The sequence below is a fragment of the Pinus tabuliformis genome, chromosome 9 (assembly GCF_031772625.1).
Source record: "Pinus tabuliformis cultivar Carrire ecotype Pingquan chromosome 9, CPIR1, whole genome shotgun sequence".
NCBI classification, from domain to species: domain Eukaryota; kingdom Viridiplantae; phylum Streptophyta; class Pinopsida; order Pinales; family Pinaceae; genus Pinus; species Pinus tabuliformis.
In genome coordinates, this window is record NC_142307.1 from 1,028,198,569 (window position 1) to 1,028,270,657 (window position 72,089).

At 40.3% G+C, this 72,089-nt stretch overlaps 1 protein-coding gene across 1 annotated transcript; it reads left to right on the plus strand.

The window, feature by feature from the left end:
• Window positions 1–18,720: 18,720 nt before the first annotated feature.
• On the plus strand, window positions 18,721–35,855 carry LOC149152204 (uncharacterized). The gene is made up of 2 exons (XM_089443413.1): window positions 18,721–18,927; window positions 34,455–35,855. Exons 1-2 carry the CDS (start codon window positions 18,721–18,723, stop codon window positions 35,853–35,855), a joined length of 1,608 nt encoding a protein of 535 aa, XP_089299539.1.
• Window positions 35,856–72,089: the final 36,234 nt, after the last annotated feature.

Consider the following 72,089-nt stretch of genomic DNA (forward strand, 5'->3'; position numbering starts at 1 on the left):
AAATGCAATCTAAGATGATAAACAATCGTTTAATCTTATTTTTGCAATGAAAATCCTAGCTACTAAAGAAAGAGACATGATATTCTTTCAACATAGAGTAGAGAGCACACACTAGATGCACTGTCCTAAATCAAACCAACAAGCAGTCTAAATGCAAATGCACATGCATGTATTTGTTTTCTACTTTCTCAATGTGTGAATGACATAAAGAATGCTGAGTACAAATCTGAATTATCTTTTCAAAGCGACAGTACTAACAAATTTCTCTTCAAAAACGAAAGGAAGATAATGACAAAACTTTGTGACTTTGAATTGAAAACTGCTTTCGACACTTGAAAAAGTACTAATTCAAATCAACTACAAGAGTAACTGTATAATCAACCATCAAGAATGATAGGATTATTTTCTTTGACTAAAAATGACACTTGCGACACTTCCAAATCAAAAGACGACAGTTTGATTACGCTACTTTTTGTAAAAGAGAATTCTAAATGGCGCATAATAAATAAAAACATTCACAATTATTTGTACTATGGAGGCGGAATCATGCAAAGGAAGGGAGTTTCCACAATGGTATACTGATCATAGATAGCAAAACTCTTGAATAAAACTGAAGAGAGTGAACAAAGAAACCAAAATCTGGAAGCAGAAGAGGTCTTATTTGATCAGCGCACCTGCAACATGGGGAAAGTGCGATGCAGCGCACCTACTACACACGGGAGGTGCGATGCATCTAGATTCCCAAGAGGAGAATGTGCGATGGTCCAAGGACGAGACTTCAACTTGGTTCTTGGTCACAGTTTGTAGCTTAGTTTAGGGATTTAGGCCGAGCTAATGATAGTCAGTAAATAGAAATCACAGGGGCTGATCTAATGAGGTTACTAGAGCCACCACTAGGGCAATTAGGATGTTTGCAAATCGATTGTTCAGTTTATAAACAAAAATTAGAGATAGACTGAAGCAGCATTGATCTAATTTTCTCTCGCATAGAAAAAGCAGTTTGAAGGCTAGCTGGCTTAACTTCAGGGTCCGTTTGTAAGTTTATAAAGCAAACAAGTATAGAAAAGCAAACAAGCTATTCACTCCCCAGTGGAGTCGCCATTTTGTTATCGGGAAATCTGGTGTCTATGTAGAGCTACTAGTCCCACTAAGATGGGTAGCTATCTTAGAAACAAATAGATTAAAGTTACTTCTGTTTTCCTTTATGAGAAGTAGATAGGAAAGGATCAAAGAATACCAACCTCAAACTTTCATTTGGTTCTTTGCTTGTTCCTTCTCCTCACCGATAGGTCTTTGCCGCTTCGCCCTTGACCACTCCACTTCAAAGAGTACCTGTAAAGTCAAAGCAGCATAACACCTTCAAAGTGCAGAGATCTACAATCATAAGCAATATAGGACAAGATATATAATGACCACGCAAATGCATATACTATTAGACATACAAGAATGTGGAGGAAAACTTGAATAGCTTTATTGATATAAAGATTAGAAGAGAGGATTAAAACCCATTGATCTGACCCAGCATCATCATCCTAACATGAAAGCTCTTCTTCACCTCATGAAAAGCTTAGATCACCCAACACTATGATATTCCACCAAGAAACCAACAACACTTCCTTACAAGATACAAAATTCCAGCCCCTAGATCTCTAGGATGGGGGATCCATATATAGATGATTGTAGGGATGTGAGTCAGCTTCTGGGATTTTGATTAGTGTCTTCTCTATGATATTTCTTGATTCCACTTGGAGATTGATGATCTGTTACTCATCCCTGGGCAAATTCAGAGAGGCAAGTGTCACAGGAGAAGTTTCTGGAAGAGTCCATGATCATCCACCTCGCAAACTGTCTTTGCCATTTGTCCATTCTCACCCATTACACCCTACAGAAGGTCTTTCCAATATGCATTGCACCTTTTACACTGGGTAGGTGAGATGCATCACACCCTTAGCACTGAGCAACCTGTATGGTCCAGTTTTGACCAGTTCTCAGCAGTTTTCTGTGGAGAACTTCTAGGAGATGATGTAATCAGCTGACCTTGTTCCTTTAGGGCATGAAACAACACTTTTAGGGACTCAGAAGCCCTTGGTTTATGGACATATATGATTGGGGTTGCAGTGCCCAAAAATGTCTATAACAGGGTGGTACGTGGAAGTCCCAAACTTGGTTGGCTTTTGCGTATGTTTAGTAAGAGCTAAGTTTATCTTGGTTTTGATGAGTAAATCTACTTCTTATTATGTGAATTTAATGGTTGTTCTCTCATCATTATTTATTTGGTTATATGTTGGTTATAAGCATGGTTATTTGACAACTCTTAGTCATGACTCTTTCCATGTTTTTACTTGTAACATAATGAATAATGAATGCAATACCTAATTTATTATATGACAGCTAATGTGAGAAGGCAGTGATCCTTCTTGTTAAACAACAGACAAGTTGTCATATCCTTATGTTCAGACTTGCATAAATGACCTGTAGGTTTCATATTTACCAAGTATTTGGCAGAATGAGAATAATGTTTAAACCAAATTAGGTCAAGTCCTTGATCAATTTTGTTATCAAAAGCATTGTCTTCATGTATTTTATGAGTTCTGGAAGTTTCATGGAGTTCCAGGAAGTGACTGGTCCTATCCCTAGAAAATAGCCTTAAATATTGTAGTCATTGGCATAACACTAGTAGAAAAAGGTTACGTTCACACTCAAGCATGCTCATGGGAGCAATTGGGGCTCTAGTTCATAGAAAGGTAAGTTGTCTCAAGGACAAAGGTCAAGTAAGTGTGGGTCAACCCTTGGGGGTCTTGTAGCACTTGAGGAAAGATTGTAAGGTCTTGTTATGTTAACTCCATTTCCTTAAGGTCATCTAGGAGGATGAGTCATATCATAGTAACACTCTGTTTCACATTTACCTGGAGGGATTGTAAAAGTGGGTAAATGAGGGGTACGGGAATTACAGGGTGGTATCATAGAAAGTTTCACTCTCTTTGGGTAAATTATGATGTTTTCAAGGTTACGATTGTCACACACAGGGTCATGGTATACATTTGGTATGGTCATGTATGATGTTGTTACATTTTCATGTTGTTATGTTGTTGATGTGTTGATATGATTATATGGATATGCTTATGATTATACATGTACATGCTAATTTGGATTGATCTTGCATATGAGATAAGCCTACCCTCAATAATAATAAGGTATGGTTTTAATTTTGGCATCTATTTGGTTTAGCTGATATGGTATAGCTGCAAGCAAAAGAGAGTCAAAGATGACGAGCAAAATGGTAGACTATATTTCTCGTGACTCTCCCTACATATTAGTTGGGCAACAAGGAGAAGAGTATTCTCCTGGTGTAGTAGGTACATTGAGGATCTTGAGGCCAGAGATCCGAAGTTGCAAAAAAGACAATGATAGATTGGGTGAGGGCTAGGAAAGACTTGCAAGGGCTCAAGAGAAGCAGGTAGAGGTTAATGCAATGATCCTTCAAAGATTGTTAGAGTTGCAGAAATAAGGACAATTGAGAATAATTCAAGAACAAAAAAGAGAAAACTAATGGAGCCTATGGTTGCAGGTCTCAGTCTAGACACATGTTGGATAGAGGGGACACAATTAGAGTGTTGGCATTATGATTCTGGTGTGGCCCTATGTTACAGGTGTTGTACTTGATGGCAACTCACTCAAGTGGCAATGCTGACAATGCTCTGTTCAGGCTCTCAAAATGTTGGAAATTAAGAGGTACGCAGGTGAATGGTTCAAAAAGTGCGGACCCGTAGGTACGCCGGCCAGGAAGTGTGTTCATATCCGCAGGTTACCCGTTCATGAGGTGCAGACCCCTAGTTCACTCACTTAAAGGCAGAGAAGCGTGCTCACGTGGGGTTTCTTATTTTTGGCCCATGGTATTTAGCCCGCCGTTCTTGATTCTATGGTTTTGGCCCGTGGTATAGGATCTAATTTAGCCCCGGTTTGGATCCCTTGTATTGGTTATTGATGGTTTTGTCCCATCGTGTGAATAAGGGCTTGAATATAAATAGGGAAGGAGATCACTTGGCTAATGTATCTTTGAAAGTTGAATATCTTAAGATCTAAATTTTGGGTTATCAGTTTTAAAAGCTAGATCTAAATCAAGGTAAAATTTGAAGGCGAATCTTTGCCAAGTCGTGATCTCTCGAGCGCATGATCAAATCTGTGGATCTGACTGTCTGTAGTACATTGGAGGACTGTTAATTTGGCCCTAATCAGAGGTTCGCAGGCGATATAAAGCGAGAGTGCGGGGGTACGCAGTACAGAAGAAGGCGCAGTGCGGGTATACGCAACACAGCTAAAGGCGCAGTGCGAGGTACGTAGTACAGAAGAAGTCACAGTGCGGGTATACGCAGTGCAGCTGAAGGTATAGTGCGGGGTACGCATTACAGAAGAAGACGAAGTGCGGGTATATGCAGAACAGCTGAAGGTGAAGTGCGGGTATCCGCAGGTTTATATTGGTGAAGTTGCGGACCTGTTTTGAAATATTTGTTGGCTGCCTGTTTTCTATTTGCTGCTGTGCTCTGGGTTTAGGATACTGGTGTTGGTTTTCTGTTTACAGCATTCTGAGAAGTTCGGGTGGCCCATTGGTTTGATTGTATAAGGAGATTGGTTGATTCACATGTACTTGATGTTTATTTGATGTTCTTAGATCCAGTCTGAAAATTAATGAAAAGTGGTCCTTGAATGAAAAGTAGTAAGGAGTTGTAGCACCCTTCCAGGAGAAACTGGAAAACTAGAGAGAGTCGTAGTTCTCCGCAGGTTGTAGCCTGTGTACCGGTAAAGGACTGCACCAGTACAAAATCATTGTAAAAGAAGTTTCTAATTGAAAGAAGATAGAGACATATTGCAGCAGATGGTTTTCACCCACATTGGGTTTCCACCTTATATCTGGTGTTCTATGGTGTGACTATCTGTTTTTCATGTTCTTGTTCATTATTATGCATAAGTTAATCATCAATATCTGAAGAATAAGTTGAAGTATAAATTTGGATGGTATATTGAAAAGTTTTAATAATACTGATTCACCCCCCCTCTCAGTATTATTTCCAACAATTGGTATCAGAGCACGTCCTTCAGAGAAGCTTGATCGCTTGAAGGAAGATCATTCATCATGAGCAACTATGAGAGGGAAGCATCAATCAGGCCACCAATTTTTTATGGGACAAACTTCAATTATTGGAAGGTAAGGGTTACTGCCTATCTTCAATCTCTTGGTACATAAGTTTGGGATATCATAGATACAGACTACACTTTTCCTTCAGCTACTCCTACAGATCCGGCCGAGAAGAAGAAATATGAAACAAATGCTAAAGCAGTCAATACTCTGCTGGGATGCTTATCTCAAACAGAATTCGTGAAAGTTATGCAATATAAATCCGGAAAAGAAATATGGGACAAGATTGTCTTGAGCTACGAAGGAGATGAACAGGTAAAGCGTGTTAAACTTCAAACCCTCAGGATTCAGTATGAGAATCTTAGAATGTATAATGATGAAAGTGTGGCTAACTATTTCCTTCGGGTATACGAGATTGTTAATTGCATGAAAAACTTGGGTGAAGAAATAAAAGAGGCTATTGTGGTTGAAAAAGTTCTAAGATCATTGTCCCCCAAATTTGAATCTAAAGTGTCTACAATAGAAGAAAATGAAAATCTACGAACTCTTACTATGTCTCAGCTACATGAAATTCTAACTGCCTTTGAAATGAGAAAAGGAGGTCCATCAGACAGGAGAGAAGCTGCCTTTAAGGCTTCAGGCAAAGGGGACTACTATGAAGCAAGTCACGTGCCAGAAGAAGAAGAAGAATCAAATTTTGTCAGAAATCTTCAACGGGGTACTGGAAGGTTTAGAGGTAAGTTACCTTTTAAATGCTTTTCTTGTGGAAGAGTAGGTCATTATGCTGCCAAATGTCCTCATAAGGATAAGATTGATAAAGGAAAGGAACCTTCTAGATGGAACAAGAAATAGAATGCAAATAAGAAAATCTACTACACTCATGAAGACAGTGATGGTCCATCAAATAGTGATGAAGATGAACGAAGTAATGACTATAAAATTTTAATGGAATTTGAAGATGATGATTACATGGATGCTATAGTTGTGGATAGCTTTTATGAAGATATTTCTAGACTCAAGACATGTATAGAAGAAAAGAATGTGATAATTGATACCCTAGAATTTCAAATTGATGAAAAAGAAAAACTTCTTGAAAAGTTAGAATGTGAAATTGTTGGCCTTAGAAAATAAATTGAGAAAAAAAAGGCTATTAATCTTAAGTTTGTCAAAGGATCTGAAACTCTGGATGAGATCATCAATGTACAACATTCTCCACTAAACAAGACAGGTCTGGGATATAATGGAGAAACATCTCAAGCATCCACCTCAAAGAATTATCTTGATGCAGCAAGAAGGAATGAGCAAAAGCACAATGGAGATCACGAGGTAAAGCAGGGACGAATTACATCGCTAACAAACAAAGACTATCAGGTAACCAGGGGCAATTCATCTAAGGGTGAACAAAAGCTACAACCAACCACAGGTAAAATCTTCTCAATTTTCTTCAAAAATGGATGACAATAGAAATTACAATCATTTGGCCGGTAGACTTGATAATTGCAGAAGTTTCTTCAATGGACAATGTTTCTCTTTCCATAACTTTGGTCACAAAGCAGCTCAATGTGTTGCATATAAAACAATCATGACTAGAGAAGCTCAAAAACAAAGAAGTATGACCGGGTTTACAAAAAGGACCTATAACAACTTTTCGGCTCTTGAAAATTAAGTTGAATGTTCTATTTGCAATAACTTTGGTCATGAAGATTTTGAATTCAGGAACAGGTTTCAGCAGACAAAGGAACAAACCTCAAGCACCAAAACATGGAGAATAAAGGAACCAAAAACAGAAAGATGTGGGATAGCATTTTATGCAGAGGGACAAGAAAATCTATGGTACATCGACAGTGGATGTTCGAAGCATATGACAGGTGATAAAGAAAAAATTGAATCATATTCTGCTTTAGAAAAGGGTAAGAAAGTTTCTTTTGGAAATGATACTCCTGTAGCTATAAAAGGAAAAGACACTGCTCAGTTAAAAGAAAAGGTCAAAGCTGGAAATGTTTTGTATGTTGATGGACTGAAGCATAATCTTCTGAGTGTCAGCCAGATGTGTGATCAAGGAACCGAGGTAATATTTAGATCAAATGGATGTCGTGTTCATGATCTTAATACAGGTGAAACAGTGATCAAAGGTAGAATAACTCCAAATAATCTATACATATTTGAAGAAGGACAACAACAATGTTATTTGAGCAAGGATGATGAACATTGGTTATGGCACCGAAGGTTGGGGCATCTAAGCTTTTCACAAATAAGGAAAGCATGCAAATATCAGGCAGTTCGTGGTCTTCCAGATGTCAAAATTCCAGACAACACCATATGCAAATCATGTCAGTTTGGAAAGCAAACCAGAACTAACTTTCCGAAGAAGGAAGGATCAGCTAGCATGCCTCTTGAGCTAGTCCATACAGATGTATGTGGTCCATTTAGGAAAAGGACACCTCGAGGAGAAGAATACTTGATATTATTCATTGATGATTTCTCCAGGTTTGTTTGGTTAGGACTTATGAAGCACAAAGACAAAGCATTCGAAAAATTCAAATCCTTCAAAGCCTTGGTTGAAAATGAATAAGGTCACAAAATTAAGTGCCTCAGGTCTGACAGAGGTGGGGAGTTTACCTCAAATGAATTCTTCGATTTCTGTGAAGAACATGGGATAAGAAGAGAATTCTCTACAGCTAGAACTCCTCAACAAAATGGAGTGCTGGAAAGGATGAACAGAATAGTCCAACAAATGGCTCGTGCTATGCTTGATGAGTCTGGAACTCCTGCAACTTTCTGGGGTGAAGCTGCATATGCTGCGGTTGTTATTCTCAACAAAACAAATGTCCGAGTGAACAACACTTAAACTCCTCATGAGCTTTGGTATGCTGAGACTCCTTCGGTAAAGCACTTCAAAATCTTTGGGAGCAAATGCTATATTAAGAACACTAATGAGAAACATGGAAAATTTTAAGAAACCCCCCTAAATTTATAAATATAATAAATGGGCGAATGTCCATGGTATATAGGAAAAATAGAAGGCGATTTTATCAATAATATAATATGTATATATAATTTTTTGGCGAATCTCTCACCAGGCATGGCGAATATTTTACTCAATTATAAAATCTTGTAAGATCTTGGCGAGCCTTTCACTAAATAATAAAACTTTGTAATGTCCTAGTGAATCTTAGCATAGGATACATGTTGGTTTAATTTCCCCATTTAAATAGGTTACATTCCACGTGAATACCATGGGTCAATACCATGTGCCATTTTGGTGAATACCATGGGTCAATACCATGTGCCATTTTTATTTTTATTAATTCTAATATTAGGGTTAATAATGGTTTTTTGCATGGTATTAATAACAATCTAGTCCATGGTATTTGTCCCATAGTATTTTGGCCATAGGTTTCACCTAAATATAACCCATTTTTTGAGTGTTTGTAAATATAAGGTGACTTATGGAGTAAATATAAAAAAATGTTTTATTTGTTTACCATACCTCTCGTTTATTTATATTTTTATTAATTTACCATACCTCTTTTACAAATATGGTATTTGGCCCATAGGATTCACTTAAATAAAACATCTTTCTTGAGCCTTCATAAATAGAACCAGGGTTATGGAATAAATATAAAAAGAGGTTTTATTTATTTATGTTACGTCTAGTTTATTTATATTTTTATTTATTTACCATACCTTTTGAGTAAGTATAAAAAGACGTTTTATTTATTTACCATACCTCTCATTTATTTATATTTTTATTAATTTACCATACCTCTTTTATAAATATGGTATTTGGCCCATAGGATTCACTTAAGTAAAACCTATTCTTGAAAATGGGCGAATGGATTCACTTAAATAAAACCTATTCTTGAAAATGGGCGAATGGATTCACTTAAATAAAACCTATTCTTGAAAATGGGCGAATGGAAGGTTGTAAGTCCTAATTTCAAGGGCTAAATTTACCTTTTTTACCCTCTCGCTTAAAATAAGGTGGGCTATTTGAGGTGATTTTTAAAAATGTACTATGATACAAAATATTCGCCCACTAAAAATTTAAAACCCCTTAATTTCGCCAAAGGGCGAACATTCGCCCCTAAAATTATCTTTGATGAGAAACTTGGCAAACTTGAACCTAGAGCAGATGAAGGCATTCTTCTTGGTTATTCTCCACACAACAAAGCATATAAGTGCTACAATAAAAGACTTGGAAGAATTATTGACAGCATTGATGTAGTGGTTGATGAAAAGGGATACATTCCTAGGCAAGTAAATCATGAAAATATCGAAGAAGATGAAAACTACCCTCAAAGACAGAATGATGAAGAAGAAGAACCTCAAGAAGCACCAGAGGAACAGAGAAGGATAGAAGAAAAGACTCCATCCAGGTATGTTCAGAAGAATCATCCAGAATCTCAGATTTTGGGGGAGAAAGAAGCAGGTGTACAAACAAGAAGAACAATTGCAGAAGCTTCAACCTATCTGGCATTACTCTCTTCCACTGAACCACAAAATGTGAAAGAAGCATGCAAAGATGAATTTTGGGTCAAAGCAATGGATGAAGAACTTGAGCAGATCGAAAAGAACAACACTTGGGAGTTGGTTCCTAGACCAAAGGATAAGAATGTTATAGGGACAAAATGGGTCTTCAAAAATAAGTTGAATGAAAATGGGGAAGTAATTATAAACAAGGCCAGACTTGTTTGTAAAGGGTATGCACAGCAAGAATGAATAGATTTTGAAGAAAATTTTTCTCCTGTTGCAAGACTTGAGGCCATCCGAATGTTCCTTTCTCTCTCAAGATTTCAAAAGTTCAAAGTATTTCAAATGGACGTGAAATCAGCCTTTCTGAATGGAGACTTAGAAGAAGAAGTATACATTGAGCAGCCAGATGGTTTCATTCTTAGAAATGATCCAAATCTTGTATGCAGACTGAAGAAGGCTCTCTATGGTCTTAAACAAGCTCGAAGGGCTTGGTACTATTGGTTGGACAAATATCTTCATCAACAAGGTTTTCAAAAGGATCAGCAGATAGCAATATTTATATAAAAATTGAAAATGACAAATTGCTAATACTTATTGTGTATGTATATGACATTATCTTTGGCAGCAATGAAGAATTGACATATTTTCTTGGTTTGCAAATCCAACAAAAGGAAGGAGGAATCTTCTTGTCTCAAACCAAGTATCTCAAGCAGATTTTGAAGAAATATGGCATGGAAGATGCAAAACGAGTATGTACACCCATGGTCACAGGATGTAGCCTCAGTGCAAATGATGAATCAGCAACAGTGCATCAACCAACCTACCGGTATATGATTGGAAGTCTACTTTATTTGACAGGTACCCGACTAGACATCATGCATGCAGTGGGAATAGTTGGAAGATTTCAGGCAAATCCAAAGGAAACTCATCTTCAGGCAGTGAAGAGAATTTTAAAATATCTTCAAGGGACTCAAAATTATGGCTTATGGTATCCTAGAGATACAGATCTCACACTTCATGCTTATACAGATGCAGATTGGGCTGGAAGCGTGGATGACAGGAAGAGCACAAGTGGTGGTGCATTCTTTATGGGTTCCATATTAGTATCTTGGTTCAGCAAGAAATAGAGTTCGATTGCCTTGTCTACAGCTGAAGCAGAATATGCTGCTGTTGCATCTTGCTGCACTCAGCTCCTTTGGATGATGCAAACCTTGCAGGATTTTCAAATCACTTGTATACCACCCATCTCCATCTTATGTGATAATACAAGTGCAATCAGCATTTCAAAGAACCCAGTCATGCATTCAAAGACCAAGCACATACCGATCAAGTATCATTTTCTCCGGGAACAAGTACTTGAACAAAAGGTCATGTTGGAGTATGTTCCTTCTAAGGAACAAGTTGTTGATATACTCACCAAACCATTGCCCAGGGAGACCTTTGAGTACCTCAGGCAAAATTTGGGGGTTGTTGATGCGTCATCTTGTTGATTGAATCTCTTCTGATTGTTGGTTGTACGCAAGGTTCATCTGGGGTATATGCGTACATATGCGAATTGCACAGGTTTAGGGGGAGAATATAATACATTGTTGGCATTATGGAGGAAGTACAGAAGGAGATCATGGATGCTGGTCTGAATATTGCTGCAATATGTCTCTATCTCTTTCATGGTCATTTATGGTGTTTGGTGGATTATGGTGCTTCTTTGCAGATCTGGTTTATAGTCAGGGCGAGCATGTTCTTAGGGGGAGCATCACCCTTTTCCCTTGATGTCAAAGGGGGAGAATGACGTTGAGGATCTTGAGGTTGCCATCAAGTCCAAAAGGGGAGATTGTTTACATTATGATTCTGGTGTGGCCCTATGTTACAGGTGTTGTACTTGATGGCAACTCACTCAAGTGGCAATGCTGGCAATGCCCTGTTCAGGGTCTCAAAATGTTGGAAATTAAGAGGTACGCAGGTGAATGGTTCAAAAAGTGCGGACCTGCAGGTACGCCAGCCAGGAAGTGCGTTCATATCCACAGGTTACCCTTTCATGAGGTGAAGACCCCTATTTCACTCACTTGGAGGCAGATAAGCGCGCTCACGTGCGGTTTCTTATGTTTGGCCCGTGGTATTTAGCCCGCTGTTCTTGATTCTATGGTTTTGGCCCGTGGTATAGGATCTAATTTATCCCCGGTTTGGATCCCTTGTATTGGTTATTGATGTTTTTGTCCCATGGTGTGAATAAGGGCTTGACTATAAATAGGTAAGGAGATCACTTGGCTAATGTATCTTTGAAAGTTGAATATCTTAAGATCTGAATTTTGGGTTATCAGTTTTAAAAGCTAGATCTAAATCAAGGTAAAATTTGAAGGCGAATCTTTGCCAAGTCGTGATCTCTCGGGTGCATGATCAGATCTGTGGATCTGACTATCTGTAGTACATTGGAGGACTGTTAATTTGGCCCTAATCAGAGGTTCGCAGGTGATCTAAAGCAAGAGTGCGTGGGTACGCAGTACAGAAGAAGGCGCAGTGCGGGTATACGCAGCGCAGCTAAAGGCGCAGTGCGGGGTACGCAGTACAAAAGAAGTCACAGTGTGGGTATACGCAGAGCAGCTGAAGGCACAGTGCGGGGTACACAGTACAGAAGAAGACGAAGTGCGGGTATACGCAGAACAACTGAAGGTGAAGTGCGGGTATCCGCAGGTTTATATTGGTGAAGTTGCGGACCTGTTTTGAAATATTTGTTGGCTGCCTGTTTTCTATTTGCTACTGTGTTCTGGGTTTAGGATACTGGTGTTGGTTTTCTATTTACAACATTCTGAGAAGTTCGGGTGGCTCATTGGTTTGATTGTATAAGGAGATTGGTTGATTCACATGTACTTGATGTTTATTTGATGTTCTTGGATCCAGTCTGAAAATTAATGAAAAGTGATCCTTGAATGAAAAGAAGTAAGGGGTTGTAGCTCCCTTCCAGGAGAAACTGGAAAACTAGAGAGAGTTGTAGCTCTCCGCAGGTTGTAGCCTGCGTACTGGTAAAGGACTGCACCAGTACAAAATCATTTTAAAAGAAGTTTCTAATTGAAAGAAGATAGAGACATATTGCAGTAGGTGGTTTTCACCCACATTGGGTTTCCACCTTATATCTGGTGTTCTATGGTGTGACTATCTATTTTTCATGTTCTTATTCATTATTATGCATAAGTTAATCATCAATATCTGAAGAATAAGTTGAAGTATAAATTTGGATGGTATATTGAAAAGTTTTAATAATACTGATTCACCCCCCCTCTTAGTATTATTTCCAACATAGAGGTGGTAGATCACTAGATACACCAAATTGGAGGACTCTCATGTATGGGAGTCATTCTAGTTCCTCATCCAAGAGACATCATCACAATCATTACCATAATCATCCTTATAGGAGGGTTGAGTATTTACCTAAGGCGTTCGAGAAAGTGAAGCCTCCTACATTTGATAGAGAGATGAATAACTTAGAACATGCAGAGGCATGGTTTCTTGGGATGAAGAAATTAGTCAAATTCCATATCTTCTTAGAGAACATGAAAGGCAAGATAGCCACCTTCGGTATTAAAGGGAAAGTATACATCTGGTGGGGATGTGAATAATTTCAAGGATATTCAGGAAGAAGAGTTGATTCAGGATGAGGTTGACAGAATCCTAAAAAATAAGTACTTGTTGGAGAGGTACTATGATGAAAAATCTACGTAATTTTATGAACTACAAATTGGTTCTGTGAATAATAATGTGTATACTAGCAGGTTCTTGGAGAAATTGAGATATGTGCCATATCTCAAGGAGGAGAAGGCTAAGATTCAAAGGTTCATCAGTGGATTTCCAATAGCATGTAAAGGCCAAATTGAAGTTTATGAGCCTAAATCATTAGAGGAAGCCATTAGGAAGCTAAAGCATTGTTATGATTAGTCAAATTGCAAATTTGAGCCTAAGCGTGACTTGAAAGGAAATGTGAAAGTTAAAGGGAATTGGTTGTTGTAAATTATTTTTATCATGTCATATTTTCCATTTTATTTTTATGTTGAAAAAATAGAAAAATAAAAAAAAAATATTGAAAAGAAAAGAAATGAAAAAGAAATAAGAAATAAGAAAAATAAGAAAATAGAAAAAATAATTGGTATTTAAAAAAATATATATATGTGAAAAATTAAAAAATATAAAAAAATCCCAAAGTAATTTGACGCACTCATTTAAATGTTTTCATAAATCTGATTAAGAAAGTTAATCCCCTAGGTATAACACAAATAAATGCTAAAAGTGTTAAGGAGGGTCGATGGAGGGGGGAGCGATGGCTAGGGTTTGGAGGCTAGGGTTTCAGGTGGAACCCCGCTCAGGTCACGGGTAAGTTTCTGCAGGAAAGTTTCCGCGTACAGGTGCAGGCGTAGGGGGACTTTCCACGGATGACTGGCAGGTGGAGGTGGCAGTGTTTCTTTTTTACTGTGAAGGATTTACTTAAAGTTGAAACTGCAGGACCCCGTTTTTCCGTTTACTAGTTTTTCGGGTGTAGGCGATCATCATCTTTGTATGCTTGCTGTCGTTTTCCTCGAAACGCACCTCTAAACCATGGTTAATCTGAGTGAGTTGGTGGACTTGGACCCGGAACTGGAGGATATCCTTTCTATGTGGGGTAAGGATCCCACAGTTCAAAATGTTGAGCAGTATTTTGGAGCTTTTGAGCTTTCGAGACAGGCAGTCTTCTCACAGGAGGTAAAACCATAATTTTTAATCCAAGGCAGTGGCTCGAGTAGAGAAACCATCAATCCTCATCACCAGGTCTCATACAAGCCGCCGGAAGGGAAGTTGTGACAGATGGGTCGTCTACAGGCGCAATTTATTTCTGAAAACAAGGATAACCTAGGGTCTTTCCGGCATTTCTCCTTGAAGGGTTTTGAGGATACAGCAAATTTGGGGCTTTCCTCGGGTCTTGGTATTGGAAGGGCTTCTGGTGGGGTTTCTCCACTATCCAGGGTTTCGCTGTCGAAGTTTTCCCCTCTCTCAAAAAATCTCCCAGGTGATGGTTTCGTGGGTCAACTTGACAACTCTGCGGGAGAGCCGGGAGGTTACAATGAAGCGACACATGGTCCTCCATCTTCCGGGAGCCCAACCCATATTATCTCGGCCCCTGTTCAGTCACAGCCAGAGGTAGATTTACCAGCGGATTCGATCCAGGAGGGTCCAGAATGGACGGGCGGTGTCGGGAAAACCAGGGTGCCAGCTGAAGATTCAAGGAAGAAAGGTGAGAAACAAAAACCCCAAGGGCCGATTGGTTCTCAGGAATTAGAACGGGATTTAGTCTTAGGCATGGAAATCTCCACTGAAGAATCATTAGAAGTTGCTGAAAGCACCCTTGTTGAAAGGGCCAGAGGAAAGAAGTTCTCGTCAGCATTTATTCAAGCTTGGGGGGAACAATGTTTTGTTTCGGACAGTCCTCTTCGGTTTGAGGCCCAATGTTTAGCCAAAGGCTGGTTTATGTTTCATTTCGAGGATAAGAAGGATGTAGAATGGGTTTTGGAACGGAATTGGAGCATAGGGAATATACCGGTCCTGATGAAGAATTGGAGCCCCCTCTTCGATGCTCTCAAAGAGAGAACAGACGAATTTCCGGTATGGGTGAGGGCCCCGGGCCTTCCGTCGTTCTTATGGACTGAAGCTGTGTTCAAAGCTATCGGTAATAGATTGGGCTCCTCCCTGGAGGCCGATATGTCCTTTCTGAAGACGAAGAACAGGGAAATGGCTCGCATTATGGTGAGCCTCAACCCGAGCGGTGGCCTCCCTCAAAAGATCAATTTACAGTACAAAGAATACGTTTTCGAGCAGCTCCTCGATTACGAACACTTGCCCTTTCGGTGCCATAGTTGTCATGAGTATGGGCACCTTGCCAAGGACTGCCCTTTGTTCAGAAGAAGGAGAAGATTTCGAAGGACCCCTGTTTTTAGAGAACCGGCATTCAATCGGGTTCCTCCTCCTCAGGAGAGAGCAGGAAATGCGAGCCAGGCAGTTGAAGAAATGGAGACCGAGGAAAACTTGAAAGAGTCAGCGGTGGAAGAACCCCAGCTCCATGAGGTGACCCGGATCAATGATTTTCCGCCGGCGGCAGCAGTGGAGGAGATTACCAAGGATGCAGCGGCAGAACACCTACCCAACAACGATCAGGATAAGGGTATGTGCTCAGGCTCTCCTTCCATCTCTCTTCAAAATCCTGAGCATATTTCAAATTCTATGCAAAATTCACCATCTAATTTTCCCCTTCATAACATGGGCCATAATGAAAAGGTTGAAACTCCAAAAATCATGTCTGATATTGACACAATTTCGGATGCATTACCGTCTCTTGATTTGAATAGTGAAGAAAAGTGGCCTCCTCTTGCTCCCCCATTAATCCATAACCCTTGCCCATATAACCTAAGATCCATGGGGGGGAAATCTAGTTTACCTATTGTTGTTGGGGGTTTAGGACAGTCTCTTGGCCAAAGCTCAGCTAAGAATAAGAGAGGTAGGAAATCAGACCTCTCAAAGGCAAAGTTGAAAGCTAAGCTTGACGTGGATGATGGAAAACAATACTCAATTCCTGGGGTTCTTAGAGCTGTGCAGACCCCCGACCAGGTTATCAAATGATTTTGTCATCCTGGAACTGTACAGGTTTGGCCAATAAACCTAAAAAATTGGCCTTGCGAGACTGGATTCTAAACTCTAAAGCAGACATTGTTTTTCTTCAAGAAACGTTGGGGAAAGGTACTGAGGTGGAAGCTATGTTAAAAACCCTCTTACCGGGATGGGTCTTTACTGCCATTGACTCATCTGGCCACTCCGGGGGTCTTGCAATTGGATACAAAGAAGGAAGAATTAAAGTCATCAATCAGTGGGGGATGAAGCAAGTTCTGGGTATGGAGGTCCTCACACCTGTTTTTTCCCTCCCCTTTTCTATTGTAAACATCTATGGTCCTTGCCAAGGAAGAGAATCGTTCTAGGTAGATCTGTTGGCAAAATCTCTAATGAAGTCTTCTATGTTGATTGTGGGAGGAGACCTAAAATTTTCTATTGGAAGAGCTGAGGCATGGGGACCTTCAGCCAGGGAGGATCCCTTGTCGGATTTCTTTCATAACTTCCTTGAGGACAATAATCTCACAGATCCCTCCCCGGTAAAACTTAAGCCTACTTATAGGAATAGAAGAGTAGGGGAGGATCAGATTGCCAAGATACTAGACCGTTTTCTTCTTTCTGAGGCTCTCATATCGAAATCTCCTATTTTTAGACAGTGGGTGGAGGAAATTGGCAATTCTGATCATTTTCCAATTTTTCTGGATATATCTTCCCCCCCTCCTAAGCCTCCGGCCCCCTTTAAATTCAACCCTTCCTGGTTTCAAGATCCTTCCTTTAGCACTATTTTTAAAGGTACATGGATACACCCGGGTAATAATGTAAGAGAGGACAAAGGTTTTCTGTTCATGGAGAATCTTAAGAGACTAAAAAAAGCAACTATAACATGGGCAAAAGACAGGAAGTTGAAACAAAATGAAGATCTATCCAAAATCAGGGAGGAATTGAAGCTGTTGGAGAGCACTGAGGAGGATGGTTATTAGTCGCAGGCTTTAAAGGATAGAATTATACACCTGGAGAAGCTTCAAAATAAAATTCTTTTAGACAAGGAGGAAGAATGGAGGATCAAGAGCCGGGCAATATGGTTAAAATCAGGTGATGAAAATACTAGCTTTTTTCATAACTATGCAAAAGGAAGAAAATCAGTAAACACCATTTGGAGCCTCAAAGATGAAGAAGGAAGGGAGGTCAGTTCCTTTGCAGATCTTTCAGGCTTAGGAAAGAGACATTTTGAGAGAATCTTCTCTGATCCAGGGGAGGCCACCATAGCTGAAGTCCTTAGGACAGCTCAATGTTTTCCGAGGTTTGTAGAGGAGGAAGAAGCAGAGGAGCTTTCTATACCTGTTACCAAGGAGGAGGTTGAAGCAGCGATGAAAATTATGGCAAAAGACAAGAGTCCTGGCCCTGATGGGTGGACTATTGAACTCTTCCTTTTCTTCTTTGACCTGATAGGTTCTGAAATCACTGATGTTATAGAAGAATCAAGACAGAAGGGAGAAGTCTTCAGGCCTTTTAATTCTACCTTCATAGCCCTCATTCCAAAGAAAGATGACCCGGAGAATTTTGAAGATTTTAGGTTGATCTCCCTGTGCAACTGTATATATAAAATCATAGCAAAGGTGATTGCTATTCGAATCTTTCCTATATTGTCTAGGAACATCTCAGTGGAACAATTTGGGTTTCTAGATGGAAGGCAAATTCATGAAGCCATTGGGGTAGCACAAGAGATTATTCACAGTGTCAGACAAAAGAAAATGAAGGGTGCGGTCTTAAAAATAGATTTATCCAAAGCCTATGATCGCATCAACTGGCTTTATCTTCGGATGCTGCTGACTCATATGGGTTTCAACTATTCTTTCACCAGCTGGATTATGGGATGCATTACAAATGTCAGTTTTGCAGTTCTGATCAATGGCTCAGCTTCCCCTTTTTTCAATAGCCAAAGAGGTCTTAGGCAGGGCTGCCCTTTATCACCGCTCCTGTTCTTGTTAGTGGCAGAAGGTCTGAGCAGATTGATCCACAAAGCCAGAAGAGAAGGGAAGGTAAAAGGTATCGAGGTAGAAATTAACCTCTTTATCACACATTTGCTTTTTGTTGATGACATTTTGATTTTTACAAATGGTTCATCTAACGAAATTAAGGAGTATAAAAGCATTTTTGATCTCTTTTTGAAAGCCACTGGAATGCAGATAAACACTAGAAAGTCACAAATTTGTGTAGCAGACCTTGACAGAAGAGAAAGAGCTAGAATGACCAATCTTTTTACTTTTCCTCTTCAGCCTCTGGACACTCCTTTTAAATACTTGGGGTTCTGGTTAAAGCCAGTAGCATACAAGAAAGAGGATTGGAATTGGCTCATAGCAAAAATAGAAGCTAGAATAAATCATTGGAGTTTCAGGTGGCTTTCCAGAGCAGGCAGATTGACACTCCTCAAATCAGTCTTGTTAGCCATCCCAGTTTACTGGGTTTCTCTAACTTGGGTCCCCAAATGAGTGATGGAGAAAATCAGGAAGATATGCAGCAGATTTTTATGGGCCGGCTCAGCAAAGGAATCATCGGTTCTTCCCTGGGTGGCATGGGATAAGATTGCAAGACCAAAAGAATGGGGTGGATGGGGAATCAAAAGACTCCCCGAGTTCAGTTTGTCTCTGGCAGCAAAGTCCGGGTGGAGGTTAATATCGATGGAGAATCTCTGGACAAAGGTGTGTTACACTAAAAAATGTCACCATGACTATTTACAGTTAGGATGGCTCTATCAACAGTCATGCTACCCTCTTAGGCAAGTCTTATGCCTCTGCTCTCCATGTCAAACTCCAAAAAAGAGAGAAAGTCTTTCTAAATGTATTTATCTCTGGGGACGCAGGTTCTCTCAACCTTACCTGCGGGTACGCACCCAATGTTCACAAAAGCTGCGTCTTTGGACGCTCTGTATGTAAAGGGGCAGGTGCGTCCCCCTGTAAAGGTTAAAATGCGCAATTTTCATCTTTAAAAAGTCACTTGTGGTCATTTCTAGAGCATTCTAGAAGGTTGTTCGATGTGTATTGAGTGCCTCCAGATGGTTCATGCACTCCTACCAAAGAGGAACTTATCCCATCAATAAGGGAGCTATCCCATCCAAAGAGGGGATTATCCCATTGATGGTGGACCTGATTAACTTCCTCTTGAGCACTATAAATACAGCCATTGGGCCAGAAGGAGGAGAGGTTGAAAGCTATACATTTCTAAGGGTAAATGCTGCAGGAATTAGGACTCCCATTTAGAAGCTTGTGAGGAGAGATTGCCATCTTTGCTTATTCTATTTGGAAGTGGGTGAGCTTTGTCAAAGTAAAGGAGAACTCTTGATGGACCCTGGGAGGGACTTGCACAACACCAAGGCTCAGGTTGTATTTGTTCCTTTTGTTACCTATTAATGCAAATGAGTCCATTCTTCTCAATAACTTGTTATTTATGAGTTGTTTCATGTACTCCTTGGTCTATGTGTTAAATATGTTTTATTCTATGAGATTATCAAGTGCTATTTAATCGTTTGATTGTTAGTGTATGCAGGTTTCAAAGTGAAGGAGGAGCTCATCCGGATCAGCGGAGCTGGACTGCTACAACAGCGTTGGATTACAGGTAGGATCTAAACACTTGATTTCCCGTATAGTAAATGCATGTTTAGAGAAGGATTGCTCTTGTTTGTCTTGTTTGTCACTAGAGAGTCTTAGGCTCCTAGGGAGGTTGGTTGTGTCCACACAATCGACTCTTTCTGCCTGACAAATTGGCGACTCAGCTGGGGACTCCATTGATGTGAAAAGTCTTTTCCTTTGTATGAACTTTGCTCTGAGAAAATTGTTTTATTTTTCTGGTTTTGGCTCTGTGACTTTGTCTTTGGGTGGGTTAGCTTAGGGTTAGATTCATTTTGGTTTTTCTTGAGTTTTCCAGTAGGACGCACCCTCTGAGTATTGCACAGTGCGTCCCTGGACACACTGTCGCTATGTGCACAGAGCGGGCCCGCACCTGTTCTAACGGGTCGCCTGCGTCCCCTGCTAAAATTTGAGAAAATTCCATTTTTTGCATTTTTGCTCTTAGATTTTGCTTTTTCTTAGTTTTTACTGCCCAGATTCATTAGTCCCTTGTCAAAGATCTTCACCTGAACTTGTTTCGATAGCATTGAGTGTTTTAGTGGATTTCATGGAAGTTTAAGCCCTAGGGTTTGATTTTTGAGTAGGTCTTGTAGTGACTTTGGCGGTAGAAGTTGTCAAGCCTTAGATCTCTCTGGTTTTGTCAGCATTCTAAGAAGTCAGACCTGTCATAAAGTCTACCTATGCGAGCAACTTACCATTGAGTTGTCCCTTTGGGCAAATTTCGAAGTGCTTGTTGATTGAGTCTTGAATTCCATTTTACAAAAAGAACAAAAAGATTTGAGTTTTGTTTTGACTAGTCTTTTGATTCTGCATTAGCTGGTCCTTGATTTGATTTTGGTCAAGTAAAACAACCTAGAATCATCTTTGTGAGCTTTTGGCTTGTTAGGTTTGCTTAGAGTAATTTCCCTTTTGATTTGCTTGTGAGTCAAGTTTTCATAGATTTTATACCTTTTGAGATTGTTTTTTGTTAAGATAGGTTTATATGCTTTATTAAAAAGAGAAAATACAAAAACATCTCCTTTGAAAAGTTTTGTTTCAAGTAGCTTTGAAAATTTTTGAAAGAAAAAGAGTTTTTTCGTGCACGTAAGGAGTGGTCATGTTTGTACGCTTGAAAAGATAAAGAGAATTGTTTCTTTGATTGTCTTTTCTAAGGAAGTGGTTTTCTATAAAATTTGCATCTCTCAACTCTCTTAGTTAAGAATTTCATTGAAAAAATAAAGTAGCGTAAATCATCTTTGTAGTGGTTTGAGTCGAGTCTACACACCATTGGTTCCACTTCCGCCACCTTTTGTCTTTAAGAAAAACCATAAAATTAACGCTTAAAGTAAAATCGACGTAGTAACTTTTATTTACTAGGGCTCTGAAACACCAATTTAGATCAGGCTAGTGTCTTGGAGTAGGTGAGTAATTAACTCTCCAAGACAACAAAACCAAACAAGTAGCTTATCTTGTGATAGAATAAATCCAATTGTCTCATTTGTACTCTGGGAAAGCTCCGCTTAAAGGAGAAGCACGAGCTCGTGTCCGAACCAGTGAAGGGATCAATCCCCCCTCGTTGGGAATGATGCCAGACATGCACGTATTACAAACTGTAAACCTCAGATTAACCATTGTCGAGGAGCCAGGGGTCACTTGTCGGTAAACCTTGGATTATTGTCAAGGAGCCGGCAAGGGGATTGAGCTTGCTACTCTGCCCTTGCGCGCTGTCAGAGTTTAGACTGTTCCCCCAGGTGCATTTGTTACAGTTGGTAACCTTAGTGACCATTATCTTTAGGATTCTACCAAGGTGACGGTGGAGGGAAGATCCCATTATACCTGGAGCAGACGTCGGCTAGACTCACTTGGATTTTCTGGGGGGTTCACTTCACTTGAGACGGTTAAAGTGGAGGAACTTGGTCCAGTCTATTCATTAAGCAGGTTGTCGGGGTAACTGTTCCACCCGCCACTTCTGTACTGAATCCAGCGATGTTGGGCTTCATCACCAACTAGCGCTTTCGGTCTGGAAGGCTACTGTTTGTGCTTGGTTTGACGCCCTAGATTCTTTAGGCGTGTGATTCAAATTTGTTTGGTTCTTTAGAGACTTTAGGTGGTTTGATTTGAAATTTTATTTTGTTTTCGTGTGTAGTAGTTAAAATTTTTTAGCTGTGGCGGAATTACCGAGACAGTCCCGTAGACTTCGGGGCCAGTCTCCTGAAGTTGTTTCTGTGGCCGAATTGTTGAGAAGATCCTGTAGGCTTAGGGGATCACCTCCTCGAGATGACCCAGGTAATCTAGAAGGTTTAAAGGTCCTTGTAACTCCTCCTAGTGGCAGTAGAGTAGGTTCACCTAAAAAAGGAGAATCTTCCTTGGTAGTCCATTCAGATTACCAAGGCTTAGAGACAGGTTATAATCCCGAAACTGTTACAGTTTCTGAGCTTGTTGGTAGTTTTTCATCTGCTAGTGATATAGGCGAAGAACCAGAAATATCTGAACCTGTTACTCCGACTTCTAGTGTTCCTGATTCACTGAGAATAGAAAGAATTATCACCGAAAATCTTCCTACTGGTTTGATTGCTATCGAAGAACTTGCTCCAGAGGAAGAAATAGGTGTCTCTAATCTTGAAGATCAACTTACTATTGATCTAAGGGAGCGTGAATCTATCTTTTATAGTCCTCCTAGAAGTACTACTTGGTACCTTTCGTTAACCAATTATTTAGACAACTTTGGGGTAGGTTTTTATACACCTCGTACTCCTTTTCCACCTGGAGGTATTCATACTCCTGTCAATATGGCTGGTCCGTCGTCCGTGTTTACTCAAAGTCCTGAATCTTTCTTACATGGCGGTCCTTCTGTTCCCACTGGGTATCAATCTCTTTCTGGTACCTTTGCGGGGGCATCTCCTCAACCCGTTGATCATGGGTTATTAGTTGGAAACAGTGGTAATATACCATTGGGTGTAGGAGACATTTACATGATGTCAGGTTCAGTTCCCATTTCCCAACCTCAAGGTGGCCAATTACCGCCTGGGGGGCAGCCTCAGTTAACGCCTGGGGGGAAACCTCAAGGTACATCATTTGTGTCTGGGGGGCAACCTCAAGGTCAGTACACGCCTATGGTGCAATACATACCTCAAGGTCAACCCCAGCCTCAATATGTACCCCAGGGTCAACCTCAGTATCAATATCAACCTCAAGGATGGCAACCTCAAGGATGGCAACCCCAAGGGTATCAACCCCAAGGGTATCAACCTCAAGGGTACCAACCTCAAGGTCAAGGTCAACCCCAGTATCCGTATTTACCTCAAGGTTATCAACCTCAAGGTCAATACTCAGGTCAAGGTTATCAACCACCTCAAGGTCAATCATATGGTCAAAATATGGGAACTACACCTTATAATTATCAATCCTATCCTCAATCCGGTTATGGATCTCAGTATCCTCAACCTATTACAGGTCAATACCCTAGAATGTTAGTGTGGGATCCGTCACAGGGTCAACAGGTGTTGCAGCCAAGTATACAGTTGGTACCTCAAGCTGGACAACCCGTAGTTTCTGGTCCGCCCCAGCAACCGCAACCTGTCCAGTCAAATGTTCAAACTTCTGTAACTTCGGTAGTTACTCAGCCGCCAATTGCACCTAGTACTCCATCTCAAACGGCTGCTGCAACTACCGCCACATCTACCATACTTACTTCTGGAGTATCGATGGCTCCGGTTTCTACTGTCTCTATAACCACTCCTCAGACATCTTTACCATTGTCTGGATCTACGATTCAAACCACGGTCCAGATGCCTGCAGGTCAGCCTGGTATAAGTACGGTTGTCACTACTCAACCTCAATTTGTTCACCAACCGTACCAGGGACAGTACCAACCTGGGCAAGCTGTCCAACAACCGGTTTACCAGTATCAACTGTATCCTGGGTACACTTATCAACAACCCCAGTACGGTCCGGTTAATCCTGGTTTTCCAGGAGGATATAATATCCCAAATGCGACTCCTGTTCCTAGTTATCCTGGATATCCTCCTCCTGGGGCTAGTATTGTGACCCAGAGTTTTAGAGATCCTAACCGGCAGTTACCGTTTATCGCAACTTTGGATTTACCAGACTTGACACGCCTAACGAACGATCCAATTCAATATCTTCCGTTCTGGCCGCCAATGCCAAATAAGTTGCCCAGCAATATACCCAAGTTCGAAGGTAAGTCTGGAGAGGATCCGTCCAATCACGTGATGACTTACCACCTCTGGTGTGCTTCAAATTCTATCTCGGATGATTCGATCTGCTTACGTCTTTTCCAGCATACTCTCATTGGTCTCGCGGCCAAGTGGTACATTGAGTTACCACGGGCCCCTTTTTACAATTTTAGCCAGTTAGCTACCTCGTTCTTAACTCACTTTCAGTTGCCGGTCAGATACGATAATGGCACGGAGTTATTAACTTCACTAAAACAATCAACGTCCACGTATATTTCTAATCACATTCATGAGTGGAGACGTCGAAGAAGGCTAGTGAAAGTTTTTATCCCGGACCAAATCTTAGCTGAATGGTTTGTTAAATCATTATTACCGAAGATTACTGAAGATGTAGCTAAGGCCGGAGTAGTCACTGAGGAGCAAGTCATTGCTCAGGCGCAATACCTTGACTTAGTTTACACTTAGTCGGGTACGTTACACGAGAAGATTCCGGATCTTCCAAAGTCAAATCAAATCACTGCTGCTCCTTCGGAATCTCATGCCACTGATGGTATGATTGGTATCGTGAATACAAAGAGCAAGAAGAAGTCTTCCAAGCCTTCAACTACTCCTATTATCACTTTGCCTGATTCCCCGACAGGAGAGTCTTCTCCTGAACTTACCGCCGATATTCACGCTGTAGAGTCATCTACGGCCAAATCAAAAAACGACGGAAAGAAGAAAGGAAAGAAGAAGACTAAAGCAGACAAGGCTCCGAAGGAGAAAACAGAAAAGTCGGAAACCAATGATGAAAAGCGCAAACCTCGATATCCTTGTCTTATTTGTGAAGAGGATCATTTTACGAGAGATTGCCCTCATCGGGCCGAGGTTGTGAAAATAGTCAAAGGTTCTCCCACTCCTGCTGTGTTAAAAAATCCATTTCCGGAGCAGGAGAATAAGATGATAGGTTCTTCCTCGAATGCCAGTGAAGAACCCATTTTGATGATGTCTCATGTGAGGATTGCGACTCGATCCCAAGATTATGGTAGTAAGAATCCTGTTGATGGTAAGGAAGCAGAATCTTCTCACTCTAACCCATCAACCTCAGCTCCTGGTTCCGATCCACTACAGATCGAGAAACCTAACCCAGACTTAGTAATTAAACCGCCCGCCAAGGGTGTACTTCGAAGGTCTGCTTTCAATCCACATGCGAGAGTAGCCCAGAATTACAACATTGTTGAGGACTTAGCTGTTTCACCCTCAGCAATGTCGGCGTTAGAAGTGCTGCAATCATGCCCAGCACAACGAAAATTACTTTTGTCGGCTATCGAAGCTGTTGATGTTCAGGACCCGAATCTAATAATCTTCGATCTAGAAAATAGTACACCGCGTCTCCCCCATCAAATGGCTTTCCAAATTCCAGTGATAGTCAAAAACAGGCCTATTCATAGGACTGTGATTGATGAGGGAGCTTCTACGTGTATTATGTCGATTCAATGTTGGAGATCTCTTGGTTCTCCTTCATTGAACCAATCCCCCACCATCCTTAAGGCCTTTGATGGCCGTGGGTTCCGTCCATTTGGTATTCTACAGGAATTGCCTATAGGGGTAGAAGGTAAAACCGCTAGTCTGGATGTGGAAGTGGTTGATGCCCCTCTAGACTACAACCTTCTTTTGGGTCGAAGTTGGTCATATGCTATGACGGCGGTCGTTTCATCGGTCTTCAGAGTAATTAAGTTTCCACATAACGGTAAGATCGTGACTATTGATCAGCTGGCATACTTTTCATCCGACCCAGCCTCTTCAGAGAGTATCCAGCATGTCGGTAAGACGACAATCCCTTATAGGGACGTTGGTGTAGGTTTAGTTAAGGATTCCGGTTTACTTGGAACTTTTCCTCTCCCTCCACTCAGCGTAGAACCTTCATTTGCAACCATTCATATGATTACATCCGAAAACATTATTGTCCCATCTGACTCTGAGATAGACTCATTCGGTGATGCTATGCCTTTGAGTCCATATGAAATTGCTTATGAAGCTGTCATGTCTTTTACCGACTCTCGTTCAACCGAGCTCGACCAAATGAATGTGGTCAGTGAAGAATCACTTTTCACCTCAACCTTAGAACGGATAGCATTTCCCGAAGTCGTGTCATCTGATGAACAACTTCGCGAAATCCTAAGTGTAGACGATCTACCATGGGAAGATCTCCATCACAGATCTTCGTTTTTACCTAAGGATGATGCATTTGAAAATGATTTTTCATCTATCTTTACCGCTGAATATGTCAAAGACGCTCAGGATCCAACGAAACATTCTGATTCAGAGTTGAATTTAGGGAATATTTCTCGTACTATTCTCATTGATATTTCAGTGAAGCCCGGAATTGAGGAGAACATTCATATAGGTGCCGCATGTACAGAAGATGAAATCCACACTTACAAGGCCCTATTGCAAGAATTCCGCGATGTGTTTGCCTGGTCTTACGAGGAAATGTCGGGAATCGCTCCTGCCATTGTTGTTCATGAAATAAAGACCTACCCGGATGCTAAACCCGTCCGACAACGGTTGCGTCAGATTCACCCTCGAAAGGCGGCTGCCATTAAAGCAGAAGTCGAAAAGTTGTTGAAAGCAGGTTTCATTTATCCGATCCCATTAACGGATTGGGTATCGAATATTGTTCCGGTCAACAAGAAACAAGGAACAATAAGAATCTGTATCGACTATAGGGATATCAATCGAGCTTGTCCAAAAGACAACTATCCTACGCCTTATATCGATCAAATTATTGATGATTGTGCCGGAAGTGAAATGTTTTCCTTCATGGATGGTTTTTCGGGCTATAATCAAATCAATATTCTACCTGTCGACCAACCAAAAACGGCATTCATTTGTCCATGGGGGACATTTGCTTATTGCAAATTACCTTTTGGGCTTAAGAATGCCAGGGCCACTTTTCAACGGGCGATGTCTTATGCATTTCATGATATCAAGCACATTGTGCAACCGTATCTCGATGATTTGCCTGCTCATTCATTCCATCGAGCTGATCACCTTGTCCACTTACGAGAAATCTTTATGAGGTGTAGGCATTATCGAATTCGGTTGAATCCCCACAAGTGTGTTTTCTGTATAGAAACAGGTCGATTGCTGGGATTTGTTGTTTCAAAAGCCGGCATTCGCGTCGATCCCTTGAAAGTCGAAGCTATCATCAAATTGCCTCCTCCTTCGAGTTTGCGCCAACTCCAAAGTTTGCAAGGGAAAGCGAACTTTTTACGCCGATTCATCCCAAACTACGCCGAGGTCACTAAAGGTTTTACACGGTTGTTGAAACAGAACGCTCAATTCTTTTGGGACGAGATTGCCCAACAATATTTTGATGCACTTAAACACGCGTTGACCCATGCACCATTGTTGCATCCTCCCAACTACAACCATGACTACTTCTTATACCTCGCAGCTTCGCATTCCACCATTGGAATGGTGTTAGTTCAAGAAGATGAATTCGGAGCAGAACATGTGATATATTATCTCAGTAGGACCTTAAATCCCACTGAGCTAAAATATTCGCATGTGGAGAAATTGGCCCTGGCAGCCGTTCAAGCTGTCCAGCGTTTTCGTCACTACATTCTTCTCCGTAAAACTACAGTTATTTCGGATTGCAACCCTATGATTTACATTTTGACAAAACAACTACTAGGGGGCAAGTACTCTAAATGGATCGTTATCCTGCAAGAGTTCGACTTGGAGTTCGAGAAGTCCAAGTCTAAGAAATCCTTAGTTTTTGCGGAATTGATGTGTGATTTCCCGCGTGCTGACACAGAGACTGTGGCAGAGGAGTCCATTGCAGACGAATCTTTGTTTCTTATCAGTACTTTAGATCCGTGGTACGGGGATATAATCATCTATCTCCAAACCCAAACCTTTTGGCCTGAAGCTTCAAAGGCGGAACATCGAAAAATTCGGTTTCAATCCCAGCAATACAAAATTATTGGGGATACACTTTATCGCCGGGGGGCAGACTTAGTTTTTCGACGTTGTTTAACTCACGAAGAGGCTGAGAGGGTTTTGAATGATTGTCACTCTGGAGCATGTGGCGGTCATATGTCTGGGTATGCCACAGCTCAGAAGGTGTTGCGCACTAGTTACTTCTGGCCATCAATGTTTAAAGATTGTATCATTGCAGTCAGGAAGTGCCACAACTGCCAAGTGTTTGATCGAAAGATGCGCGCACCACCTGCTCCTCTCCACCCTATAATTGCCGTTGGTCCATTCGCCAAATGGGGTATCGACTTTATTACTTGTAACCCTCACTCGGACGGGGGGCATGCGTATATCATCCTCGCGGTTGATTATTTCACTAAATGGGCCGAGGCGATGCCTACATTCGATGCAAGCGGCAAAACAGTTGCAGTTTTCGTATTCAATCATATTATAACTAGGTTTGGTGTCCCACAAGCAATCATTACTGACCATGGGAGCCATTTTCGAAACATCATGATGACTGAGCTTACAATCCAGCTTGGTTTGCGCCACGATAGCTCTACTCCTTATTATCCGCAAGCCAACGGTTTGGTTGAGTCTATCAACAAAGTTCTGGTTATCATGATCCGACGAACCATTGGTATTCATCGGTCGAATTGGCACAACATGTTATTTTCAGTGCTATGGGCATACTGAACCTTAGTGAAAACTTCAACAGGGTTCACTCCTTTCCAGCTAGTTTATGGCTTGGAAGCTGTGTTACCCATTGAATGCGAAATCCCATCACTTCAAATGGCTGTCGAATTACTCCCAGCTACTTTCGAAGAGGAGAAATGTTTATTGTACTTAGCTAAATTAGATGAGACTCGACGTGTCGCTGCATTGGCAATCGAGACTCACGCGAAGCGAATGAAAGCTCAGTATGATAGAAATGTGACCCCTCGAAGTTTTTCAGAGGGAGACCTAGTGCTATTATATGATCAAGCTAACGATAAGCTAGGTGCTGGAAAATTCGTTCCTATGTGGCATGGACCCTATATTGTAAAGCGAAAGCTAGCAAAAGGGGCTTATGAGCTGGTAGATTTTGATGGGGACTCTTTGGGTAAACCCAGAAGTGGACTTTACCTAAAGAGGTATTATGCTTAAATGGTGGGTATGGCGAATTTTTAGTTAGGTTAGGTTTTCTTTCTAGCTAGTATGTTTGTTAGTTAGTCAGTGTGCTTAGCTTAGCAAGTGTGTTTTTCGTCGTTATTCTGGCTTATCTTGGTTTTACTCTTGATATTGCAGATGTCGACGCCTCTCCAAACATACATTGGATTTGCTGATGGTGCTTGTCGTAGTACACAGAATATCTCTTCCGCAGCTTGGGTTATCTATTCACCCTCTGACGAGTTAGTTTCTATGCATGGGGTAAGCCTCAGTCAAACAACGAACAACATTGCAGAATACAGTGCAGTGGTTGAATTATTATCCGAATCTATTTCATTTGGAATTCGACGTTTGATAGTGAGGTTAGATTCTGAACTTGTTGTATTACAGCTTAATAGAGTTTATGCCATTAGAAATCCTGTGTTATTAAGGTTGTTTTTGAGAGTGCATCTCTTGGAACGTGAATTTGATTACATTGAATATCAGCATATTCCAAGGTCTTTAAATACATTAGCAGATGCAATTGCTTCTCGAGTGTTGGACAGACATTTACGATAATCATGCAAGTAAATTTAAAAACATTTCATCACATATGTTAAACAAGATAAGCCGGTAATAGTGATATATATATAGATAGGAGTGTGTCAAAAAATATACATCGTCTTCGATCATAGGTTGAAAAACACCTTATGATCGGCAAAATGATAAAGTACAAAAAGTCAAAAATGTCAAATGTGTCTACAAAGTGACTAGCCAATCACTGGTGGTGTTCCCTATACGACACCACTGCACGGGCTACCTTACGCAAAAATCTCCTAAACGGTCCAGGGACTGTGACTACATAGCGCTGAAGTCTGATAGGAATATCATCCATGGTAGTCTCAGGCATATCCGCCGTCAGACGCTCTAGATCCTGCTCCAACTCAGCTAGTGTCTCTACAGCCGCATCCTGCGGGGCCGGTACCGGTGCAACTGGATGTCTCCTCTCAAAAGGCCGGAGGTTGGCTGGGCGCTGTGGACCAACATCTGCATTTTGAAAATTTTTACTGTCAGTTTTGAGATGATATATATAAAAAACAAAAAATACATAATTTGAAAACTTGTGAAAAATAAAGTACCTCTGTCATCCCATTGTTCTCCCTGTGGAAGAAATGTGTCCAGATCACCTCGAAAATCTACTCCGGCATACGGAAAGTCCTGGATCGAAAAAATCTGGTCCTCTAACCAGTGAAAATAACTGTCAGTGAATCGAACAACCGTCGCGCCCTCGTCAGGATGCCGGGCCATCACCGCAACCCATCGTACTATCTTTGGCTCCCGAGGACCCAAGATATCAACAGTGAGTTGCTGAGGGATCAGCATCAGAACTCTCTCTAAGGCAAAGCTCACGACTAAAGGCCCATATCCAAAGGTTTTCAGTCATCCGTTCTTTGCCTTAGTCAGTTGGCTCTTCATATTAGCCGACACAGCATCACACCAGTTGAAAATGGTGCCTTGGTAACAGTCAATCGCCATCCGCATTTGGGACCCGGAAGCAATATGTAAAGCGGCTGCACCACAAATTCTGGTAACCGTAAAAGCTATAACTTTGAGTTCACGCAGAGAGATGTGTTTGATTTCCACGCCTTTCGCATGGTGTGCATTGGGTATGCACCAATCTGCCCGGAGACTAGCAAGGGATTGGCCACCCGGCCTAGTCCCGGCTAGATTGAGTTGCTCGCCTCTATTTGGCAAGCCAGTGAGAAAGTATACATTAGAGGGCTCTATCTCGAGCTGGTGCCCTCCTATGTAAAAGCATTGCTCTTGAATGTTCCATCTCTCAACCAGCCATTCTAAGAATCTCACCTGAGCCCTCATGCCAGGTATGACCCAGTATTTATATAGCCCGCATGCTTTTAGGGCATCAATGGAAGGTTGATGTTCAATTGTAGCTAAATCAACATCCTCGTGCTCTCTTTCTCTCCAATCCAACATTTTGAGTGCCCTACACACCAAGAAACAATGATTAGAATTAATTTGGGGAAATTTGAATGGTTATTTGTGAGGATTGGGGTTTCAAATTCCGCATTTCACGGAGGACGCACCCCGCGTTTAGAACACAGGGCGTCGGGACGCAGCTGGCCTGAAGGTGGGCTGCGTCCCCCGACCTTTTTCCTATATAGGAAAAAGTCGGGGGACGCAGGTCACCCGAAGGGCACCTGCGTCCACCGCAGAGCGCATTTTGAAACCTAAACCCCCCCAAAAAACAAAACTAAAACCTAAAATACAATTTTAATCGGATGAAAATGAAGAGTAGGAAGTTGTAAAATACCTGGAAGAGACGGCGTTCGATTCTGACGGTCGGATTTTCCACAGCGACCATGGGAAGTTTCTTGCCAAAAGCCCTTTTTTCAACCTCAACAGTAAAATGGTAAAAATGACATGGTAAAAAGTCTTTTTATAGGTTTTTTGGATGAATTTGTTCATTTTTCACCATGGAAGGATGATTTTCGATGTATTTTTGCCTATCTTAAACAGGTATGAGTAATGTGTTGTTTTTGTGCAGGACAAAGGGACTTAGAGGGAAAATTGTCATTTTTCATGAATCAAAATATCAAAGTCATCTTTTAAGCCCTTTTCTGACTCCTAAAAAATGAAAATATTGCCGAGCGTTTCTTTTACACTCGTTAAAACGGAATTAAAAGACGGTTCCCTTTATAGCTCTTTTCTGACCGTAAAATCAGGAAAAGATTGCCGGGTTTTTGTCGTTTCAAACTCGATACGGAAATAAAACGACGTGTCCTTGATCGCTTTTTACGTTTCAGGTCAGTGACACTAATTATGAAAGTACTCCTTGGTCGCAAGATCAAGCGGTTCCCCCAGGTATTATTTTATACTTTTTCGGGCCTGAGGGACACAAATCTACGAAAAAGTTCAACTTGGAGTCTTCTTAAGTTTTTCAGACTCTCTAAAATTGAAAAACGCCGAGTTTCTCCTATACTGAGCTCGTTAAACATTTTCACAGTAAAGGACCTGTTCAATTACAAACAGGAACGAACCACTCCTTCCTAGGGTTCGAATCAAAACTAGGTTGGACTCATCCGAAGGATGAGCTTATAATCAAGCATATGTTATCCTCCTCAAGCTTGTTAAAAATAAAGAGGTACTTGCCAGAAATGGTGGGGGAAAAGAGAGAAGAATGAGCCTATTTGTTACCTTTTGTCTCAGAAGAAACTTTATTACCACTCTTGAACACGACACTTTTTCATTCACCTGGGTTGGGAAATCCTTTACCTCACAGTTGATCAAACCACTTTGAAAGTCTTCAGCCGGGTTGCGGGGATTAACTTTGAGTCGTTTATCACCAAGCCATCTGTTGTGTCGTTATGTGTTCAAGAGGTCTGCAAGAAAAACTTTCATCTGCAAAATACTTGTCATCCATTTGACCATCCCTGAGTCAGTCCTTACAGCAACATTTCTTCAACTTGAACAATGATTTCGTGTTGCGGGCTTGCCTGCAATAGGTCGCTTTCTATCGACATCAGCACATTATCTAGAGAGATGACTTAGAAATCGTCAGTACCTTGAAGTCTGCATGCATCAATGGCAGGTTTCTCGCCTTTGACGTCAGTTTACATCATTGACTTTCGATCAAAGGATTCCGTGAAATGTTCGACATCAACTCATTCATTCACATCTCATGGATTGTACTGAGTACTTCGAGAACCATTGACATTACTGGTGGTCTCTCTCATGCTTGTTAACAGTTTACATCATCGACTGGTAATCAAGTGGTTTCTACCATGTTCGACATCAACTCATTTATTCGCATGGCTAGAATCGTACCAATTCGAGAAGTAGAAATGAAGACCCTGGATCTAGTTTCCACCATCCAGGCTGCGAGGAGTTTTGTATTCATTATCTAAGTAGACTAATCATAAACAGATGGCTGCGCCCATACTGTGTCTACAAAAGTCTATGATTATGATGTATTGCAAGATCATTCCTGTATCAGAGTAGTTAGTTTGTTAGTTAAAGTTTTAATCTGAGTATGGGAATGCCTACCTCAGTGATGATATAATCTTATACATGTATTTTGTGTTGAAAATTGCAGGTTCTGACCAGGCTCTCCACGAGATAATCCTTGAAATGATAAAGCGCTTCACCCTTCCTAGATAATACAAAACCCTAATCTATTTCAGGCTTCGCACTTTAGGGGGCAATCTGTTACACTAAAAAATGTCACCATGACTATTTACAGTTAGGATGGCTCTATCAACAGTCATGCTACCCTCTTAGGCAAGTCTTATGCCTCTGCTCTCCATGTCAAACTCAAAAAAAGAGAGAAAGTCTTTCTAAATGTATTTATCTCTGGGGACGCAGGTTCTCTCAACCTTACCTGCGGGTACGCACCCAATGTTCACAAAAGTTGCGTTTTTGGACGCTCTGTATGTAAAGGGGCAGGTGCGTCCCCCTGTAAAGGTTAAAATGCGCAAGTTTCATCTTTAAAAAGTCACTTGTGGTCATTTCTAGAGCATTCTAGAAGGTTGTTCGACGTGTATTGAGTGCCTCCAGATGGTTCATGCACTCCTACCAAAGAGGAACTTATCCCATCAATAAGGGAGCTATCCCATCCAAAGAGGGGATTATCCCATTGATGGTGGACCTGATTAACTTCCTCTTGAGCACTATAAATACAGCCATTGGGCCAGAAGGAGGAGAGGTTGAAAGCTATACATTTCTAAGGGTAAATGCTGCAGGAATTAGGACTCCCATTTAGAAGCTTGTGAGGATAGATTGCCATATTTGCTTGTTCTATTTGGAAGTGGGTGAGCTTTGTCAAAGTAAAGGAGAACTCTTGATGGACCCTGAGAGGGACTTGCACAACACCAAGGCTCAGGTTGTATTTGTTCCTTTTGTTACCTATTAATGTAAATGAGTCCATTCTTCTCAATAACTTGTTATTTATGAGTTGTTTCATGTACTCCTTGGTCTATGTGTTAAATATGTTTTATTCTATGAGATTATCAAGTGCTATTTAATCGTTTGATTGTTAGTGTATGCAGGTTTCAAAGTGAAGGAGGAGCTCATCCGGATCAGCAGAGCTGGACTGCTGCAACAGCGTTGGATTACAGGTAGGATCTAAACACTTGATTTCCCGTATAGTAAATGCATGTTTAGAGAAGGATTGCTCTTGTTTGTCTTGTTTGTCACTAGAGAGTCTTAGGCTCCTAGGGAGGTTGGTTGTGTCCGCACAATCGACTCTTTCCGCCAGACAAGGTGGTTAAAAGAAAGTATATAGACCCAGTCCCTCTAGAAGATTGGATTCGGAGTCAGGAAAAGAAACAGAAGAATATATCAGTCATTTGGAAGGCTGCGCTGGAGGCCTTCTCTGTGATAGAACAAGGCCTGGCATGGAAAGTGGGAGATGGTAGTCACATCAGAATCGGCAGGGACCCTTGGGTGGGTTGCAATGAAGCTTTTGCTCTGTCTCCAGGTCTCCTCAGACACCTTGACAGTAAAGGAATAGTCACTCTAAACCAGGTGGAGAAAGCAGGCCACTCCACTTTATGGGGTCAGGCATGGAAAAATGATGAAGAATTAGGTTTAAATATCAGATGGAAGAACGAATGGGCCTCCTTCATCCAAGAACTCCACCGTACACATGTCAGACTCAAAAACGAACCTGATAAGCTGATCTGGGCTCAGGGGAAAACTGGAGAATACTATCCCAAAGATGGATACTCCTTCTTAATGAAACAGAAAGGGTGGGATACCCCCGAGTGGTGGTCTAAAAGCATTTGGAAGCTTACAAGTCCAGCAAAGGCCAGGATATTCCTTTGGTGTCTGCTAAAAGGAAAAATCCCAACTTGGGACATGTTACAAGCTAGATACCTTGTTGGTCCAGGAAGATGCCCTTTATGTAAATCAGATGAGGAAACTATTAGACATCTTTTTACATCTTGCACAGTATCTTTAAAGATTTGGGAAGAGCTTACAGTTCTGCTTAATGTTAAAGCTCAGTGGGGGTCAGAACCTTTGGAAGCTGCATGGAGAAAATGGTGGCAGAATTACCTGGATGGAAATTTGAGAAACCTACCTCTCATTTTCTTCTGGGGTGTATGGCTTGCGAGAAACAAATGTTTATTTCAAGATAATATCATCCCCTCATCTGTCATTGCTTCTAACTACGCAGCCATATACTCTGCTACTCCGACCCCTGAAGCGAAAAATCCCCCAATCCGTGACAAGCCTCTTATTATCAAGGAAGGCACTCCTTGGGCCTTTTTTGATGGAGCTTCCCAGAATAACAAGGTTGGCGCTGGGATAAGCATTCATATATCCTCTGATCATTGTCTAAAAGCTTCTGTCGGATTAAGTTCTGGGTCAACAAATTTTGCCGAGTTGTCTACTTTACATCTTTTGCTTTGCTGGCTACTTCAGAGGAACATATTCACTATTCAAATCTTTGGCGATTCACTAAATGTCATTAAATGGGTCAATGGAAATGCGTCTTGTCAAAATCAGATTTTAAAGCCACTGTTAGAAGAAATTTTGTTATTAAAGTCCTCTTTTAACAATTTTCATATCTGTCATATCTACAGGGAGAAAAATGAAGAAGCAGATCAGCTTTCTAAAGCTGGTTTACAACAGGTTTTGGGCAGCTGGTCAATAGAGGAATACTTCCAGGGGCAGAAAAACATATCTCATCAGCCCCCTTTTGCACCTCCTAAATGAGCGAGGATCCCTCTCCTTTCTTTTTTTTGCATACAGATTTTCGTTCTCATGGTCAAAAGTATTTATATCTTTTACAGACTCTTTCACTCATATTTTTTTGTAAATTTTGTCCGGGCAACAAAAAACAGTATATGAAAAACTCTTTATATTTTTCTCAGATCATAAAGTTAATATGGCAGCTTGATGTAAGGGGTTGTTTTCCTTCACAGAAGGAGACCCCAAGTCGTGCACCTAAATGGTATGTATATAACCTCCGGAAGAGGGGAATCGTGATAGTCAGTCATCACAAGACTGAGTCTTGTTTTTGTTTGATGTTTTAAATGCTTTTAGACAGTCCGGAACAGCTCCAGCCGAGCCATCTACTCTGAACAGTGATCCATACAGAATGTAAAAACTTTTTATTATGCTAATGAAAAGTTTTGTTTTTTTCTTCGGAAAAAAATAAGTTAATCCCTTAGTTTATATTAATCAAGGATTAATTAATTATGTTTATTGTAATAAATCATTGATTGATACGATGGATTTGACATTGTTGTCATTATTTGTAATCTCTGTGTGGTTCTTAATGGTCTAGATCATCCCCTCCCCGATCAATGGCATGGGATGCATTTCAGACCCCACCCCCCTGCACTTTTGATGTTTAACCAGGGGGGTTCGAAAAGCATTCTAAATAAATACCACAAGGGGGTACGTGTTTGCATCAAAAAAATTTGGACCCCCCCTAAAAACCACCTTTCTACCACTCCATTCCTACCATCACTTCTGAACACCTTGCCACATGTCCCTCATTCATTTTCCCAACTATGGCATAGTTATCCTTTCATCCAACAACCATTTAACCATTGTATGTGTTGGGACAACGTCCCATGGGGTCAATTTTGTAGTAGTTTTATTTTTTATTTTTGTAAAGTCTCCACATTTTGAGAAGAGAAGTGTGAAGGTCATTAGAAGTCAAGGGCGATTTAGGAAGATCAAATCCCCTTAGTGTGTTAAGTTAAGTTGTTTTGTGATCTGCCCATGGTTTACGAATCATGGTATTGTAAAGAAAGACACTATAAAAGGGAGTGATAGCGAGTCATAGGGGATAATCAATCATTGAAGATCTATGTATGGGCAAGTGATGTAAGTCTCAAGACTCTATTTTTTGTACTTAGGCAAAGGGAAAGGCTCCTGTAGCTATGTGTGCGGAGACATTGGTAAGTCTTCAACTGAGTGCGTGGGCCCTGTTACACTAAAAAATGTCACCTTGACTACTTACAGTTAGTATGGCTCAAATCAACAGTCATGCTACCCTCTTAGGCAAGTCTTTATGCCTCTGTTATCCATCTCAAACTCAAAGAAGAGAGAAAGTCTTGTAAAAACTTTGTTTATCTCTGGGGTCGCAGGTTCTCTCTAGCCTTACCTGCGGGGACGCAGGTCATGTTCACAAAAACTGCGTCCATGGACGCTCTGTATGTTAAAGGACAGGTGCGTCCTCCTGTAAAAGGAAAATGCGCAAGTTTTATCTTGAGAAAGTTACTTGTGGTTACTTCTAGAACATTCTAGAGGTCGGTTTGATGAAATGGATGCGCCTCCAGTTGGTTCATGTATCTCTATTAAGAGGGGACTTATCCCATCAATAAGGGAGCTATCCCACCCATAGAGGGGGATGATCCCATTGATAGTGGACCTGAATAACCTCTTTACAGCACTATAAATAAAGGCATTGAGCCAGAAGGAAGAGAGGTTGGAGCTATACATTTTCTTTGGGTAAATGCTGCAGGATTTAGGTCTTCCATTAGAACCTTTGTGAGGAGAGATTGTCTTTACATGATTCTACTTGGAAGTGGGTGAGCTTTGTCAAAGTAGAGGAAAACACTTGATGGACCCTGGGAGGAACTTGCACAACGCCAAGGCCAGGTTGTAAGAGTTTCTTTGTTTCGTTATTAATACAAACTGGTTTATTTTTCTCAATAGCTTATGTTAATGAGTTATTTCATGTGTTCCTTGGTCTGCATGTTGAATCTATGTTTTATTATATGAAATACAAGTGCTCGGTAATTGTTTGATTGTTTGTGGTTGCAGGAATTGACTTGAAGGAAGAGCTCATCCGGATTGGCAAGAACGAACTACAACAATAGCGTTTTGGAATAAGGTAAGCCTAAACACTTGTACTTTTCATGTTGTAAAAGGTAGATTTAGAGAAAGATCACTCCATTTTGTCTTGTTTGTCGCTAGCGAGTTTATACTCCTAGGGAGGTCAGTTGTGTCAGCCCAAATGACTTTTTCCGCCACGACAAATTGGCGACTCCGCTGGGGACTCCATTAATGGATAAGTCTTTTCCTTTATATGAACTTTGCTTTGTGAAAATCATTTTTATTTTCTGGTTTTTGGCTGTGGGAATTAGTATTTGGGTGGTTTAGCTGTAGATTTAGTTGGCTTTAGTTTTTCTTCCTTTTTCCAGAAGGACGCAGTCTCTGTGTGCTTCACAGTGCGTCCTTGGACGCGCTGTTGTCGACTGCACAGTGCGGGGCCGCACCTGTGACAACGGGTGGCCTGCGTCTTCCTGTAAAAGTCAAGAAAATTCCATTTTTGCTTTAAATTACTTTTAGATTTTGTTTTTCCTTAGTGTTTTCTGCCCAGATCCTTTAGTACCCTGTCAAGAATTCTCACCTGAACTGGTTTTGTGAGCTTTGAGTGTTTTAGTGGATTTCAACGAAGTTTAGACCTAGGGTTTGATTTTTGAATAGGTTCTGTAGTGACTTTGAGCTTAGAAAGTTGTCCAGCCTTAGATATCTCTGGTTAGTCGACCTTCTTAGAAGTTGAGCCTGTCGTAAAGTCTCCTTGTGTGAGCAACTTATCATTTGAGTTGTTTTGGGTCAAATTTCGCATTGCTTGTTTTTAAAGTATTGATTTCCATTTTCAAAAAGGACAAAAAGATTAGAATTTTGTTTTGACTAGTTTTTGGTTCTGCGATAAGCTAGTCCTTGATTCGTTCATAATCAAGTAAAACACCTTAGAATAATCATTGTTAGTTTTGACCTTATTAGAATTGCTTAGAATAAATTTGCCTTTAGTTTGCTTGTGAGTGGATTTTCATAGATTTTGATAGTTGTTAAAAGATTGCTTTTGGTTATATTAGTTTTATTTACTTTATTAAAAGAAAAATACAAAAACATCCTTCTTTAAAAGTCTTGTTTCAAGTAGCTTTTTGTTTTTTTTTTAAAGAAGAAAAGAGTTTTTTTCGTGCATGTAAAGAGAAGTTATGTTTTTATGCTTGGAAAAAAAAATCGAATTGTTTCTTTGATTGTCTTCAATTAAGAAGTTGCTTTTATAAAGATTGCATTCTCTCAACTTTTTAGTTAAAACAATTCATCGAAAAAGCAAAAGTAGTGGATAAATCATCCTAGGTGCATTTTGTAGTGGTTTTGAGTCGAGTCAACACACCACAAGTTTCACTTCCATCACCTTTTGACTTAAAGAACAACCTTAAAAGTAACGCTTAAATTAAAATTGATCTAGTAACTTTTATTTTTTTTTAGGGTTCTGAAGCACCAACATAGCTTAGGCTAGGGTCTTGGAGTAGGTGAGTACTTAACTCTCCAAGACTACAAAACCAAACAGTTAGTCTATCTTGAGTAGAACAAATCCAATTGTTTCAGTTACATTCTGGGAAAGCTCCTCTTAAAGGAGAAGCACGAGCTCGTGTCCGAACCAGTGAGGGGATCATTCCTCCCTCGTTGGGAACGACGCCAGGCAGTACGTATTAAAAACGGTAAACCTCGGATTAACCATTGTCGAGGAACCAGGGGTCACTTATCGGTAAACCTTGGATTACTGTCAAGGAGCCGGTAAGGGGATTGGAGCTTGTTACTCTGCCCTTGCGTGCTGTCGGAGTTTAGACTGTTCCCCCAGGTGTAATTGTTGTGATTGGTAACCTTAGTGGCCATAATATCTAGGATTCTACCCAAGGTGACGGTGGAGGGAAGGTCCCACTGTACCTGGAGCAGACGTCGGCTATACTCACTTGGATTTTCTGGGGGGTACGCTTCACTTCGAGACGGTTAAAGTGGAGGTACTTGGTCCAGTCTATTCATTAAGCAGGTTGTCGGCGTAACTGTTCCACCCACCATTTCTGTACTGAATCCTGCGAGGTTGGGCCTAATCACCAACTAGCGCTTTTGGTCCGGAAGATACTGTTTGTGTGTGCTTTGACACTCTAGATTATTTAGGCGTATGCTTCAAATTTGTTTGGTTCTTTAGAAGACTTAGGTGGTTTGATTTGAAATTTTTTACTTTGTTTTCGTGTGTTGTAATTAAAATCATTAATTGTGGCGGAATTACCGAGACGGTCCCGTCGCATTGCGGGCCAGTCTCCTGAAGTTGTTTCTGTGGCCGAATTGTTGAGAAGATCCCGTGAACTTAGGGGTTCACCTCCTCGAGACGACCCCAGTGTTTTAGAGGGTTTAAAGGTCCTTGTAACTCCTAGTGGCAGTAAAGTAGGTTCACCTGAAGAAGGAGAGTCTGCCTTGGTAGTCCATCCAGATTACCAAAGTTTAGAAACAGGTTACAATCCCGAAGCTGTTACAGTTTCCGAGCTTACTGGTAGTTTTTCATCTGCCAGTGAAACAGGCGAAGAACCTGAAATTTCCGAACCTGTTACTCCAACTCCTAGTGTTCCTGATTCACCAAGAATAGAAAGAATTATCACCGAAAATCTTCCTGTTGGGTTAATTGCAATAGAAGAACTTGTTCCAGAGGAAGAACTAGGCGTTTCTGATTCTGAAGATATAATTACCCTTGATCTAAGGGAGCGTGAGTCCATCTTTTACAGTCCTCCTAGAAGTGAACCTTGGTACCTTGCTTTAACCAATTTTTTAGACAACTCAGCAGGTTTTTCTACACCTCGTACTCCTTTTCCACCCGGAGGAATTCATAATCCTGTAAATATGTCTGGTCCGTCATCTGTGTTTTCACAAAGTCCTGAATCATTTTTACATGGTGGTCCTTCTGTTCCTGCTGGGTATCAGTCACTTTCTGGTACTTTTTCAGGAGCATCTCCTCGACCCATTGAGCATGGGTTATTCGTTGGAAACAGTGGTAACGTTCCATTGAGTATAGGTGATGTTTATATGATGTCAGGTTCAACTCCCGTTAACCAACCTCAAGGTGGCCAATTACCGCCTGGGGGGCAACCTTCGTTAATGCCTGGGGGGCAACCTCAAGGTGCTTCATTCGTGTCTGGGGGGCAACCTCAAGGGTATCAACCCCAAGGGTATCAACCCCAGCCTCAATATGTACCCCAAAGTCAACCTCAGTATCAATACCAACCTCAAGGATGGCAACCCCAAGGGTATCAACCCCAAGGGTATCAACCTCAAGGTTACCAACCCCAAGGTCAAGGTCAACCCCAGTACTCGTATTTACCTCAAGGTTATCAACCTACGGGTCAATACCCTGGTCAAAGTTATCAACCACCTCAAGGACAGTCATATGGGACTGCACCTTACAGTTATCAACCCTATCCTCAATATGGTTATGGATCTCAGTATCCTCAACCTGTTACGAGTCAATACCCTGGAATGTTAACATGGGACCCGTCACAAGGTCAACAGATGTTGCAGCCAAGTGTACAGTCGGCACCTCAAGCAGGACAACCTGTAGTTCCTGGTCCACCCCAGCAACCGCAACCTGTCCAGTCAAGTGTTCAGACCCCTGTAACTTCGGTAGTTACTCAGCCGCCAATTGCACCTGGTACTCCACCTCACACGGCTGCAGCAACTACCGCTTCATCTACCATGCTTACTTCTGGAGTATCGGCAACTCCGGTTTCTACAGTCCCTGTAACCACTCCTCAGACATCTGTTCCGTTGTCTGGACCTACAGTCCAAACCACAGTCCAGATGCCTGTAGGACCACCTGGTACAAGTACGGTTGTTACTACTCAACCTCAATTTGTTCAACCTCCGTACCAGGGACCGTATCAACCTGCGCAAGCTGCCCAACAACCGGCTTACCAGTATCAACCGTATCCTGGGTACACTTATCAACAACCTCAGCAACCCCAGTACGGTCCGGTTAATCCTGGTTTTCCAGGAGGATATAATATCCCCAATGCGATTCCTGTTCCTAGTTATCCTGGATATCCTCCTCCTGGGGCTGGTATTGTGACTCAGAATTTTAGAGATCCTAACCGGCAGTTACCCTTTATTGCAACTTTAGATTTACCCGACTTGACGCGCCTAACAAACGATCCAATTCAATATCAACAGTTCTGGCCGCCAATGCCAAATAAGTTGCCCAGCGATATACCCAAGTTCGAAGGTAAGTCTGGAGAGGATCCATCCAATCACGTGATGACTTACCACCTCTGGTGTGCATCAAACTCCATCTCAGATGATTCCATCCGCTTACGTCTTTTCCAGCGTACACTCATTGGTCTCGCAGCCAAGTGGTACATTGAGTTGCCACGGGCTTCTTTTTACAACTTTAGCCAGTTAGCTACTTCATTCTTAACTCATTTTCAGTTACCAGTCAAATACGATAATGGTACAGAATTATTAACTTCGCTAAAACAATCGACATCCACGTACATTTCTGATCACATCCATGAGTGGAGACGTCGAAGAAGATTAGTGAAAGTTTTTATCCCGGACCAAATCTTAGCTGAATGGTTTGTAAAATCATTATTACCACGAATTACTGAAGATGTAGCTAAGGCCGGAGTAGTTACTGAGGAGCAAGTCATTGCTCAAGCACAGTACCTTGACTTAGTTTATACTCAGTCGGGTACGCTACACGAGAAAATACCGAATCTTCCCAAATCAAACCAAATCGCTGCTGCTCCTTCGGGATCTCATGCCGCTGATGGTATGATTGGTATCGTGACTACGAAGAGCAAGAAGAAGTCTTCCAAGACTTCAACTACTCCAATTATCACTTTACCTGATTCTCCGACAGGAGAGTCTTCTCCTGAACTCACCGCCGACATTCACGCCGTAGAGTCATCTACGGCCAAACCAAAAAACGGTGGAAAGAAGAAAGGAAAGAAGAAGACCAAAGCAGATAAGGCTCCAAAGGAGAAAGTAGAAAAATCGGAAACCAATGACGAAAAACGCAAACCTCGTTATCCTTGTCTCATTTGTGAAGAAGATCATTTTACGAGAGACTGCCCTCATCGGGCCGAGGTAGTGAAAATCGTTAAAGGTTCTTCCACTCCTGCTGTGTTAAAGAATCCATTTCCCGAGCAGGAAAATAAGATGATAGGTTCTTCTTCGAATGCCAGTGAAGAACCCATTTTGATGATGTCTCATGTCAGGATTGCGACTCGATCGCAAGATTATGGTAGTAAGGCTCCTATTGATGGTAAAGAAGCAGAATCTTCTCACTCTAACCCATCAACCTCAACTCCTGGTTCCGATCCACTACAGATCGAGAAACCTAACCCAGACTTAGTGATTAAGCCGCCCGCCAAGGGTGTACTTCGAAGGTCTGCTTTCAACCCACATGCGAGAGCAGCCCAGAATTACAACATTGTCGAAGACTTAGCTGTTTCACCTTCAGCAATGTCGGCACTCGAAGTGCTGCAATCATGTCCAGCGCAACGAAAATTGCTTTTGTCGGCTATCGGAGCTGTCGATGTTCAGGACCCGAACCTAATGATCTTTGATCTAGAAAATAGTACACCACGTCTCCCCCATCAAATGGCTTTCCAAATCCCAGTGATAGTCAAAAACAGACCTATTCATCGGACTGTGATTGATGAGGGAGCTTCTACGTGTATTATGTCGATTCAATGTTGGAGATCGCTTGGTTCTCCTTCGTTGAACCAATCCCCCACCATCCTTAAGGCCTTTGATGGCCGTGGGTTCCGTCCGTTTGGTATTCTACAAGAATTGCCTATAGGGGTCGAAGGTAAAACCGTTAATCTGGATGTGGAAGTGGTTGATGCCCCTCTAGATTACAACCTTCTTTTGGGTCGAAGTTGGTCATATGCTATGACAGCGGTCGTTTCATCGGTCTTCAGAGTCATTAAATTCCCACATAACGGTAAGATCGTGACTATTGATCAGCTGACATACTTTTCATCCGACCCATCCTCTTCCGAAACTATCCAACATGTTGGTAAAACGACAATCCCTTATAAGGACATTGGTGTAGGTTTAGTTAAGGATTCCGGTTTACTGGGAACTTTTCCTCTCCCTCCACTCAATGTAGATCCTTCATTTGCAACGATTCATATGATCACGTCAGAAAACATTATTTATGATGATCCTTGGTATGTTCCCTCTGACTCTGAGCTAGATTCACTCGGTGATGTTATGCCGTTGAGTCCATATGAAATTGCTTATGAAGCTCTTATGTCTTTTACTGATTTTCATTCAACCGAACCCGATCAAATGAATGTGGTCAGTGAAGAGTCATTTTTCACCTCACCTTTAGAACGGATAACGTTTCCCGAAGAAGTCTCATCTGACGAACGACTTCGCGAAATCCTAAGTGTAGATGATCTACCATGGGAAGATCTCCATCACAGATCTTCGTTTTTACCTAAGGGCGATGCATTTGAAAATGATTTTTCATCTATCTTTACCGCTGATTATGTCAAAGACGCTCAGGATCCAACGAAACATTCTGATTCCGAGCTGAATTTAGGGAATATTTCTCGTACTGTCCCCATTGATATATCAGTGAAGCCCGGAATTAAGGAGAACATTCATATAGGTGCCGCATGTACTGACGAAGAAATTGAAACTTACAAGGCCCTATTCCAAGAATTCCGCGACGTGTTTGCCTGGTCCTACGAGGAAATGCCAGGAATCGATCCTGCCATTGTTGTTCATGAAATCAAAACCTACCCGGATGCTAAACCCATTCGGCAACGGTTGCGTCAGATTCACCCTCGAAAAGCAGCTGCAATCAAAGCCGAAGTCGAAAAGCTGTTGAAAGCAGGTTTCATTTATCCGATCCCGTTAACGGATTGGGTATCGAATATTGTTCCCGTCAATAAAAAACAAGGAACAATAAGAATCTGTATCGATTATAGGGATATCAATCGAGCTTGTCCAAAAGACAACTATCCTACGCCTTATATCGATCAAATAATTGATGATTGTGCCGGAAGTGAGATGTTTTCCTTCATGGATGGTTTCTCAGGTTATAATCAAATCAATATTCTACCTGCCGATCAACCAAAAACGGCATTCATTTGTCCATGGGGGACATTTGCTTATTGCAAATTACCTTTTGGCCTTAAGAATGCCGGTGCTACTTTTCAACGGGCCATGTCTTATGCATTTCATGACATCAAGCACATTGTGCAACCCTATCTCGATGATTTACCTGCTCATTCTTTACACCGAGCTGATCACCTTGTCCATTTACGAGCAATCTTTATGAGGTGTAGGCATTATCGAATTCGGTTGAATCCCCACAAGTGTGTTTTCTGTATAGAAACAGGTCGATTGCTGGGATTTGTTGTTTCCAAAACCGGCATTCGCGTCGATCCCTCGAAAGTCGAGGCTATCATCCAATTGCCTCCTCCTTCGAGTTTGCGCCAACTCCAAAGTTTGCAAGGGAAAGCGAACTTTTTACGCCGATTCATCCCTAACTACGCCGAGGTCACTAAAGGTTTTACACGGTTGTTGAAACAGAACGTACAATTCTTTTGGGACGAGATTGCTCAACAATCTTTTGATGCATTAAAACACGCGTTGACCCATGCACCGTTATTGCATCCTCCCAACTACAACCAGGACTACTTCTTATACCTCGCAGCTTCGCATTCCACCATTGGAATGGTGTTAGTTCAAGAAGATGAATTCAAGGCAGAGCATGTGATATATTACCTTAGCAGAACCTTAAATCCAACTGAGTTAAAATATTCACATGTGGAGAAATTGGCCCTGGCAGCCGTTCAGGCTGTCCAGCGTTTTCGTCACTACATTCTTCTCCGCAAAACTACTGTTATTTCGGATTGCAACCCTATGATTTATATCTTGACAAAACAACTGCTAGGGGGCAAGTACTCTAAATGGATCGTCATCCTGCAAGAGTTCGACTTGGAGTTTGAGAAGTCCAAGTCTAAGAAATCTTTAGTCTTCGCGGAATTGATGTGTGATTTCCCGAGTGCTGACACAGAGACTGTGGCAGAGGAGTCCATTGCGGACGAATCTTTGTTTCTTATTAGCACTGTAGATCCGTGGTATGGGGATATAATCATCTATCTCCAAACCCAAACCTTTCGGCCTGAAGCTTCCAGGGAAGACCGTCGAAAAATTCGTTTTCAATCCCAGCAATACAGAATTATTGGAGATACACTTTATCGCCTGGGGGCAGACTTAGTTTTTCGACGTTGTTTAACTCACGATGAGGCTGAGAGAGTTTTGAATGATTGTCACTCTGGAGCATGTGGCGGTCATATGTCTGGGTATGCCACAGCTCAGAAGGTGTTGCGCGCTGGCTATTTCTGGCCGTCTATGTTTAAAGATTGTATCCTTGCCGTCAGAAAATGCCACAACTGTCAAGTGTTTGATCGCAAGATGCGCGCTCCACCTGCTCCTCTCCACCCTATAATTGCCGCTGGTCCATTCGCCAAATGGGGCATTGACTTTATTACTTGTAACCCTCACTCGGCCGGGGGGCATGCGTATATCATCCTGGCGGTTGATTACTTTACTAAGTGGGCCGAGGCGATGCCTACATTCGACGCAAGCGGCAAGACAGCTGCACTTTTCGTATTCAATCATATCATAACTAGGTTTGGTGTCCCACAAGCAATCATTACGGACCATGGAAGCCATTTTCGAAATGTCATGATGACTGAGCTTACAAGCCAGCTTGGTTTGCGCCACGATAGCTCTACACCTTATTATCCGCAAGCCAACGGTTTGGTTGAGTCAATCAACAAAGTTCTAGTCGTCATGATTCGACGGATCATTGGTATCCATCGAACGAATTGGCATAACATGTTATTTTCGGCGCTATGGGCATATCGAACTTCAGTGAAAAATTCAACAGGTTTCACCCCTTTTCAGCTAGTTTATGGCTTAGAAGCTGTGTTACCTATTGAGTGCGAAATCCCATCACTTCAAATGGCTGTCGAATTACTTCCAGCTACTTCCGAAGAGGAGAAACGGTTGTTATACTTGGCTAAATTAGATGAGACTCGACGTGACGCTACTTTAGCCATCGAGACTCACGCAAAACGAATGAAAGCCCAGTACGATAAAAATGTAACTCCTCGAAGTTTTTCAGAAGGAGACCTAGTACTATTATATGATCAAGCGAACGATAAGCTAGGTGCTGGAAAATTCGTTCCCATGTGGCATGGGCCCTACATTGTAAAGCGAAAGCTAGCAAAAGGGGCTTATGAGTTAGTTGATTTTGATGGGGACTCTTTGGGCAAACCCAGAAATGGACTTTACCTAAAGAGGTATTATGCTTAAAATGATGGATGGAGAAATTTTTAGATAGGTTAGATTTCCTTTCTAGCTAGCAAGTGTGTTAGTTTAGTCAGTGTGCTTAGTTTAGCGAGTGTGGTTTTCATCATTATCCTGGCTTATCTTGGTTTTACTCTTGATATTGTAGATGTCGACGCCTCTCCAAACATACATTGGATTCGCTGATGGTGCTTGTCGTAGTACACGGAATATCTCTTCCGCAGCTTGGGTTATCTATTCACCCTCTGACGAGTTAGTTTCTATGCATGGGGTAAGCCTCGGTCAAACAACGAATAACATTGCAGAATACAGTGCAGTGGTTGAATTATTATCCGAATCTATTTCATTTGGAATTCGACGTTTGATTGTGAGGTTAGATTCTGAACTTGTTGTATTACAGCTTAATAGAGTTTATGCCATTAGAAATCCTGTGTTGTTAAGGTTGTTTTTGAGAGTCCGTCTCTTGGAACGTGAGTTTGATTACATTGAATATCAACATATTCCAAGGTCCCTGAATACATTAGCAGATGCAATTGCTTCTCGAGTGTTGGACAGACATTTATAATAATCATGCAAGTAAATTTAAAGACATTTCATCATACATGTTAAACAAGATAAGCCGGTAATAGTGATATATAGATATAGATAGAAGTGTGTCCAAAAATATATACATCGTCTTCGATCATAGGTTTAACACACCTTATGATCGGCAAAATGATAGTACAAAAAGTCAAAAATGTCACATGTGACTACAAAAGTGACTAGTCAATCACTGGTGATGCTCTCTGTACGACACCACTGCGCGGGCTACCTTGCGCAGAAATCTCCTAAACGGTCCAGGAACCGCGACTACAAAACGTTGAAGCCTGATAGGAATGTCGTCCATAGAAGTCTCAGGTATGTCTACCGTGAGACGATCTAGGTCATGCTCCAACTCAGCTAGTACGTCCGCAGCCGCGTCCTGTGGGGCCGGTGCCGGTGCAGCTGGATGTCGTCTGTCGTAAGGCCGGAGATTGGCTGGACGCTGTGGTCCAACATCTGCATTTTTAAAATTTTACTGTTACTTTGAGACGATATATATGAAAAATAAAAAATACATAATTAGAAAACTTGTGAAAATGAAAGTACCTCTGTCATCCCATTGTTCTCCCTGTGGAAGAACCATGTCCGGATCACCTCTGAAATCCATTCCGGCATATGGAAAGTCTTGTATCACAAAAAGCTGGCCCTCTAGCCAGTCGAAGTAACTGTCTGAGAATCGAACCACTGCAGCACCCTCGTCAGGATGCCGGGCCATCACCGCTACCCATCGAACAAGCTTTGGCTCCCGAGGACCCAAGTCATCAACAGTGAGTTGCTGAGGGATCAGCATAGGAACTCTCTCCAAGGCAAAGCTCACGACTATAGGCCCATATCCAAAAGTCTTTAGTCATCCGTTCTTTGCCTTGGTCAGTTGGCTCTTCATATGAGCCGACACAGCTTCGCACCAGTTGAAGATGGTGCCTTGGTAACAGTCAACTGCCATCCGCATTTGGGATCCGGAGGCAATGTGCAAGGCGGCCGCGCCACAAATCCTGGTGACCGTAAATGCAATAACTCTAAGTTCCGCCAGAGCGATGTGTTTTATCTCCACGCCTTTTTTATGGCGAGTCCCTGGTCTGCACCACTCCTCGCGGAGATCATCAAGGGATTGGCCACCCGGCCTGGTCCCCGCAAGGTTGAGTTGCTCACCTCTGTTTGGCAAGCCAGTGAGAAAGTATACATCCGAGGGCTCTATCTCGAGCTGGTGCCCCCAATGTAAAAACATTGATCCTGAACGTTCCATCGCTCAACCAGCCATTCCAAAAATCTTACCTGGCCCCTCATGCTCGGTATGGTCCAATATTTGTACAATCCACATGTTCTTAAGGCATCCAGAGAGGGTTGGTGGTTAATCGCAGCTTCATCGTCCTCTACGTGCTCTCTCTCTCTCCAGTCTAACATGTTTAAGGTCCTGCATATCAAAAGAGTCAATTAGAAATTAATTTGAGCAAATTTGGTGGTTTTTTGAAAGAGTTGGGGTTTTGAAATACGCCCTTTGCGGAGGACGCACCCCGGCTTTGTAGCACAGGGCGTCCGGACGCAGTTTGCCTGAAGGCGGGCTGCGTCCCCCGACCTTTTTCCCGTGTGAGAAAAAGTCGGGGGACGCAGGTCACCCGAAGGGCACCTGCGTCCGCCGAGGGGCGCATTTTGAACCCAAACCCCCCCCAAAAAATGAAACAGAGACCAAAAACTAAATTCTAAACGGATAGAAATGAAGAGTGGGATGTGTAAAATACCTCGGTGAAGCGGCGTTCGATTCCGACGGTCAGATTTTCCGCAGCGACCACGGGAAGTTTCTTGTCAAAAGCTCCTTTTTCAATCTCCAAAGTCAAACGGTAAAAATGACATGGTAAAAGGTCTTTTTATAGGTTTTTTGGGTGAATGAGTTCATTTTTTACCATGAAAAGATGTTTTTCGATGAATTTTTGCCTATTTTAAACAGGTATGAGTAATGTGTCGCTTTTGTGCAGGACAAAGGGATTTCGAGGGAAATTGTAATTTTCACTAATAAAAATATCAGAGTCATCTTTTAAGCCCTTTTCTGACTCCTAAAACATGAAAAGATCGCCGAGTGTTTCTTTTACACTCGTTAAAACGGAATTAAAAGACGGTCCCCTTTTAGCTCTTTTCTGACCGTAAAATCAGGAAAAGATTGCCGGGTTTTTGTCGTTTCAAACTCGATAAGGAACTAAAACGACGTGTCTTTGATCACTTTTTACTTTTCAGGTCAACGACACTATTATGAAAGTACTCCTTGGTCGCAAGATCAAGCGGTTCCCCCAGGTATTATTTTATACTTTTTCGGGCTTGAGGGACACAAACTTACGAAAAAGTTCAACGTGGAGTTTCCTTAAGTTTTTCAGACTCTCTAAAAATGAAAAACGCCGAGTTTCTCCTATACTGGGCTCGTTAAACTTTTACAGTAAAGGACCTGTTCAATTACAAACAGGAACGAACCACTCCTTCCTAGGGTTCGAATTTAAACTAGGTTGGACTCGTCCGAAGGATGAGCTTATAACCAAGCATATGTTATCCTCCTCAAGCTTGTTAAAAATAAAGAGGTACTTGCCAGAAATGGTGGGGGAAAAGAGAGAAGAATGAACCTATTTGTCACCTTTTGTCTCAAACGAAACTTTATTACCACTCTTGAGCACGACACTTTTGCATTTCACCTGGGTTGGGAAATCTTTTACCTCACAGTTGACCAAATCACTTTGAAAATCTTTAACCGGGTTCAGGGATCAACTTTGAGTTATTCGTCACCAAACCATCTGTTGTGTCGTTATGTGTTCAAGAGGTCTGCAAGCAAAACTTTCATCTGCAAAATACTTGTCATCCATTTGACCATCCCTGAGTCAGTCCTTACAGCAACATTTCTTCAACTTGAACAATGATTTCGTGTTGCGGGCTTGCCTGCAACGGGTCGCTTTCTATCGACATCGACACATTATCTAGAAAGATGACTTAGGAATCGACAGTACCTTGAAGTCTGCATGCATCAATGGCAGGTTTCTCGCCTTTGACGACAGTTTACATCATTGACTTTCGATCAAAGGAGTCCGTGAAGTGTTCGACATCAGAACATATATTCACATTTCACGGGTTGTGCTTGGTACTTTGAGAACCATTGACATTACTGGTGGTCTCTCTCACGCTTGTTAACAGTTCACATCATCGACTGGTAATCAAGTGGTTTCTAACATGTTCGACATCAAATCATTTAATCACATGCTTAGAATCGTACCAATTCGGGAAGTAGGAGTGAAGACCCTGGATCTAGTTTCTACCATCCAGGCTGCGAGGAGTTTTGTATTCATTATCTATGTAGACTAATCATAAACAGATGGCTGCGTCCATACTGTGTCTACAAAAGTCTATAAAATGATGTACTGCAAGATCATTCCTGTATCAGACTAGTTAGTCCATTAGTTAAAGTTTTGAATCTGAGTATGGGAATGCCTACCTCAGTGATGATATAATCTTATACATGTATTTTGTGTTGAAAATTGCAGGTTCTAACCAGGTCATCCACAAGTCAATCCTTGAAATGATAAAGCGCTTCACCCTTCCTAGAATTACAAAATACCAATCTATTCCAGGCTTCGCACTTTAGGGGGCAATCTGTTACACTAAAAAATGTCACCTTGACTACTTACAGTTAGTATGGCTCAAATCAACAGTCATGCTACCCTCTTAGGCAAGTCTTTATGCCTCTGTTATCCATCTCAAACTCAAAGAAGAGAGAAAGTCTTGTAAAAACTTTGTTTATCTCTGGGGTCGCAGGTTCTCTCTAGCCTTACCTGCGGGGACGCAGGTCATGTTCACAAAAACTGCGTCCATGGACGCTCTGTATGTTAAAGGACAGGTGCGTCCTCCTGTAAAAGGCAAAATGCGCAAGTTTTATCTTGAGAAAGTTACTTGTGGTTACTTCTAGAACATTCTAGAGGTCGGTTTGATGAAATGGATGCGCCTCCAGTTGGTTCATGTATCTCTATTAAGAGGGGACTTATCCCATCAATAAGGGAGCTATCCCACCCATAGAGGGGGATGATCCCATTGATAGTGGACCTGAATAACCTCTTTACAGCACTATAAATAAAGGCATTGAGCCAGAAGGAAGAGAGGTTGGAGCTATACATTTTCTTTGGGTAAATGCTGCAGGATTTAGGTCTTCCATTAGAACCTTTGTGAGGAGAGATTGTCTTTACATGATTCTACTTGGAAGTGGGTGAGCTTTGTCAAAGTAGAGGAAAACACTTGATGGACCCTGGGAGGAACTTGCACAACGCCAAGGCCAGGTTGTAAGAGTTTCTTTGTTTCGTTATTAATACAAACTGGTTTATTTTTCTCAATAGCTTATGTTAATGAGTTATTTCATGTGTTCCTTGGTCTGCATGTTGAATCTATGTTTTATTATATGAAATACAAGTGCTCGGTAATTGTTTGATTGTTTGTGGTTGCAGGAATTGACTTGAAGGAAGAGCTCATCCGGATTAGCAAGAACGAACTACAACAATAGCGTTTTGGAATAAGGTAAGCCTAAACACTTGTACTTTTCATGTTGTAAAAGGTAGATTTAGAGAAAGATCACTCCATTTTGTCTTGTTTGTCGCTAGCGAGTTTATACTCCTAGGGAGGTCAGTTGTGTCAGCCCAAATGACCTTTTCCGCCACGACAGGCCCCTGTAGCTGTGTGTGTAGGGAAGAACGAGTTTGTAACATAAGATATGAAGCTAATAAAGATTATTTTGGAAGCAATATCTGTGTATCTGTGCCTTTATGTTTACTTCTACATTTTTTGTGTATTCACTCTATTTTCTGCATTTATCATAAGAAACACTTAGTTAATGCGCAAAAGTAGTAGATCTATTAGTGTACCTGAGGTTATCAATGTTTAAAGAAATAAATGTAGAGTTAGAAGTTGTTACCTGTAACTTATCATAATTTCTGTTTTTTAAGGATTAGGGTTTATGAAGGTCTGAATAAAGCCCTAGAAGTAACAAAAACCCATCACACAGACCTCTGGATGTAGAAACCAAGTTCTATCATGCCCCAATATTACCTCGGGTGAGACTACAGCTTGCGCTACGTGGGTTGTTGTTGAAAGGGCTAACAGTGTAGGGTTTTGTTTGTTGGCATAGCTAACTCGGAACTTGGGTCCAGACCCCCTTAAGCCAAGAAATGGTTTCGTTGCTGGGACTAAGATCTGTCTGAGGAATGTGTGATGTCTAATAAATGGTTCCTAACTAAGAAAGAGGTTGAGAAGTGGATAGATTGGAAGCTGCAAAAATTTGTAGCCCAGGAAAACAATATTCCGTGCTTGACAAAGGAAGAGTGGTTTAATAGATACATATATACAGATGAACACATAATTTTCTTCTGCTCTTTTCAGTGTGAATTACACAAGTGGTTTTCTAAATTGGTGACAACCAAGGTACATGCAAGTTGGATAAACCTATTGTGTGGACTCCAAAGTTGGTGAAATGCCTAGAAGCTTCAAAAAACAAGATCGCAAGGGTTGTCGATTACTAGATCGATAACATTTTGGGTGGTTTCATTACTGAGTTTGTGATCAATACATCTGTCAATTATAGTGAAGCTTAACACTGGTTTTTCAAAGGACCAATAGGTAAGTATCTGAAGTCCCAGAAAACTTGGATTAAAATGCTATTATGTGAGAAAAGGGTTATTCCATGGAATTAATATTTAGAAGATATTTGACGGGAACTACACAAAGTGGAAAGAGATTCAGAAGAGATCTAGATTTGGGTGCTGAGTACAGTCCTCTGTTGGGAGCATCTGATAGTGATGAAGAAAGTAGTATTCTGAAAACACCTCTAGCTGCGCTATAGACGGTAAATAAAGGTATCACAAGAATACCACATCCATCCACCCCACCTTTGCCATCACCTCCACCTCACACTCCTACACCTACACCTACACCTCCGCCTCCCCTCCACTTCCACTATTCAACATGGTGAACACTATGAAGATGCATATATTTAAGGTTCTAGGGACAGAAGATGTTGAACAGTTTTGGTTTGTAGCAGACGCTGTATGGAAGTCACAACATATTATAGATGATGACCTAAAGAAAGCGAACATGGTCACAATAATGAAAGATAGAGCAATGAGTTGGTATATTAAGTATTGTTTGACCCATCCAAATGTGATGGTAAAAGAAACAAAGGAAGCACTAAAGAATGAATTCAAGAAGACTAAATCACAAGCCCAATCAATAACAGAGGTCAAAGAGACCTGGCAAAAGGTAAATGAGTCTACGTGGGACTTTGATCATAGGTTGAAATGTCTGCTCCACTAGGATAATATGAAGATCATGCATGACCAACATAAGGACTGGTATATTGCTTCACTACTACCCCATCTGAGGTTGCCACTGTCATAGCAGAAGATTGGAATGCAGGCTGAGGCACTAGAGATTGCTCTAAAATTGGAAGCCTCACCTATTTAGGATACAAACCTGGGAGTACAACAGATTCAGTCATAGTTGGCTAGCCTACATATGGAATTACAGAGCCTCAAGAATGGAAAAGAAGTCAAGAGTGAGCTCTGCACAAAAGTATGGTGTTTAAAATGTAAGGTCCATGGCCATGATAAGGATCATTACCTAGTGTATCATAATTACCTAGTTGGGGGAGGTCTCATTCCCCTGAAACCTGAGAATATCATTGGGACAAGTATGAGTGTAGTATCGTGGTGCGCTATTTGTCTAATTACAAGGAAAAATATGACGAATAATTTCCATTTACTATAGAAGTTTGTGAAAACTCCACAACAGTTGTTCTGTATTTTCTGTGAGTTTGTGGGTCATGACGAATGAAATTGTTGGAATTATGAACTGATGATAGAAAGGGAAACAACATATGAATTATAGATGGAGGTCCATCCTCAGGATCAAGGTGAAACTACAGTGCAAGGAGGATTTCAGGGACGAGGAGGAGGAGCTAGAAGAGGTCGTGGCTAGATCATTTGTTACAATTATGGAGAACCAGGTCACTTTACGCGAGATTTTCAAAATCCAACGCACCCCTCATGTCAATATTTTCACCAGTTTGATCATGTCATAGAATATTGTCTCGTCTTCATCACGAAGATGCAAGAAAAGAAGTTCCGGACTCAACAACCTACTCAGAACATCGAGATGATGAGGTTAGAACCGCACGAAGAGGGTCCTAGTGTTAATATCATAACGCAAAGTGGCGTAGCTACTGGGGAGGATAAAAGGAAGAAACAAGAGGAAAGCATATGGATTTGCAAGGTTGCTGGATTCGAGGTAAATAAATTAAAGGAAACATTTATGGAAGCAAAAGGGAGCTTTGTGGATGTAGGAGATTCTACATCAAGGACTCAAAAGACATGCACGAGGAGGCCTGAAGACGTCAATACTATGCAGGAGGTAGACCCCTCATTTTTAGCATCATTTGTACAAACCTACATGAAGCTCCTAAGGGACAAGAAGGTAGTAGAGAGACTACGAAAATTGATAGATAACTGCACTGGAAAGAATAAGCCACTACTGTAACAGTGCATGGTACCTAAGGTGGAAAAAAGCAAGAAAAGGACTGGTCGTGAAATTAGATTGACTACCCAGATTGGAGAACTCAAAATGAACTAGGTAATTCTTGATTTGGGGTCTAATGCAAATGTTCTACCGAAGCAAATGTGGGAAAGAATGGGAAGATAAGTGCCATAGTGGTCCCCGATCTATTGGAGAACATCCGATCAACAAAATATTATTCCTATGGGGCACATACATGGAGTGACTATGGATGTTGAAGGGATGCACACCATAGCCAACTTTGAAGTGATCAAAATAGTGGATGATAGTATCCCATACCCAACACTGCTTGGAATTCATTGGGCATTTGATATGAATGTAGTCATCAACCTAAAGAACTCTAGTATGACATTTGAAAAGAAAGAACTAAGGGTTATTGTGCCATTGGATCCAGCCAAGGGTGTGCGATATACTGAACCAGTCCATGATTATGATGAGGAGGATGATATTGAGTAGATCTATAAGCTGACTGTACAAGATGAGGATTGGATCAACCCTACAGTGGATGGGTGAATCACGTGGGAGAAGGACAACTCCTGTAATTCAGATTCATATAAGGATCTTGAACACTAGAAAAATAGGTTGCATGAGGTATCATCACTGCGATGCAACATGCTTACTAAGTCACTCCAATGTCTATCTACTGAGGTACCCAATTTACCATATTATGATGATTTAGAAGATGTCAATTTATTTCTAGATAAATTTGAAAGAGATGTACCGAAGGAGCATCATTTCTAGGAATTAGGCATGACTCTATGAGATATGCCTGCCATATGGTGGGGTACGCATAAGAACAACTTTGCAGATTGAAAGGAATATTGAAGAATGAAAAATTTGCGGTTTGGGTATGCCAACACCTGCTTCATAGAGAAATATACAGTGAAGGATGATCCGCATCAACATCTGGCTCAATGGATGAAAGCATGGAGAGAAGAACCACAACTATAATGCCTTCATATATTCTGCCACACATTGGATATGATTTCGATGAACTAGTACCTAAAAACGGAGTTGCGACATGGAACCGCAGAATGGGATGTCCTGAAGGAAAGTTTTCTGCTCACTTTTAGCTTTGAAGATGGATTTAAGTGTATTGATGAAGCATTACATGAGATCAAAGCTGCAATATTCAGAATTCCTAAGGAACCTGTTGTATGGGTGCAACCAGATTGGAGTACGTAGCTGTGCCATGTGCTCAAATGTTACAAGGTGACCACTAAGGAAGGAAAAAAATATTCTAGGAACATCAATATTCCTGAGTCAAAAGGACAACATGAATTTGCAGGGCCTAAGGTAGAAGTCCCTGATATCTCTTAGCCCTTGAAGACCAAGCAGGTGAATATCAGATCGGAAGCACAGCCGAAGTTCACAAACATATGCGACTATTGGGATGAAGACACAATGGACAAAGTTGTGGAGTTACTACAAAATATCAGGACTTTTTTCCCACCAAGTTCTCTAATCTGAAAGGGATAGTAGGGGATCTAGGTGTCATGACGATTACTCTGAAGTTGAATGTGAAGCCAGTAAAGTGGCACCCTTATCGCTTGAATCCTACGTACAAGGAAAAAGTGTTCGGGGAATTAAATAAGATGCTTGTAGTTGGGATTATTGAGCCTATCAACGAATCAGACTGGGTTAGTCCTATGGTGGTTTAGGAAAAGAAGACTCAGGGTGAAATTCAGATATGCATAGACTTGAGGAAGTTAAATGATGCTTGTGTCCACGATCCATTTCTTACGCCATTCATAGACTAAGTGCTGGAGAATTTTGGAGGTGAGGAAGCATATTTGTTTACAAATGGGCTCTAAGGGTACCATCAGATCAAGATCGCACTAGAGGATAGGAGTAAGCCTAACTTTTCTATAGATATAAGTCTTTTGAATTAATCACATTGATAGGATATGGTCGATGATTCAAAGAAATCAATGTGGTCCATCCTCAGGACAAGGTTAGTTGGTTCGAAATCTCAACCAAATCCTATCAATGTGATTAATCTGAAATACTTATATCTACATTATGGATCAAAAAAGTATCAGCTCTAACATTACTACATTTTGTACTAAATGGGGCTACTTCTAGTATACAGTTATGCCTTTAGGACTTAAGAACACCCTTGCAATATTCTCCTGGGTGGTAGTCGCAACTTTTAAACAATTTATTCACAAGTCCTTGGAAGTTTATTTTGATTATTGGCCTGTGTTTGGGTTAGTTAAGAGACATGTTTCTAGTCTTCGCTTCATGTTAGATACTTAACCAAAGGATTAGATATCGCTTAATATGAAGAAATGCATATTCTGCTTACTGTATGGGATACTATTGAGCCATGTAGTATGTAAGAAGGGGATGATGGTAAACCCTGCCAAAAATGCAGTAATTATTAATCTAGAGCCTCTGAAGAATTTCAAACAACTGCACGTAACATTGGGCCACATAGGGTATTATATGAAGTTTATCAAAGCATATTCGAAGATAACTATGCCCATGGAGAAATTGGTGAAGAAGGATGTGATGTTTTGCTGGGACAAGGATTCCCAAAAAATCTTGGACATCTTAAAAGAAAAAATGGTCACTATGCCCATCTTAGTGTTCCTCTATTGGAAGAAGGAGTTCTATGTACATGTAGATGCATCCTGCATAGCACTAGGAGTTGTGATAACCCAACCAGGTGAAGGTGATATCAACAATATGATAGTGTTTTCGAGTAGGACAGTTATAAAAGGAAAAAAATAATTATTCAACCATAGAGCGTGAATGCTTAGCAATGGTGTATGCACTCCAAAAGTTCAGGCACTATTTTTTGGGTGCACACTTCAAAATGTACACATACCATTTTTCTTTGGTGTACCTAGTCAACAAGCCTATGTTGGGGGGGAATCTGTTGATGGTTGTTGCTCTTTCAAGAATATGACTTTGAAGTACTTGTGAAGCTAGGACAATTGAATTCTGGACCAAATCACCTCTCACAGATTTGGAATGGTGACAAACCTACTAATCTAGAGCAAGGATTGTCTGATGCGCCGCTCTGTGTTTTGTACATCGCGGATAACCATTTCATAGACATAATCCAATTCTTGTCTACAGGTATAGCTCCTGAAGGGTATACATCAAAACAAAAGAAGGAATTGGTGGTCCAAGATGCATATTTGTCTGTCATCGTAGGAAACTTATATAAAATGGGGTTCGATGAAATATTATGGAGGTATGTCCCAGAGTATGAATGAAAAAGCATCCTCACTGAAGTGCATGGAGGGTTTGCAGGAGGACATTATGTAGGAAGAGAGACTGCACAAAAGATGCTACAAGGAAGACTATGGTGGTCGACTGTGCATAAGGATTCGAAGGCTTATTGCATGGCATGTGATGTCTATCGTAGAACAAGAAGATTGTTGTGAAGGGGTGAATTTACCCTAAACCCATATGTGTCATTACAAGAATTTGATAAGTGGGCGATAGACTTCGTAGGGGCGATTCAGCCACTGGTAAAGAAGACAAAGTCTAGATACATCATTTCAACAATAGAATATTTAACCAGGTGGGCTGAGGCATGACCTGTAAAGGATTATAGTGCAGCTACAACTGTGAAGTTCATTTTCGAATACAGTTTGTCTTGATTTGGCTGCCCTAAGATCTTAATGATTGACAGAGGCTCACACTTCTTAAATGAAACAATTGCTTCTTTGATCAAAGAATTCCAGATGTGTCACTAGAAGAGTACACTATATCATCCTCAAACGAACGACATAGTAGAAACATTTAACAAAATCCTGGAGAAAGCCTTAACAAAGAGTTTCAATGCGAAGTGAAACAATTGGGATGTGTGCATACCAACTGTTCTATGGGCGTATAGAACTACTTGCAAGAAGTTGATGAGACAAATGCCATTTAGAAGCTATAATTACATTAGAGTACATAGTTCCCATTTTTCATATTTATGCAGTTATCGACATGGCCGATCGAGATACCATCGAAGAACACCGCGTGGAACTAGTTGAGTTAGAAGATTGTTTCTTGGTAGGTTTTCATTAGTAGGTGTAGAAGGATTTTGAAAAGTCATGGCATGATTACCATGTCAAACAATGAAACTTTAAGAATAAAGGTTTGGTCTTACTAAATGACAGTAAGTTCAAAACGTTTCTTGGGAAGTTCCAAATGCATTGGTTGGGGCCATATGTTGTTAAGGAGATTACGGATGGAGGTGTAGTTCAACTCGTGAAGATGAGCAGGGAACTGTTTCCGAGAAAGGTATCAATGGGAGTCGATTAAAATTGTATATGGGTGATCCCACCCCTGTGCAATGAATATATGGATGCGGGATAGTCGTAGTAATCTAGGAAGTTGTAAGGGAGTAAGGTACTATAAACTACACTGCAAAAAGGATGTTTGCGTGAAGTGATGGGGCTATGCGACGATTCAAGGTAAGGTGCAGAGGAGGGATGCGACGAAGGATTTTTACTAAGATGGCAGGTCCTACAATATAGCCTGGCCAAAAAGTGATTGTTAGAAGCACTGTAGTTGATTGGATGGTGATTTTTCCGTTAAAAGGAGCAGGGGGGAAGCATTTATGGAGTATATCTTTCAAAATATTTTTCCAAAGACATATTAATGACTAGGATTTGGAGGGAACAGATGGATTTTAATTCATATTGAGATATAAATATGGCATGCCACTCTACATTTGAACACTTTTCTTCCTCAGCATTTGCCTTAAACTGTTGTGCTTTCATTTGTGTTAAGAAAAATATTGTATGTCTGATGAGGATTGGGAAAGACTTAATGAGAATATTTCACAGCCAAGATTTGCTAATTTAACCGAGTGGCAGCACAAAATATTCATTGAGAAAATGACTGCAACTTGACCTGAGACATAAACACCCTAACTTGTACATAGAGGGTTGCCTACGACAGTGCCTAGGTCACCAAGACCTAAGCCATATGCTTCCACAGTGGGAGATAAGAAGCAGAAAAAGCCTCTACAAGCACCGGTACAACAATTTCCACACAAATACTCGACAAATATTAGACAGAAGGGAAATATGGACCAATCCAGACAACCGATAGATCCCCTAGACTTAGATGAGGAAGAACTAGCTGAGGGTATTAATGAAATTGATGCAGAGGAAGTTGATCCAGTAACGCAGCTAGTGTCCTATATACACCCAAGAAAATCCATGGCTAAAGTGCCCAAAGACCCAGATTCAACGAAGTTCATGGTTTCCACACCTTTGCTGCCGGTGAATGTGCCATTTGAGGGATTTTTTTTGGCATGAGTACCATACTTGAAAATGGAGGATTGGGACCTATGGGACCATGTGAAGTTCCCATAGTTGGAATTGAGAAAGTACTTAAAGAAGGTATACTGTGAAGAGTCAGATGTCAAGTGGCTTGAGCTGATGAAATGGGTAACCAAATTTGGGTGCACGGGGCTACTTAATATGTTGTGGGTACCACACTTTAGCCACAACACTATAAACAGAGTCTGCGTTCATCAACTTTTGATGCTGGTCCATGACAGGTGCCTCTAGTTGGGAGGGCCCATCCTGATCACTAATATGCTAATCCATAGAATAACCTTGTTGTCATATCAAGGAGTGGACCCTACAGAGGAGTTTGTAAGAAAGTCACAAGAGAAGAAATTGGCAGATCAAATGGACAGCAACTTCAAGCTGATAAAGAAGTCACATGACTACGCTATAATTTCCATATCTGATGGCGCAGTGTAGTTCGTTGCACAAATTTTGGCTAGAAGAATCATGCGGAAGTGTCGCGTAGATGAAGTACCACTATCAGTTTTCTCTTTGGCTTCATAGTGCACCAAAGGAGTCCTATATAATTGGGCTCATTACTTATGTCATGAATTTTTGGAGAACTGCAAGAAGGCCCAAGATGAGGTAAAGGCATTCCACTATGCACGATTGTTGTTGTTGATCGCATTGGTGGCATGGAGGATGCTCGAGGAAATGTAGTTCCCTTAGCATGATCCATACCTACTTGAGGCTACGAAGTTTGCTTCACTGTGGGCCACCAAAGATCTCGAGCACATCATGGAGACAATTTTTTTTAGGTTTTATTTGAATCCGAGCTGGGGATGGTGATTAACTAGCGACCGCAGTTATCACCAAGTTTGCACAAGAAATACATGAATGTTGCAAACTTTAGGGCCGATTTTCATAATCTGCACACCTGGGTGAAGAAATACGCCACGCGCACATGACATAATTTGCCATAATTGGTCGTTGAGGATGGTATCTTGGGGGTCGTCAGTAAATGGCTCAGTGACTGGCTTATCCCATCAAATGCCAGTGCAGGAACTATTAAGGCTACTGAAGGTGAAGCAACACAGACCTTGTTAAGTCCACAGTTGTGAGTGCAGAGACCTTGGTAAATCTGCAACTGACTCCACGGGCCCCTATAGCTACATGCACAGGGAAGAAAGAGTCTGTAACAGAGAATATGAAGGTAATAAAGACTATTTTGGCAACAATATTTAGTATCTATGCCTTTATGTTTACTTCTACATGTTCTATGTATCCACTCTATTTTCTGGATTTATCATAAGAAATAATTAATTAATGCATGAAAGTAGTACATATGTTAATTTACTTGATGTTATGAATGTTTAAAGCAATCGATACATAGTTAGAATTTGTTACCTGTAAGTTATCATAATTTATGCGTTTTAAGGATTATGGTTTGCGAAGGTCTGAATAAAGCCCTAGAAGTAACAAAAACACATCACACAAACCTTTGGATGTAGAAACATGATTTTATCATCCCCCAATATAGCATCGGGTGAGACTACAGCCTGCGCTACATGGGTTGTTGTCAAAAGGGCTGACAATTTAGGTTTTTGTTGGTTGGCACAACTAACTCTAACCCTAGGTCTAGACCCCCTCAAGCCAATAGTATTTTCCCCACCAATGTCTAATTTTATTAATGAGATGGGCCAAAATGGTAATTTTCCCAATAAGCTATAAATTATCCCACCACCATTCAAATTATTTTCCTCTCTCCCTTTTGCAATAGTGAAACTCATCCAATTTTCACCAAGCTCGAGTTAGTTGGCATATTAACAAATGGCAAATTTCTTGGTAATTCAGTACACCCCTCCTCAATTCAAAATGTATTCTTCAGAGGGAAAGTCTAAAATAGTAATTGAGAGTCCAATATTTCCCCCTATCATGAATTTAGATGATCTTCCTTTAGTAGAGAAGAAGTAAAAAAATTGTGAAACCTAGTGCAAGTTTGATCTCTATGAACTACACAATTAGGCAAAGTACAAATATCTTGATGCTAGTGATGAATTGAGTATGTGGGACTCCTTCGTGCCTCAATTCATTTTTCCCCAGACCCATTTCTTTCTAAAGTTTTTTACCTGGTATAATTTCAAGTACCTCCCGAGTCATAGGGTTGTTATTGCCCAAAATAATGAAGTTTTGTTCATTGTCACCCTTAAGTCGATTTCCCAAATCCTTCAAATCAATCCTACAGTCTCCTTGCACCCATTTTTGTAGATTCTCTTATGGATATCTACATTCTCTCAGAGAGCTAAAATCTTTGAAACCTTTTTACTTTAAAATTTTGAATTATCAAAAATGAATCCACCTTACTCCTCTTCCATATTTCTAGAGATGTCTAGTTAGGTTTCGTGTCTGCTAGACTATCCAAGTGACTAGTGGATTGATGAAGTAATTTTAGGGTTTTTATTGGTATTTTCACTAGGAGAAAAACCATCTTATATTTTCAATTAGAGTGAGTTTCTGGAAGAATGTATTCATGATCAATTTCTTAAGTTTTCTACTGAAAATGCCTTCAAGCATTAGTCTATCCTTGTATACTTTCTCCTATGCTTCTAAGAAGATAGTTTTAATTTTCCATTACAAATATTAGAGGCATAAGGAAACCCCCAGTCTAAAATTCATTGGATTTCATTGGTAAGGAATAATAAAGAATATTTCTCTTTCTGAGACTATGTAAATCAATTTATACACATGGCCGTATGTCCTTTTAGTAGTGATGTAATTCTAAGGATTTCACATGAAATTAAAAGAATTCTTCACCTCAACAAGCAAACAAAAATTGGATACTAGTATCTTTACTAGAATCACACAGAGATCAGAGTTTATGGATGTGAGTTACCTCCTTACAGGTTGCCTAAATTTGTACCAGTCAGGATTTTTGCACTAGAATATACGAGACAAATGATGAATATGGATGATGTACACTTTGTTTCTAGTAATAATATGTCTTAGTTCGAATTAAAAGCACATATAGGACCATACATTGTCAACACTAGAGAAACAACAAAGGAGGCAGATTCTATGTTAAAGTAAATGAAATTCAAATTGAGTTTCACTTGGTCTTATGACCGCTTGGGAATTATTTATAAATTAAAAGTTGAACATAAGACAACTCCTCATGCACACACACCAAGGCCAGAAATAAACAATATGCCAATCAAGAAGATTGGCAGGAGAATACACTTTAAGAGGCAGAGAAACAAGTTGTTACTTCAACAAATTCACAAACTCTAGTTCCACAGGAGAAAGAAACCAAAAGGATAAGAGAAATTTTATCTCCTTCAGTTTCAAAAATTAAAGAGATAGGCTTTTAGGTGTCTAAAAGATGAAATAAAAATAATACTCAGGGAGAACTTTTTCAAGTAACAAATTCACAAGAGCAGAAAACAATGGTACTCAAAGGTTTACATACTACAACATTTCCAAGGATTGTGGAGATATCCCCAAATTATCCTATGTCATCAATTTCCCAGGGTACATACTAACAAATTATTTTTTCCAGGTATAAAGAAATCAAAATAAAGAATGAGGCACTCAAAGCCACTACATACTCTTGCTTTTTGAAACAAACCTTGTCCACTTAGCACAGTCTTCTTTCTGTGTTGGGCACAAAGAAGGGACAATTTTATCTTGCATTCTTGGAACCCAAGTTCCAGTTCCCAAAGTTACTAATGATTACAAGAAATCTATTTTTTCCTTTGACACTAAACAGATCCATGCAACTGATCAAATTGATTTACACAAACAAACATGTGAAATTATTTATTCCACTTTAATGAGTTTAACCATGGAAGAAATTAAAACTACATGCCTCACTGAATAATATTCATTCACAGTTAAATATGGAGAAGATGTCTTCTATGGCTAAAGATACCAAGATAAAATGATTGGAGGATCTTGTAGTAAAATTAGGATATAATCCTAGTGATGTCAAAGCAAGAGAGGAAATGATAAAAGGTAAGAACGCTAATATCTAGGCACTAAGGAAGCAACTGAAGCTTCTGACTACAGAACACCCACAGGCCAAAGAATTTGGATAGTTGGAGATTGATAAGGAAAAATGTTCAACATGAAAATTGAACAAAACCTCCAAATACAAAAAATGGAAGTTGAAATGGAAACATTATTAAAAGAAAAAGAACAACAACTTAGTTCTTCAACAACTATCCACATAGCAACAACTTCTATTGCAGGTACTTCGACAACAAGAACATCCACAACAACATCTATTCCAACAGACACACAGTCAGGTGATGTGGTAGCATATTTATCTATAACCATGGGAGACTTGACACTCAAAGGTCAAGAAATTGAAAAAATGAGTTTGCAATTGCAGAAACTATAGGAACAAAAACTTAATATTGATAATGCATATGTAGATGAAATACAAAAAAGAAAGCTAACAAAGAAAATAGCTACAATTGAAAGTGAATAGGTAATGTCTTAGACCATTTCTTAAGCATAGGAAAGCATATGGTTATATATAAATGAATCTATGACTGACTTGTGGCCATATATAGAAATAATTTTTGAATAGGAAGAATTGTTACAGAAATCAATGGAAGCAGAGGGAGAGGTGAACAGAGTTTTCGATCACAAAGCAGGAGATGGTACTAAATTAATCAAAATTCTAAATTCTAAAACAAAGGAAGAGATTGAAGAATGTGGAATTAAAGACATAACAGAAACTATCATAAAAGTGAGAAGAGTGTTGACAAAAAGAAACTGAATGCTTCAGCTAGAGAATAAGTGTCATAATCTCGAAGTTCAAATTAAGAAATTTCATAGATGATTTAAAATTTTACGCCAAAAGGTACTTCCAAGTCTACAAAGCATAGGTGATAAGTTAATTCCTCTCGAAGAATATCAACATAAACTACATGACATAGCAGTGGATAGGGAAAATTTTGCAAAACTTAAAGGGACCATCACTGGTAAAGATTTCATGGAGGGTTTGAGTTATGATTTACTAATTCAACATGAGGTAAACCATGTATTCATAACTAAACTAAGGTTTGAGAAGTATATTAAAGTCAATGAAGAATATTGAAAGATAACAAAGTTTTCTATCCCAAATGACGAAATATGGGACAAATTGTGTGAGCTAATCGATTGATAGGACAACAGATGTTTCAGAAGCAGAGAACAGATTTCAAGGAAACAAAAAATAGAACAGGAAATTTATAGCTCCAAGTCATCAAAAATTTTCCTCGAATTATGTGCAAGATGTGAAACTAGTTCATATTTCATATTTCCTAGTTCTGAAGAGACTCTATAAATAGCTTGTAATTCGAAGTATGAAGGGTGAATCCTTGTGATAAGCTATTAAGCATGATTGTAATTCTCTGAAGTATTTCCAAATTAATAGAAGGATTCTAGACTCATTTTGAAGCAGCTTTTGTTCTACTGTGAGTTTTTCTAAGTTTCTTATTATGTTTCCATGTTTAACTATTTCTACAAATGCTTAAAGTTGATAGGAAATATGGGTAAGATAATATTAGATATCAATCTTCCTAAAATCCCATACAAATTTCTAATCAATTAAAGAGATTAATTAACTCAAACTATCTATTTCAATTGATTCCTCTACATAATTTAATTGTTGCTTTCTGTTATTGTTAGATATGTTCTATTTGGATGTAAAAGGTTTTTACATGCATCATATATATATGACAAGTTGAATATTCTATTTGAATGTTTAAGGAATCATATATATCATCTTAAATTCTACCTTTCATAAACAATTTAAAGCTTAATTCTGTTAAATATGAAGAATTGACCCTTTTATTACAAAAGAAATAATTATGATATGCATTTGTTTAGCAGTTTAAAATATTCGTCATTCAAACCCAAAATTAAAACAACATTTTAGATGCTTTGACACAATTACTTAGCCGAGAATTCTGTACAAAGTACAAGATCAGATTGGCATCATTGCCAGGGAATGAAAATTTGAAGTTTCTTTTCCTTGGGACAACGATAAAGCTTCATTCTTAAGGGTGAATAATAAGTTAGTTGGCTAAAATCATTCATCTGGCGACTCCATTGGGTAAACATGGTTTCATACAAGCATACTATGTCTCAGTCTGACTCTAACCTTCAATATCCATTATTATATCGTAAAAGGTTAGTGAGAATTTCCTCAGCCAAACGTAGATTAGAATCCTCTTCTTCTATTCCTACATCTTTTCCACCTAAAACTGTATCACAACCTGATCCTTTTCAACCTATTCCATTTCCTACGTAATTATTAGATCTACCTCCAAAGTGTTAGAAGTGTTATCTAAATGGTTTGACATTCAATCAACTCTATTGGCTGATCAATTTGAATCAATTCAGCTTCCCAATCCTAATTCATAGATACTTGATTCATAATCTAAATTAGGGCTTCAATTACCTGATTTCAAACCAGCTGATTATATTTCTTCTGTGATACAAACCTACCCATCTACTTCTATCAAACCTGAGGAAGGTTTTACTATTTATACCAGTCCTTTGGCTTTTGAAGAAGAAGACAAATCTATTCCAAAAGTTCATAAATTAGTTATCCCTTCTCAATTTATTCAACCCCCTTCTACCTCCTATCATACCTCTTCATCTCAAGTAATATATTCCCAACATCCTTCTTTGTCTTCTCTTTCTTATTCTTCATCATCTTCACCTACATCACCACATTAAATGGTTAGTTTCAGGAAAATCATAACAACTCATTATGCACCATTTGTTGCTCCTTCTATAGCTCAACTTCATCCTTTTCTTGATGGATATCTGAAACATTTACCCATTTTCAATGGGGAAACAATTCCATCTGTTGAATATCATTTAGTTGCATTTTTAGATTTTGTTGATAATCTAAACATCGAACATGAAAATGTTTATACTAGACTCTTCGTCTAGTCATTAGAAGTAAATGTTCGAATTTGAATTAGACAATTACAACCAAATACTATAAATTCTTGGGATGAATTAATAAACATTTTTAAGAATCATCGGGGGATTAAGAAGGATGTTGTTTACTATTTAACTGAATTTGAAGATCTAAAAAGAAGCCCAAATGAACTTGTTGTTGATTTAATCAAGAGATTTAATAAATTATATAATACGATTCCCCCAGATTGTAAACCCCCAGTAAGTCCTGCCAAAGTTGTATTTTCTAAGGCATTTTAAGATGATTTTGTTGTTATGTTTAGAGAAAGGAAATGCCTTTCAGCTTTAGCTTTAGGCTGAAAAGAGAATGAAAGCTAGAGAAGAAGGTGATTTTTCATCAAAAACCAAGGATGAAGGAACTGAAATTGATTAAATCACTTCTCTCCTTAGAAATCTCTCTAATAGAGAAGTAGTATTCTATGTCAAAATTTTGCTGGAAAAAAAAAATTAGTAGCATTACCTCTTCTCCTAATGTTAGTTCAAGCACCCTTTCTACAATGGGGATTAGATTCCATAGGTGAAATAATTACAACATCAAGTAATCAACATAGATGGATTTTAACTGCTACTAACTACTTTAGAAAGTGGGTAGAAGCAATTCCTATCAAGAATGTAATAGATATAGTAGTCATAAAATTCATTGAAGAGAACATATTGTCTAGATTTGGTTGTCCATAACAAATAGTTACAGATAACGAACAATATTTCAAAAGTGTTAAAATGATAGATTTTTTTCAGAAATACTATATTTCATTACATCATTCTACACCTTATTACCCTCAAGGTAATGGATTAGCAGAATCGTCCAACAAAAGTCTAGACAATGCCATTAAGAAGGTATTGGCAGACCATAAAAGGAGTTGGGATAGTCATCTTAAATATGCAGTTTGGGAAAATAGAATATCACCTAAGAGATCTACAGGAAAGTCTGGTTTTTAACTTGTCTATGGAACTGAGGCAATTTTTCCTACACAACTAGCATTTCCAATCATGAAATTTCTACAACAATCATCTGAGGAAGTTGATGATTTTTCAAGGAGGATTAATGAGATCATTGAGTTAAATCAAGATAAAGATGAAGTCTAATTCAAATTTTGGAAATATCAAAATAAGATGAAAATTTTATTTGATGGAAAGGGCGGAGAAAGAGACTTCAGACAAAGTGATATAGTTTTAAGATGGGATACTAGAAGAGAAGATAAAAGCAAGCATGGTAAATTTGACAACTTGTGGTTGGGACCATTCAATATTGCAGAAGTAAGAGGTAACAACACTTTTATTTTGCAGAACCTGGAAGGACAATACTCTTCATTTCCAATCAATGGATAGTACATCAAACATTACATTCAATATTAAAGATGCTTGCAACCATGGTTCATTGTAAATTTCCAACTTTCTTTAAATTTCATTGTCAGAGTGTGATTTTTACAACAAGGATTCCATAGCCCGAGGAGAAGGCTCATGGATCTACAAGTTGCCTGCATCCTACAAGGGAAGCAATCCCCAAATGGAGGCAATGTTGTAACTTATTTTTATCATGTCATATTTTCCATTTTAATTTTATTGTTGAAAAAATAGAAAAGTAAATAAATAAATAAATTAAAATATTGGAAAGAAAAGAAATGAAAAAAAAATAAGAAGTAAGAAAAATAGGAAATGTGAAAAAAATAGAAAAAAAAAATGGGATTTAAAAAAAATATGTATGTGAAAAATTGAAAAAACATTAAAAAATCCCATTGTAATTTGCGGTCTAATTTAAATGTCATCATAAGTCCAATTAACTAAGTTAATCCTTTAGTTTATATTAATTAATTATCTTTATTGTAATAAATTGTTGATTGATATGATGGATTTGACATTTTTGTCATTATTTGTAATCGACATGCAGTTCTTAATGGTCGAGATCATCCCCACCCAAATCAATGGTGGGGGATGCATTTCAGACCCCCCCCCCCACACTTTTGATGTTTAAATGGGGGATGGGGTTTCTGAAAAGTGGTCTAAATAAATACGCCAGGGGGTACATGTCTGCATCAGAGCATTTCAACCCCCCCCCCCCCCTGAAACTACTCACTGCCTACCCCCCCCAAAAAAAAAAACAACCACCTTTCTACCGCTCCATTCCCACTTTCACTTCCACACACCTTAACACATGTCCCTAACTCATTCACCCACTTATGATACCATTACTGTTATAGACATTTTTGTGCCTTACAGCCTCGAGCATGAAATGTCCATAATCTAAGGGATCCAAAGTCCCTAAACATGTTGTTCCTACCCCTAGAGGAACAAGGCAAACTAACCACAGCAATTCACAGAAGTTCTCCACCTGAAAACACTCAAAAAAAAGCTAATTCTGGATCATGTCAACTGCTCCACTGAGCATCTGCGCTGAATGTCAACTGCTCCACTGTCTACCTGCGTTGAATGTCAACTCCAACAAAGGCTACCTGCGCTGAGCGAGTTTGGACATGTGGCAGAGTCATTCCTCAAGGTTTCAATGCCCAGGAAGCTTCCAAAATGACACTTGCATCAAGGAATTCGACTGGTGATGAGTAAGAGGTTCCAAATCTCCAAGTGGAAGCAAGAACCTCCAAGTGGACTCAAATACTGATAGAGGGAGAGGACACTAGTCAGATCTCAAGCTGACTCATCCTCTCTCCAAACATCTATATATGGATCTCTCCTCCATGGGATCTAAAGGTTGGAATTTTGTGATTGCAAAGAATTGTTGTTGGTTTGTGGCTGGAAACATTGGGTGCTTAATGCTTTGAAGGGAGCTGAAGAAGGAATTTCATTCTGATGGGAAGGAGATGCTGGATTGGAGCCCTATGGGTTGTATCTCTTCCTGAAACCTGTTACTTATCAATAAAGCTATCTTGATTTTTTCCTATATGCTGGTGTATTTTGTATGATTGCATTAGTGTATTTGATTTACTTCTAATCTTGAATCATTTATGAATATGTATATTTGCCTTTGTATTGTGTTCTTCTCTTGTCGCAAGTAGCTGTTCTCTTGTCACAGGTAGTTGTTCTCTTGTGATCTCGTGGGATTCAAGTAGCTGTTCTCTTGAGCAAGCGAGGAGACAAGTAGTTGTGGACACACAAAGAGAAGAGGATCTAGATCGAGGGACAACCGGAAGACAATGGTAAGCCTGCCGATCTCCCGTCTTTCACATTTCATAAAGGAATAAATCATAATAGCTGTATTCGTTTGTTGCTAAGGCGCTGTCACACCTTAGGTGGATAGGATCATCCTGCATAGGCATTTTTCCCCACAACAAATTGGCGACTCCGCTGGGGAGAAATTGTTTATTCATTTCATTTGTGTTTCCGTCATTTGTTTACTTCATAGACTTGACAGCAACTATTGAACTGCATCTTTCCCGGATGCAAAGTAGAAAGTTTCTGTTTTGATCCAGTTGCTGGACTTGTCTATGATCTAAACTAGATCCACAAATGATTTGGTGATCCTTGTGATAGTCTTTAGTACCCTCTCAAAGCATCCCTCTATTTATACCTTGCTTTTGTTTCTGATTTGGCCTGAAACAGTTGATTTTGAGCATTTTATGACCCAGAACCCAAGGGAAACGAGAGTTTCTCTTTCAGCGCAACTGCTGTGAAGGTAGTCTGCATTTAAACGCAGGTCCCGAAGGGGCTACCTGCACTGAATGTCAAGTCCTCAGTGTTGAGGTTGCGCTGAACCAGTTTGGCCTTGTGCAGCTGGGGTTCTTTGTCCTTTGTTGCCCTGTTTTGATCTCTGTTTTTGCAACCTTTAACCAGCATAGGTACCAGTCTGATAAACCCTTTTCTTTGCTTGAATTCCGCCTCATTTTTGTACAAAAAGACTGTAAGTGTTTTTATGTGTTTGTGGCGTCATTTACAGTTTTCCTTTGCATGAGTAAAGTAGTCATCCTGTAGCCTTTGATTCAGATCTGATTGAGAGTGATCTTAGAAGAGAGTTCATTGGTTGTTTTCAGATTGATTATAGATTTACTTTTGCTTATTGGTTTGAATTTGTCTCTTTCAAAGTGTCAAAACAAGTCTTTATTTCGAAAATCGCAAAGTGATTATAATCTCTTCTACCCTTCTTGATTTCGAATAAAGTGAACTTGTTTGTATTGATCATTGTAAAAGCAAATTCAAAGTTGTGCAAAAAGCTTTCTTTGTAGGCATTTATACTAAGAAAGTGAAAAACAAACACTTGCATTGTGCATTTTGCATTTGATAGTTTTCATGTTGGATTTAGGGAAAGTGAATTAGAGTGTGCTAATTGCTCTTTGAGAAAAGATAGTGTTATTCTTTTCCCTCAGTAGCTAGGATTTTCAAAGTTGAAAGATTGTAAAGCTTGCTTATCATCTTAGACTGCATTTAGGAATTTGTATCATACATCTAGTGGTGAACCTTGAAAGGCAAACTTTAA

Excerpts from the sequence above, each read along its gene's own strand:
- LOC149152204 (XM_089443413.1), top strand. The coding sequence starts at position 18,721 with ATGGAGAAAATCAGGAAGATATGCAGCAGATTTTTATGGGCCGGCTCA. Across the intron at positions 18,928-34,454 it reads TGGAGAATCTCTGGACAAAG|GAAAAGAAACAGAAGAATAT; the intron begins GTGTGTTACACT and ends ATTCGGAGTCAG.